At 33.4% G+C, this 70,717-nt stretch overlaps 7 protein-coding genes across 12 annotated transcripts in view; 6 read left to right on the forward strand and 1 right to left on the reverse strand.

The window, feature by feature from the left end:
• Positions 1-1,999, reverse strand: part of LOC114723211 (squamosa promoter-binding-like protein 13A) — a 3,528-nt gene extending 1,529 nt beyond the window's left edge. The window contains exons 1-5 of one of the 4 annotated variants that reach the window (XM_028909374.1): positions 1,899-1,999; positions 1,690-1,740; positions 1,542-1,586; positions 827-1,277; positions 259-392 (exon numbers count right to left, since the gene is read on the reverse strand). In XM_028909374.1, coding sequence (XP_028765207.1) covers positions 259-392; positions 827-1,260 — 568 coding nt within the window. In that variant the 5' untranslated portion in view covers positions 1,261-1,277; positions 1,542-1,586; positions 1,690-1,740; positions 1,899-1,999. Of the gene's footprint in view, positions 1-258; positions 393-826; positions 1,278-1,541; positions 1,587-1,689; positions 1,808-1,898 lie in introns of all 4 variants that reach the window. The other 3 variants (XM_028909373.1, XM_028909372.1, XM_028909371.1) reach the window with 3 other exon arrangements.
• A 6,614-nt stretch (positions 2,000-8,613) lies between these two features.
• On the forward strand, positions 8,614-11,490 carry LOC114723209 (SUMO-activating enzyme subunit 1A). The gene is made up of 10 exons (XM_028909369.1): positions 8,614-8,834; positions 8,964-9,015; positions 9,151-9,346; positions 9,443-9,522; positions 9,673-9,789; positions 9,880-9,930; positions 10,279-10,345; positions 10,624-10,727; positions 10,805-10,909; positions 11,001-11,490. Exons 1-10 carry the CDS (start codon positions 8,752-8,754, stop codon positions 11,115-11,117), a joined length of 972 nt encoding a protein of 323 aa, XP_028765202.1. The 5' UTR covers positions 8,614-8,751; the 3' UTR covers positions 11,118-11,490.
• Positions 11,491-25,108: 13,618 nt separating this feature from the next.
• LOC114723204 (heavy metal-associated isoprenylated plant protein 7-like) lies at positions 25,109-26,998 on the forward strand. The gene is made up of 5 exons (XM_028909363.1): positions 25,109-25,283; positions 25,380-25,599; positions 25,698-25,903; positions 25,998-26,085; positions 26,305-26,998. Exons 1-5 carry the CDS (start codon positions 25,275-25,277, stop codon positions 26,742-26,744), a joined length of 963 nt encoding a protein of 320 aa, XP_028765196.1. The 5' UTR covers positions 25,109-25,274; the 3' UTR covers positions 26,745-26,998.
• A 5,183-nt stretch (positions 26,999-32,181) lies between these two features.
• LOC114723203 (thioredoxin-like fold domain-containing protein MRL7, chloroplastic) lies at positions 32,182-48,422 on the forward strand. Of its 3 annotated transcripts, XM_028909362.1 has the most exons (6): positions 32,182-32,193; positions 39,378-39,382; positions 46,305-47,174; positions 47,636-47,720; positions 47,836-47,947; positions 48,067-48,422. In XM_028909362.1, exons 3-6 carry the CDS (start codon positions 46,333-46,335, stop codon positions 48,165-48,167), a joined length of 1,140 nt encoding a protein of 379 aa, XP_028765195.1. In that variant the 5' UTR covers positions 32,182-32,193; positions 39,378-39,382; positions 46,305-46,332; the 3' UTR covers positions 48,168-48,422. The 3 variants fall into 3 exon arrangements, with proteins under 3 accessions (XP_028765195.1, XP_028765192.1, XP_028765194.1); XM_028909359.1 differs by lacking the exons at positions 32,182-32,193; positions 39,378-39,382 and adding an exon at positions 44,772-45,046 and having other exon boundaries at positions 46,216-47,174; XM_028909361.1 differs by lacking the exons at positions 32,182-32,193; positions 39,378-39,382 and adding an exon at positions 44,772-45,035 and having other exon boundaries at positions 46,216-47,174.
• Positions 35,084-40,153, forward strand: LOC114723205 (DNA-directed RNA polymerases II and V subunit 8A-like). The gene is made up of 5 exons (XM_028909364.1): positions 35,084-35,246; positions 36,280-36,392; positions 37,880-38,037; positions 39,072-39,160; positions 39,885-40,153. The coding sequence occupies exons 2-5, from the start codon at positions 36,314-36,316 to the stop codon at positions 39,994-39,996; spliced, it is 438 nt and encodes a 145-aa protein (XP_028765197.1). The 5' UTR covers positions 35,084-35,246; positions 36,280-36,313; the 3' UTR covers positions 39,997-40,153.
• Positions 48,423-49,582: 1,160 nt separating the features above from the next.
• LOC114723210 (HVA22-like protein e) lies at positions 49,583-50,939 on the forward strand. The gene is made up of 5 exons (XM_028909370.1): positions 49,583-49,740; positions 49,846-49,872; positions 49,979-50,101; positions 50,243-50,489; positions 50,629-50,939. The coding sequence occupies exons 1-5, from the start codon at positions 49,694-49,696 to the stop codon at positions 50,647-50,649; spliced, it is 465 nt and encodes a 154-aa protein (XP_028765203.1). The 5' UTR covers positions 49,583-49,693; the 3' UTR covers positions 50,650-50,939.
• A 5,229-nt stretch (positions 50,940-56,168) lies between these two features.
• Positions 56,169-58,216, forward strand: LOC114723201 (11-beta-hydroxysteroid dehydrogenase 1B-like). The gene is made up of 6 exons (XM_028909357.1): positions 56,169-56,699; positions 56,788-56,980; positions 57,085-57,170; positions 57,252-57,383; positions 57,456-57,620; positions 57,705-58,216. Exons 1-6 carry the CDS (start codon positions 56,517-56,519, stop codon positions 57,987-57,989), a joined length of 1,044 nt encoding a protein of 347 aa, XP_028765190.1. The 5' UTR covers positions 56,169-56,516; the 3' UTR covers positions 57,990-58,216.
• The last annotated feature ends 12,501 nt before the right edge of the window (positions 58,217-70,717 follow it).

Here is a 70,717-nt window from a genome sequence, read left to right on the forward strand (position 1 = left end):
CTACACCTGAGACAAGGAGTTTAGAACATGTGAGTACTTATAACCGAGTGGCCACTAGATTGCCATGAGCTGTGAACATCAGTGGACCAAATGTCCAAATCAAGGATGTTGGCAGCGCACTGAGAGAGCCAAAATGCATAGTTCTCAGAGGAAATTCTTACTACTAAGATTTCTGTATCTATGTGGGGATCTTTGGCCGCTGCATGCTCCAAATCAAGCTATATATGGGTCCACACACATATAATGCACAAAGCTAACCTTGGTAATTGGACAAAAAGCTTCCAGATCTCCCAACTCCTTCTGCCTGCGGCTTCCTCCTCCGTCGGTTGTGTCCATCTAAGCGTTTCCTGCAACTTCTCTTCCCTTCATCAAATTCCTCCAGCGAATGAAACCTGCACACACGAAGCCACACATATTCACCCACGTAATCAGGAACATAACACAGTTACAACTTCATTATAAAGCTATAATTTTTAGGGGAGCAGATGAGGTATTCAGTCGATATTGTGTTATCTGTCAGCAAACACTTGTTATCAGCAAAAGTGAGAAGGGATATCTGCTTTCAGGTCAAAAGTCAAGACTGAAAGCATTGTGTGTTGTTTGAGCATGAAGTAAAGATGCTCATGGTAGCACAAAGCAAAAGAGAGCATTTTAGCTAAGGTGCTTTAATTTCCTGGAGGATTTATCTGAAGGCGTGTATGAGACAGAAGGAGTGTTAGTGAAGCTACAAATGAACAAAAAAAGTACATATTTATAAAGGAATCAAGAAGGAGTAATCAACAATTTTGTGTCACAAACTTGAAGCATAATATATATTATACGGCACCTGCTACACTGTTGACAGAACCTTTGCTTGTGACCACCAATTGTGACCACTGGAGTCTTAGAATGCAGTTCGCAGACCTTATGGCGCCGGTGATAGTCCCTACAATTACTAAGATCTGAATTGCACCCGTCGACAAGGCATGACACATTCTGGGTTCCATTGTTAATTGCTCGAGCTCTCTTAGATGATCCTGAAGGAGACGATGAAGAAGATGTCATCACTTTGGAGACTCCTGCAACATCTTTCCATTTGGCAAGTGCTGGTTCATTACTAGAATTCCCCACATGACCAAGCTTCAAATCCACGGAAAATTCCCCTTTACTTCTATCACTCCCAAATCTGCTTGACCCATCAATTGTTTCTATGCTGGGTAAGCCTGCTGCTTCATCTAATTCAGCCAAATCCCACGACGCTGCTTTCATATTCCACTCCATAACGCTCCCCTATGAAGCTTCACAGACGAATGAAACCCAAAGAAAATCAAGCAGTGAAGAATGAAATTAACCAGTAAAACTCCAATTCAGCATGAGCAGAAAGTTAAAGAGAGGAGGAAATTATGCAGAACATGGCATATGCCAAAAACTAAAAAGCCAAAAGAGTAGTTTTAGTTACAAAACACATTGGACACTTCGGTGTCCGTACTTAGAAAAACAAAAAGGGAGAAATCTACATCAAAAACGTTATATGCATTAATGAATGGCTAACTAAAAAGTACCAAGCAGCGTGTAGTAGTAGTTGCAGCAGCAGAGCGCCTAGAAAACTAGAAGCAACAATCCAAAAATGAGAAGCTCGCCAACGAGATACAAGAAGCAAGCAAGAGCTAAAGAATAAATAGTAATACAGAGAGGGGAGAAAGAGAGTACTTGCAGACAATCACAGCTTGTTAGTTGTTCCTTTCACCACCCACTTGTTGCCTGACATTGATTCCGTTAGAGTACACCAACCAATAGAGTAGACGGTCAAAATGATAAATAGTAATTTCTTGTCAACAAAAAGAAAAAAAGGATGAAGATTGGACAGTGTGTTGAGGGGCAATCCCAAAAAAATTTAAAGAGTAAAATAAAAATCATACCTGCGAGTCCTTTGGGGAGAAGGAATCGTGGGTTTGTGCAGACAGAGAGGATGGTTATTGAATTTTGAGGCTTCTGGGGAGAAAGAAGGAAAGACTAATGGACGTACTCTGTTTTTGCAAGTTCAGCTAAATATTATATAATATTTTTCTGGCTTCCCATATTTAGGGCTTCTCTCTCTCTCTCTCTTCTGAGTATGTATAGTACCTTGTGGCTAAGGATAGGAAAGGAGGATGATATATAATAAGGACAGGCTGTTTGTAGCTTTCAACTTTTTACGAGTCAGGATAAATTTTTTTATTGGAAAAAAATAAAAGGGAAGAAAAAAAGTACAAGAATGGATGCTCAACACAAAGCATGTGGCATTGTGTTTCCCATTTCATAGCATGTCTTTTCTTTGGCAAATGTGCTCTTAAGTCTTAATAATTATACCTATAACGTTGATATTCAAACGTTTTTTTTCAGCTTAAATAGGGTGTTATAATTTCAAGTTTCACGCATTTATCTAAGTCATCCGCAAAATTATAATTAGTTGGTGTTGTTTTCTTTTTTATACAAATTGGTGTTGTTTTTAATTGTTATTTTATTGTTCAAATACCATTCTAATATACTCCTTTAATTCTAAATATAAGACTCATTTTATACTATAAAAATCTTATCGTATAATAAGTATTACAATAAGACCCATTTTTTAGTTGGTGTTGTTTTCTCATATAAAACCTATTTTGCACTGCTATCAGTATCACTCTTCTAGTATATTATATGAAGTTTAATGCTCATAGCATACTTTTCGAGTAATTTTAGTCCATATAAGTTGATTATTGATTATTATATGTAACTAAACATCTTATTACCGCGAGGACACGTGTTAAAGTCAAGTGTGAACACCCCTTTTTTCATAACATCTAATGTGAACACTTTATGAGTGACTAATTTATAAATGTATTTGTATGTACTTTTTGAACTCTAAATTTCCCTATAATCATAGCGAACTTTGAAACAAAGCTCACATTATCTTTTTTGAGAAAAATAAGAGCGAAGAGAAGGGGGGAAAAAATGTTTTTATCATGTTTGAAGTAGCATAATTTTCCAACCGAGAAGGAAGGAGAGAAACAAAAAAAAAAAGACAAACGATTGAAATGGGAACACAAAATTGAAGTGACATTTATGAAGGTGGGACCCCACATGAGGTTTGAAAGAGAGGGTGGGGATTAAAGGCATGAAAATTTGAATGAGGAATCCAAATGTTACGATGATGATGACGAGGCCGATGATGATTAATGTTGGTGTGGTGGGCCTTTGCCTTTGATTTTGAAACTATTAATGTTATGTTTCATCCTTTTAAAATGGCTAAGATTCCTATTTACCTATTTGATGCAGCACAAACCAGTTGGATCTTTTCTACTTATGAAGCTTGTGCATTTGAAAAGATGTGCATCCACCCACCGCAAAAAAGGTCTCGTTTTACATTTACCGCTTTATTACTATGTTTTCAGTTTCGTTAAGTGAGATTGATAATATTGAGATTAAGAAATTAAAAATTTGCTTGCTAAATTAAAATTTGAAGTAAAGAATCGAATGCGTACTTTAGCATATTGCTGTTATTTGTATAAATATAAAATACTCATGACAAATTTTTAAGGGTTGAAGAAAAAGAGGAGGTTTGAATCTATCTCAGACTTAATTAAAAAGTATTTGGTAATCACAAAAAACACTTTTAAAAAGTATTTTCACATAAATGAAGACAAAACTCTCATCACATACTTGTTTTGTATGCTGTAAATTTATTTTTAAAATTATTGTTTGGCTTTCTTCCAAACACTTTTTTAAGATGTCGGCTTGAACATTGTACGTCGTTTGATATACATGACACTATTAATAGCCTATAAATAATATGATTTTATATAAATTACAGATTATAATATATGTGTATATGAATGTAGGAAAAACATATAAATTCAAAGTTGGGAAATAAAAAGACTAAGGAAGCACGCACATAAATGGCTGGGCTCCAGAGATGAGATGGCTTGCCAATTGAAGGCAAGGCAGGAATGAGATGATGCATGCATGATGATCATCTAATTTCATGATTTCATTTTCAGGGCTCATTGCAAATAATGGGGTCCTCTTCGTCCCCCTCCCCATGCATCTTCTTATATACTCTTATTGCCTATTTACTTCTTCTTGTTTTCTTTCTTTTAAATCAATTTTGCAATGATGGTTTTAGTGATTCATTATTAGCGTTTTTCAGGTTTGATTTGAATATTCATGAGATTTTCATTTAAGGATTTGCTTGCTGTTTTTCTCTTGGTATAAGAAAAAAAGAGGAGAAGAAAAATTTAATGAGTTTGATTTTTAAAATTCAAGAAGTGAGATTACAAAATTTTAATTAAAAAAAATGTAAGATAAAAGAATAAGAAAAATTAATTAAATTTTTTTAATATTACTTATTCAATTTTTTAAATTGAATTTATTAAAATTAATCCTCTCTTTCCTCATGCATTAAAATAGGCATTTTTTAAATCACTCCAGCCTATTATTTTTAGCTATTTAAATAAACCAATTCTATCAGTTTAATTTGGCTCAAATCACTTCTTTCTTTTCTTTCGTGTAGTCTTATCATCCGGGTTCGAACTCTTAATCATCACCACAGTACACCTCAAAATTAAGATCAATTTCTAATATGTTTTGATTTTATTTATGCATCATTTCTAATATGGTTTATCCAAATTAAGATAAATTTTGAATCTTATTGTTTGTTGAAAAATATTACAACTTTTCAAGTTTACTTATATATACTTTTCAACAAAATAACATCTACATCAATATATCGTAATAAATGAATGGTAAAATAATACATCTTTGTGAAAAATTTAATTATGTGTTTTACAAATAAGATTAAAAAAAAAACAATACGCTCTCCCTTAAGACCGGAGGAGCATGCAAAAAGAAACGATACTTTTTTTTTGGCTATTATAACATACCTTTAACTACTTTGTCAAAATTAGGTGGTTAGGTAATTAAATTTTGTTGTGAAATAAAAAATTTAAAGAGTAAAATATACTAATGCCCCTTATTTTACCTAAATTACAGAAACATTTTTTTTGATTTTGAAAATGTATATAACCTATCATGAAATTAAAATGTATGTTATACAAACATCTTTTATATATTTAAGATTTTATTTCTACACATTTAACCGTTAGTTTATTATTAAGTTTAACTTTTACATCTTTACTTTAATCAAAATATCTCTCTTTAATATAAAAGTTATTTAAACACTAATGTAATCAAATTTATTAATTTCATAATATTATAAAATTTTATAATTTTAATTTTTAGTTATATTACTAAGTTTGAGAGATTATATAAATTATTTAAATTTAAATTTAAAATTTTTAAATAAAAAATTTGTTTGAAACATTTGTAACTTATTTAGCCAATTATATATTTATTTAAATAATTAATCAAATTTCCATTCAAAATTTTCATGTTCACATTAATTAAATTATGTAATTTTCTATCCAATATGATAAAAATATTAAGCAAATAATTATTTGCTAAAATAAAAAATAAAATTAACGAAAAGGCAAAGGTTTAAATTCTTCAAAAAAAATTTAGGTAAAATCTAGGAATTTAGTATTATAAAGACAAATTAGTAAATAGAAGTATTTTAATATAAATTTTAATTTAAAGAAGTATTTTTTAGATTTTTTTTTATGGCGTTAACCCTTATTTTGGCCTGAACTAATCATCATTATTATTTTTTGTGTATTCCTCTGGTCCTAGTTATAGAGCAGAAACAGAAGATTTTTTTATTATATTTATAAGGTATTGAGAAATTTTTTTTTTATAAATATACAATTTTATCTTTTATTTATTATTATGTTGATTTTATTTATTTGAAATATAATATATATTGAATAGGGATAAATTGAAAACTTGTTGAATTTTAAGTTAAAATTAATAAAGTTTAAAATTTTTTAAATTTATATAAAATATATTAAAAATGATTTATAAATAGAACGTGAAAGAGTATAAATTAACATTAATGTTGGTATCTGGTTCTTGACCGTGGACTATCCTAATAATCAGTAGTAAAAATATTGAAGGCATGAGGGACGAAGTGGGAACCATAAGCGACATCAGGGGTCAGGGGTTGGGGTATCGGTGAGGACAAAAAGGGAATGCAGGGGTAAAGTGGGAAAGATGAAGGAAAGAGCGCACAGATATTAAATCTGCAACAACCCCGCCAAGTCAGTGTAGCAGCTGTAGTATACCCCATGGCATTGCCATTGTAAGTGGCAATGACTCTCCCTCTCTCTTCTCATCCTCTGCCACGTGTATTTTTTCCCCCCAATCTCCCCATTTTGCTCTGGTCCAAAAATTTTACTACCCTTTCCTTTCTTTTTCATATTACCAGAAACGGGATTTTTTTTTTGTCAAACAAGTTTTACATTATTAATTTTTTAGTGTTGATGGTATTTTTAGTTTCTAAAACTTGATTTTATTTTAATGTTGGTTCCTAAACTTGAAACTAGCAATATTAATTCTTAAAATTTAACCTCATTTTGATTTTGATATCTGAAATATGAAGTCTAGAGAGACCAAAAATCTTTAGATAAACCAAAATGGATTAAATTTTAATGGATCAAAATCAAAATGAGATCAAATTTTAAAGACTAAATAAAAATAGTACTAACTCAAATTTTTAATATAAATATATTATTTTATCTTTTATTTATTGCATTTTTTTGGAAAATATATATATTAAACAAATGTAAAATTTAAAAATTGTTAAATTTTAATAAAGAGTTAATGAGGTTTAAAATTTTTTTAAAGAAAATTGAAAAATGATTTATAAATAGTATGAAGAGAAATATAGAGTATATATGATTAGAAGTAAAACGTATCCTAATAGTTAATACTTAAGAAAATATGATAGTTATTCATTGATCATGGGGGTTGGATGTTACGTGAGGAAGCGTGACCATTCCATGGAATGCATCACCACAGCAAAAACTTAATGGCTGCATTTACGATCGTGGGTCAGGTTCATCAAATTTTACGAAGTACCATTGATCATAAGAGATGCAAGCAGAATCTAGCTTCTCTAATTAAAATCAGCCTCTTCCCTAATAAACAGGGGCTGATTAATTAAGGTCCGTTTGCCATTACATTTAAAATCACACGTTTTATATAAGTCAAGATAAAACATTTTTCACGATGAAAAAAAATTGCTTATAAGTCATTCGAAATAGGTAATAAGTATACAAAAATTGCCTTTCACTCAGGTTGATGGGTTGATGATCATTGGCGGCCCTCCAAATCACGGTATAATAACGAGGAATGAATAAATATGAGCGATGAGATACTGAGATACGAAGGGATATGCCAAAGACAAAGAGTCGGCCCACTCACTGGACTCTCTGCGTCCCCAGTTAAATACTATCCATGCATCCATTTGGTTACATAAAAGTGAGAAAGAAGTTAAATGCAGCATCACCGGAGGAGAGGAACACGAAGATAGGCTTGCAGAGGCATGAGCATCACTATGTTGGAGGCCTCTCAGGTTGGTAGTATACTTCACTCTGATCTGATCATATTCCCGCGTATCTATTGTTGTGGGAAACAAATGGAAGTTTGGATTATCATTATTGTTGTTGTTAGTAGTAGGGGGGATGGTTGGAGATGACAGCAATGGAGAAGGACTGAGATGCCTGCTGCGCCCCCTCCAAGAAGCCAAGTCGCCACACGTGCTTCGGAACAATACCACCATTGCCACGATTCGCATGTTTTGCATGCAAGTTCCCTCTCGCCATCCATCTCTTTGCTTTCTTCTTCCTTCATGTTCACACTTACCCAACATGGAACCCTCCCCCCGGTCCATTCCTCATCTTGCATACGTTCATTCCCCCTTTACGTGCGTCTCTATCATTCACGTTCCGTTTTGTTTGGATTTTTCATTCCTCGGCTAATATCACCGAAATGTTTCAATTCTCAAACCCAACTCTGGACCCTTATATGATAATAATGCTACAAAAATATCTGATAATGATTGAAAGATGCAAGTAGAGTTGTTACACTTATAACTCAAATGAAATCACGTACGTGCAACTTCATAGCAGTGGGCAATAGAAACTAGTTTCAGTACTCATCATTTTGATGAACACTCTAAACTCATTAAATCTGAATCATCCATATCTTATTTGGATGGTCCAGATTTGATTTCTTTTTTATTTTTATTTATTTAAAATAATTATTTTAATATTTACATAATCTAAAATAAAGATAATTTCTTAACCATCATTTTTTCAAAAAATAATTTTTTTTATTTAAAAAGAATTAATGAAAAATTTTAAATATGAATTATTCAAATTAAATATAAACGGTTATAATTTAGAGTACTCATCAAATAATAAGTAGAAAATGATTCCGTGGGAATAGGGTAACCTTGTCAGTTCCATATCTCCGTAGTTTCTCGTGCTTGAAAAGTCGGGGGGAAAATGACACTGACACTGACACTGACGTCGAAAGTAGTTAAATGATCATTTGTAATAGGCATTGGCATATCGTGATATCATCTCGATCCCTTAATAAAGCCCAGGTATTCTGGGCTTTCATTGGGCTCCATTACCAGCCCATGTAGGACTTGAACATCATATTCTTAATTCTTAGTATAAACTGAAGACTCGCTCAGATCGTATCACCAAAAAAAAAAACTTAAAAGAAAGAAAGAACGGTACAATTCCAAGGGAAAGAGGGGCAAAGGTCAAGCGAAGTGCTCAAATCAGACTTGGACGCTGGAGTTTTTGAAAGTGAACCTCGGAGTGTTGTAACAGGCTGCGACTGGGAATGGACGGTGAGCAGCTGACGGAGCAGGAGACCGCTTTGTATGACCGGCAGATTAGGGTATGGGGTGCTGATGCTCAAAGGAGGTACCTTTGCTCTTCTCCTCAGTTTTCTGTATCTCTTTCTTTGGTTTATGCTTGATTCCCCTCTCTGTTGTACAGAATGGACCCTGACCTTGTAAATTTGACTTCCCGTTTGTGATTCTGTTGTTTTAGACTCAGCAAAGCTCATGTCCTGGTTCATGGAATGAAAGGAACTATAGCAGAGGTAATTGAACCTGCAACTTTCGTTATATTATAAGCATTTCAAACTGGAAATGCAGAGGCTCTTAATGAAGCTCTTTTCTGGGGGCTAATTGGTTGGAGCGCCCAATTTTTATTACTTCTTTTTCTCGTGGCTTAGTTCTGCAAGAATATCGTTTTAGCTGGAGTTGGTAGTTTAACCTTAGTTGATGATCGAGTAGCGAACGAGGAGGCATTGTCCTCCAATTTTCTCATTCCCCCTGATGAGAATGCATATAGAGGGAAAACCCTTGCTGAGCTTTGTTGTGATTCACTTAAAGATTTCAATCCCATGGTTCGTGTTTCTGTGGAGAAAGGTTTGCACTCTCACTTTCCTCCTCCATATTTTTTCTTCCGTTTATTTTTTTCCATGAGTATCCGGTTGTCATTTTCTGTTATTTCCTGGGCTACAGGTGATTTGTCAAGTTTTGGTATTGATTTCTTCAACAAGTTTGATGTTGTAGTAATCAGTTGTTGCTCACTTGCTGCTAAGGTAAGGTGTTAACCATTCTTTCTCAATATATTTATGCCTTCATTTTCACATAACCACTTACCGTGTGATAAATCACTACCTGCTTCTCTGTTGTTATCTGTTTATCTATTAGATTCGTTTTTTATCTATTGCATTATGTTTTCACTGCAGAAACTTGCTAATGACAAGTGCCGGAAGCTATCCAAGAAAGTATCTTTTTATACTGTTGACTGTAGAGATTCTTGTGGGGAAATATTTGTTGACCTGCAGGATTATCGATATTCAAAGGTTTCTCTCAGATCTAGCTTTGTATGTTTCTCAGTTCTGAACTTTTATTTCTTGATTTTAATGTTTTTGTGTCTCATTTTTCTTGTCAAGAAAAAACTGGAGGAAACTGTTGAATGCGAACTACAATACCCGTCTTTTGAGGTATGTCTTGGTTGATCATAATTTCTTAATTATCCATGCTATTCTTGACCTTGTATTATATAATCAACCGTTTATGTATGTCTTGGACTTGAGCCTACCAAGTACTATCCTGATGATGAACTGCAAAGTTGTCCTCCATTATGCTTCAAGTGACCTTACATATTTTTTTCCCAAGCAAATATGGCTAAAACAACAGAGCAATTCAATTCAAAATTTTCAAAATCTGGGAGTTCTAAAACACATTATGGGCCTACGTGTTATGTGTATATAATTCGCTTTGCTTCTGATGATGTGTTATAGCCATTTATGCTTCACAAGCTTGTCTGATTTTTATATCTTCTGCCCTAGGATGCGGTATCAGTGCCATGGAAAGCACTTCCAAGGAAGACATCCAAGCTGTACTTTGCAATGAGAGGTGTGACAAATTGCCCAGTTTTACACTAGAGATTTGTTCTAAAAAATTGTGACGGAAAAGAGATAGATGAAGAGAACGTATAGCTTACATGCCCTTAGTTTATTTCTCCAGGCATTTATTTTCAAGAACACTTTTGTACAAGGCTCTGCCATTTATTGTTACCTCTGATGTGGGAGCTTACTCCTTAGCCCTCAAAAGTTGGTTGTGTATTTTCCATTTTCAACTGAGACATGTATTCTCCAATTATTGAAGCATAGAAATCTAATTTTCTCTGGCAGTTATAGAGAAGTTTGAAGAGGCTGGAGAACGAAGGCCAGGAGAGGTTTCAATTGCGGATCTTCCCGGTGTCCTCAAGCTGAAAAAGGAGCTATGCACTGCACAGGTAGGCTTCCTGGAATTTGTTACGCTAATGTTGTTATGCGTCTAGTGTTCATCTAAAATTGCTGATTTTGTTAACAGTCTGTCAATGAATCTCTCGTGCCGGACAGTCTTCTAGAAAGATTGGTAGCAAATACAACAGAATTTCCTCCTGTTTGTGCCATAATTGGAGGAATTCTTGGACAGGTATTCCTTATAACATTTTAGTATGATGCATTTACCCGTGTTATTGTCTCCTGGGACAGTAATCTGATTAAGCTGTGTTATGACCTCATAGGAGGTGATCAAAGCAATATCAGGAAAAGGAGACCCTCTGAAGAACTTTTTCTTTTTCGATGCTGTGGATGGGAAGGGAATAATAGAGGACATTTCAGAATCAAATGCTGGAATGTGAATGGTATCAAAGGAAGAATTCATCCGAGGCCATTTGAAACGAACAACCATGTGGGAAATGTGCCAGATTATACATACAATTTTTTCAGCAGATCTATAGGCAAAACTGACCCCTCAAGCTGATATTATTTTGCTAATCATCTCGTACTGTGTACCCTTATCGTTAGCTCTTTATTCACCTGGCCTTTTCATTTAAGCTCAGGGCTTCTTGTTTCTGCATCATCGGTGAGCGCTGAACTTCTTTGATATTCTTCTCGCGTCACCTAGATTTTGAGTGTAATGATTAATGAGAACATACATATGGTAGATTTCCTTGACTATTTTCTTTTTAGCAATTTGGATTTGAGTATCTTACGAAGGCTCTCCAGCCAAAATCGTAGATGTACTGAACCAATCCGAGAAAGTTTGTTTTTTTTTTCCTTAGTTATGTGTTAAAATATTAGGGCCGACCGTGTTTGAACATGCTTTGACTATTTTAATAAAAAGAACTATTCACTATACGATGTGTTGTGAAAAATAATAATGTGGTCAGTGGGTGGATACATCGAAATCGTCTGTTAAAGTGAATTTAAAGAAATGAGGGAAGAACACAATCCCTTTGACCCGATTGGATGGTGATCACAAAATATAAAGCAAAGGCGATGCAGACAGTCATAATGATTACTATATTCATAAAATCTAGTTGATTAATTTGAGGATGTATTAGATTAGTTAATTATAATATCTTACATGGTTTTTCTAAAATGTTTATATACAATTGTATATCATTAGATTATATATCAATTTATAAATAAGGCAAACTAGTTTGGAGAAAAACGAAAAATATAAATATTTTAAAGTAATTTAATAACTTTTTTAATTTTTTCAAATTAGTAAATTAGGTTTTACATTAAAAATTAAAAATTAGAAGTAGTATATCAGTAAGTAAAATATTCTTATGATCCAAACTAACAAAGAAACCAGCATTTTTTGAAAATATTTAAATATGATAGCTTGTTATCCCACTAGATCCTCGCTATAATTCAAAACTAAAACAGGAATCTCTGTTCATTGGCTCATCCTTCCAAAAACCCCACACCATGATGAGATGAAGTGGAAAAAAGGAGAAAGGAAGGAAGGAAGGCGTCCCCGCAATGGAAAGCTTCCAAGGAAAAGAAAGACATGGAAAACAATACCCACTTTACAATAATTCCCAACAACGCTGCGACTCCTTTAAGCAATCCATCTCCACAACTTGTTCACCGACAGATTCCACAAATTCAAACACCACCATTTCCCTACAGAAAGCTATTCAGTTAATGAACACATCTCCAGCAGACCTCATGTCCATGCTTCAACAGCCGCCATGGAAGCTCAGGACCAGAGACATGGCGGTGCAAGAAATCCTCCGAGAGCGAAGGGAAGCCATTGAGACCGGAAAGCTGAAGGGCCGGCGACTTTTTGAGCCAATACAGAGAGGAACAACAATTCTCACTGACGTGTTGAATGGTGATGATATGGGTCAAGAGAGTGAAGTGAGGTCCTTGTCTTTTGATTATTCCGAGGCTGAAACTGATTCACCACCATCATCATCATCCTCTTTGCCTCGTCTGTCATGTGATTCTCTGGAGAAAGACGAAGAGGTGAAGGAGGAAGACGCAAAGCATGTTTGCAATGCAGAGGAAAGAGTTTCTGATGGTAGGTCTGATAATGGAGGAAGGTACATTATTTTGCTGGGTGCGATTGCTATTGCTTTGCTTTTATTTGCAATTTATAAGAGTTGGGTTAGAAGATTTGAAGAGCATGAAAAGATTTTAGTGCCAACATGACTTGTCTTCATGCACTAATTTTGTTTGCAACTTCTCCTTGCGATGGTGATTTGTATTTGGCAGTTTATGATTTGGATCATCAAAAAATTTTCTTGGTATCTGTTGGAGACTGTGATTTAGTAATAATGATGAGTTTTGGAATTTACTGAGTGTTGTGAGGCACATGTTAATTCAATCCAAATGTTAATCAATAATGCCCTAAACTTACTGAGACAGTAAAATTCATTCTTTCACTTTCGTATTAAAACCTGGTTGTGAGCCCTTCAATTCCTTAATCCAAGCGCAAATCACATTTTAAGTATTACTTCGTTTGTTTCTATTTATTTGTTCTGATTTGGATTTTCACTTTTTTGCCCTAAATATACATCCTATTTTAGATTTCGGAGTATAATTATTACTTGTTTCCTTGTTCACCAAAGAAAAATATACCACTTGTTTCCTATAATACTCTTGTTAGATGGAATACACTGATTAAAGGAAAGTGGTCAAAGTATAAATTTGTAAGACACTACATAAAAGGAAAAACTGAAAATAATTACATAATACTACCTCCTGTCCTTAATATAAGAACAACTTGACTAATTTGAGTATATTAAAAAAATTAGTTATGTTAGTTATTTGTAGAAATAGACAGTGCTTCCGGTTCTAATTATAAAAGTCAAAGAAATTCTTTTTAAAGATGAGAGATATTACATAAACAAATAAAAGAAGTAAAACCCAACCAAGAGATGGTCTTCATCCGTCATAATCATTTTCAGCGCCAGGCCCAATAATCCAAGTTCGAAATTTAGGCCTAAAGTATTTGCAATTGATAGCCCAAAAAACCAATAAACGCGCATTTGGCAAGTCCAGTAAATAATAATAATAATAATAATGGAATGTTTACAGTTTAATGGATTGACAGCCTCAATTTTTACTTTTAAATAAATTTGAGTAGGCCCCAGGGAAGCTGACACGTGATGTGCGCTGAGGCAATGAAAGATGAGAAAAATTAAGAAAATAAGAAGACAAAATTTTGAGGGAGAATCATTGAAATTTTAAAAAAAAAAAAATAGTGAGGAGAGAGGAGTAGAATAATGTGAGGATTAACTAGGACAGCTTGTCTAAACTGTTGAAATAATATTTTGGTGGGAATAATAACAAGGCCACAACAAGGGACAACCAAGCAGCAACATGTCACCCATATGTGTGTATGTAAATATGTATTACCTCCGGTCCTTAATATAAGACCCTGTTTGATTTTTATTTTGGTCCTAAATATAAGACCTCAATCTACTTTGTCTCTTATATTTGCGCATTTTTTCCAAGATAGTCATTCTAATAATTGTAGTTCTAACCAATATAGTTGATTAATATGGATATTTTAGGAAAGACAACACCTATTTATTACAAATAACTAACTTAACTTCTTTCCTTAATCTCCTCAAATTAGTCAACTGGGTCTTATAATTAGGACCGGAGGTAGTATGTGTATGTTGGATTTCGTATGTATTACGAGTAAAGTTGTGAATTTGTCTATGCAGACATGGGCCAACCAGCAGCGAGAGCTGAGCTTGTATCTCTATGCCCCCTTATCATGCATACACTGCGTATGTTTTTATGTGGAGGCATGTTCCATCTCCAATATAAACCACTTCTCTGTTTGTGTTGTGTATGTGTTGTGCAGTTTGCATTACATTTCACAATGCATAGACATCATACACTATTACTGCTGCCTCTTATCATTTTCACTACAGCTGGCAATCATTGTTTCTCTCCCATGTCTAAACGTTCCTCCTATTCGGCTTATAAAAAGTACTACTTCCAGTCATAATTATAAGATCCTGTTTATAATCTATAAACGAGATCTTATAATTAAGACCAGAAGTAGTCAAAAACAATAACACCGTCTATGAAATCTCTGGGCAATACCCATTCAAAGAAGTTCTAGCTCTAGCCATCCAATCCGCAACTAAACTAGTCTCTCTGGGAATTCATCTGAATGATTGTTCCTGATAATATTTCTTGAAGCCTGAAGACTTTCAAGGATTGTGGCACATCTCCAACAGGAGAGAGTCACTTTGAATGTTCAAATAGTCCACAGGCACTTTATTCCGTCAGATTCAAACTGCACTTCATCCACATCATTCTCAAAAGCAAAATTAATAGCCTCTTGTAAAGTAGCTCCCTCCGCCATCAGGACCCAATCAGTTTTGATTAGTTTCGTCCTTTCCTTCAGTAGTTTTCAAGCACAGTGCAATGATCATCATATTTGGTCCGGTTTCCATCAGTCTTTCTTAAATGATGGGCATCATAAAGATAAAGTTCTGTTATGAAAATACATTAATAATTTGCATACTTCTATTTTTATCGGATTTAATTAGTGTTTTCTGATAAAATTCTTAACTGTTTTGACATATCCGTCGATTTTATATTAATATTTTTAAAAAATTAATATTATTATTTGCCTAGCTTTCTATTTCATGTCTAGTTAACATTTTTTTCCCAACAAACTACTAAAATAAGAACTGCTTTTAATAACATTCCAAACATAATGATGAAAACTTGTTCGCTTTGCCATCGTGGTTACCACGTTTCCATCAAAACCAACTCTCATCTGACCAAAATTTTATTGCTTTTACTATCAAGCTTAATTTTTTTTTATTTCACCGGAATAATCGTTTAAAGAAAATATTTAGCTATAATAAATTGGTAATTGTTACGTCTCATTTTCTTTTGGAATATTCAACACGTTACTTTTGGAGTTAATTATAATTGATATACTTTTCCATTCAAACACCTAAGTTGATCAAGAAGACGACACAGTATAATCGGAAACACTTGAATAAGTTAAAGTTGCATGTTCATCAATCACGACTTTCTAAAATATGCAAATAATGATCTATTACTTGATGTGACTGAGATTGTCCGTCTTAGTCTATAAAAAAATCAGTAAAGAAAAAAACACTAAGAGGAGAGCAATTCAATTTGCATCACAAATTATATATAATTAAGCAAAACGATTCATGCAAGGCTCCCATTTAACTTAGGAAATCAAAAGTGACTCTCATGAACATTTTCTCCCCACACACACACACACACATATATCTACAAAACTATATTCTGGATATATTATCAAACGCAGGTTAGTTAAAAAAATAAAAAAGAAGGAAAAGACACGTGGGCGGCAGGGATACTGTATAAGATAATAAGGAACAAGGGCACATGAAGAAGATAAGAGGAGTGGTAACATGTCAAAGACAGAATGAGATTGAAATGGAAGAGATTCCAATCCCCAGTGGAAAAAATTTGACCATTATTATTTTTTAAAAAAAAAAAACAGGAATATATGAGACACGTTGGATGTCTCCACCCGAAAATGATAACAATTCACACAGAAAAAAGCCTATAATAACGTTGTATTCTTGTAATCTGTTCCATACATGTCTGAATTCACAAATCAACGTTTGTTTGATTTGCAAAAAATAACAATAATGGAGGGTGCTTGCTTGTCACAGAGATGAACAAATGATGACCAGAGTTTTTGTTGGGTGGAGGACACTGACCTATGATATAGGCCCTTACTGTTACCTAAAGAGAGAATTATTATGGGATGTATGACTCAAATGTAATAGGGTCGTGCCCCATATGAGTCAACTATGTTATTATATGTCCTCCAAATAACATGACTTAACATCCATTGGGATAGATTTATATAAAAGCTGAGGTTACTCCTTCTTTCTTGTCACTCGCAGCAAACTCTAATAATGATAACCCTCCATTTTTATATATCCCACATACACCATCCCTTTTTTATCCATAAAGGCTATTCCACAGTGTACTGATAATGTTTTACTCCTCCTGTCCTTAAATGCAGTACATAATTAGAAAGTTGATGTTGGTCTTATATGTAAGACTTATTTTACATATTTATTAATTTTTTTTAATTAACCCTATTAATATTCTTCGACAATAATCAAGTAAGAGATGGAGGGAGGGAATTAAGGATGATGTTTAGAGTGTTTTAGAAAAAAAAATATATCATATTAACTAATTTAATTAACATCATTAATATACTCAAATTACTTAGTTAGGTTTTTGTCAATGGCCATAAGAGTATGTATTAAGAACAAAACTTATGTATTATTAAAAAAAAAAGCACACATGGCAAAACGTGATCAGAGAACTTGCATAATAATTATTAAAAACTTGATATAAGTATTATCTTGTTAATTAGTTATAGTTAACTAGGTAAGTGAGGCTCTTGCAAAATTTTGTGAAATTAGCGGTATTGTTAGCGGTCTGTGAGCAATTAATATCATGATAATTAATCTATAGCTCCTTATAGTTTCAACTAATTTTGAATCAGGTCCTTATAGTTTTTTTCTTTTTATCAGGTCCTTATACTTTCACCTGTTTTTAATTAGGTCCTTATATTTATTTTTCTTTTTATCAAATCCTTATAAGTTCACCTTATTTTTAATTAAGTCCCTGAATTTTTTATTCTTTATTTTATAAATTCTAATAGTACTATTATATAAACATAAAATAGTATATATTATTTAATATTAGTTTATAAACAATAATATTCTAAAGATATTGAATTATTATAATGATTTTAATTTTTTCAGCAAAAAAATTAATTGTTCTAAAAAATTTCCTAAATTAATTAATTCTATTACTTTTTTATTACATAATTATTAATTTAATTTAATTATTAATATTTTATATTTCAGTATTAATCTATTTAATTAAGCTTATATTTAATTAATAAATAAAAATTATAACTACATGAACCTGATTAAAAATTTAGTGAAATTATAAGGACTTAATTAAAAGAAAAATAAATACAAGGACCAAATTAAAAAAAGATAAAAGTATAAGGACCTAATAAAGAGAAAAAAAACTATAGAGACCTGATTCAAAATTCGTTGAAACTATAAGGACTTGCTGATTAATTAACCGATTTATGTATGATGCTTTTTTCTTATGCGATGCATATGACTCAGATATGATCGTGCCCCATGAGTCAACCAAGCTATTGTCAAATAATATAATCTATTATCTCTACCTCTTAACATAAAAACTACTTAACTAATTTAGATAAATTAAGAAATCTAAATAAATTAGGTAATTATAACATGTGTGACCTTATCTCCCTATGAAATAATTCTGTCTAACATTAGATTACCTATCAGTTTATGACTTCTTTTTTTGTTATGAGCCTATCAGTTTATGATTTATGTAAATTAGTTTAGAAAAACAATGATAAATATGTGAGACAAAACAACTGATATATTATATTTTTTAAACTAAATTTAACCCTTTAATTTTTTTTTATCAATCATTCAGCTAATTTTTACATTAAGAGCAAGGGGTGTTAGGATTTATTGAGATTCATAAAAGCTGAGGTTACCCCTCCTTTCTTGTCACTCCCAGTAAACACTAATAATAATCGTCCATTGTTATATATCCTACACGATGCTTTTTTGTCCATAAAGGCATTCCACAGTGTATTGATAATGTTTTGTATTAATCAGTTAGTTAACTGTGTAAGTGATGAGAGGCTCATGCAAATTAAAGTTTTGTTAAATGAGTGGTATTATTGTTAGCGTTTTGTGGGTAATATCATCGTAATATATTAATGTTGATTGATATGATATTTTATGAATGAAAAATACTAAGACTTTTTCATTGAAAATTTGACATGATCTGAATTTAAATTACTTTCCTGGGATTGAGAAGACTAGTTAAATGTAAATTGTAAGCAAGTCTGATTTTAAAGGCGATCCCTGTTTCAGTTATGTAAACATTCGAGGCTTTTAAAAAGGAATCCTAGAGAGGTATTGTCGGCTCCTTGGCTTTTTTTTCAGTGACAAAAATTTTTATGTGAAATTCAATCTTTATTATATTTTAAAATTTTCACTTTCCATTCAGTCCAATTTAATTTTCCTACAAGAAATGATTTTCGACCTTCAATTTCAACAGAACTCGCAACGTTAAAAAAAAAAAAAACCACAACAACAACCAATTGGTTTTCTTCCCCTACTACTGTCGAAACCACACCCAATTTAGAATAAAAATCTAAAAATTGAGTAAGCTTTTGGCATATGCCATTTTATGAATAAATTAAATAATCCTATATTTAAACAAAAATTGTTGAAACACATTCATTAACATGTCTGGCTATAAATATTTTAGTTCAATTCGATAGATGACGCAGAGAAAAGCTTAATATAAATAGATGCAAGACAATAATTGGTATAGGCTATAGCAAACTGGACGTGTTAAGTTTGGAAATGCAACCCTCAAAATAGAGTAACCAATTTTGAATAAAACAGTACTATATGATAAAATGTTCAAAATACAAATTTGATATAAGAATTTGCATATATATAACTTTCAGCTTTTCCGGGGGAAAAAATTGAACCACTGACCAGATAATTATTAAAAATGTCCAAGGGGATGAATTAATAAAGAGATGTTTTTGGCCAACAAAAAAGAGAAAAGTTTGTTGAAGTATATCTAAGCGATGATGATGAAGGGTGAAGGGTTAATTCATTGGAGTTAGGTATATATCACCAAATATAAATATGCCAATTTCCATTTTATATTAATATTTGATAAATGTAGCCATCATTACTATATATGATGAAAATTTATAAATAAAAAAAAAACACCCAACTAATAACAAACGCACTGTCTTACCCGTTTTTATTCCCTTTTTATCTTTCTCTTCATAAAAGCTTTTGTTCTCTCTGACATCCCATTCCCATGTATGCGTAGTTTATATATATAATCTTGAAATGAACACACTGCATATAAGCTTAAGCTGATTACAATTCCTTTCTTGAAATTTGTATAATATTAAAGGCAGGAATTTCATACACGATTTTAAATTTTTTCCAACATGATCATTGTACTATTTATATCTTTATCAATACTGTAGTTTCTGTTGGCCAAAAAAAAAAGAGAGAATAATATAGTCTCTTAAAATCTTATAAAGATATTAGTACAAAAGATTATAAGAAATAATTGATTTTGCTTTCAATTTTTTGGAAGATGATTTGTTTATATAGCTTGACGCTGTATCTGATCTTCGAGTTAAATCAAGTGTCTCAGCCACAATTACGCCCCAACGATCCCCTTCAGATATGTAGCCTTCCTATTTGAAATTTCATATGTCTACATTTGGATCAAATATAGTTTTAAAAGAAAGAGGATAAATAAAATGGTATAGTTAATTAATTTGTCTTGTTTTGTATCATAATGAACAATGTGGATAAGATCAAAATTAAAGGTCACAAATATGTCATCAAGATGTTAATTTTTCATTGAACATGCACATGCATATCTATTAAGGAGGTGTTTGGTTTAACCCAAAAGCATTTTTAAGAAATATTTTCACTTAAATCAAGACAAAATTTTTCTAACATATTTATTTTGTATGCTATAAAATTAGTTTTAAAATCATGATATAGTTTCTATTAAAAGACCTCCTAATTGTCATTTCACTACCACTAAAATGTGTTAGCCAGATTCCACAAATCATGTGTGAAACAAATTTAAGATTACAGCAAACATGAATTAAGGTAGCATGGGAGGAAGACAATAATTCATTTAATGCTACCTCTGATTCTAATTATAAGAACCAGTTGACTAATTTGAAGAGATTAAAGAAGTAAGTTGAGTTAGTTATTTGTCCTAAATAAGTGTTGTCTTTCCTAAAATATCCTTGCTAATCAAGTGTGTTGACTAAAACTCTTATTATTAGAAGGGCTATTTTGGAAAAAATATAAATATGAGAGACAAAGTGGATTGGGATCTTATATTTAGGATCAAAATAAAAATCAAACAGAGTCTTATATTAAGGACCGGAGGTAGTATGAATTTTTTTAAAATGTAAAATAAATTAAATTATGGAGATTCCATGATTAATTAACGTAAATTTTCCACGGACAAGATGGAAAGAAATAGTTATGTGAATTGTCGTGTTAGAGAAAGAGGAGAAAGAAAAAATATGGAGCGTCCGATTGGGGGGGAAGGAAGGGGTGGGTCAGGTCGTATGGAGGTGATGTGATGGAAGAAAGGAGGGGGGGTCACGGGGTCAGGGATATGATATGATGTGATCAAGGATAACAAACGAGATAAGGCCGCAGTGGGGCCTGCCTCTGGGAGTGGGGCCTACTTATCCTGCGGCCCTTGTTAGTTGGGCCCACCCGGAGTACTGCTTTTTCCAATTTTCAGCTTACACGGTTATAAAATCAAAATGAACGAGTCTCGCCGCATTTACAATACCACCCAAACATGGCATGTGCACACCTGTATTCCAATTTTATGCTGCTTTGTACCCACCCAATCAACCTAATCCCTTCACTTTCCTTCCCCTTGTGCAGTTCCCTTTCCTCGGAATATGGCTTTCTTTCTCCTCTGCTTCTCATTTTGACTCTTTTGCCCTTGCTCCTTGCACTGCAAACCCGCATAAACAATTACAAGGGTGCATGGTTCGCTGCATGTGATGAAAAAGATCCGCTTGTCACTCCCAATAAAAAACAATGTTTTGCATTCTACAATTTGGGTGCAAGGGACAACACAAAATGTAAAATTGAATATAAATATATTGTTTCAAAATAAATCCAGAAATACTTATAATAAAGAATTGAAAAAAAAATGAGGAAAGTGAGGCAGTGAATGCATTATCATCGTGCAGGTTGAACTCTGTTATCTTACTGGCTGCTTTCCGCTTGCCCATATGCTCAAAATAATGAAACATCGCTGTGATTTTTTTTTTCCCACGTTAGGATGCTGATTTTTCTAAGGTTGGCATTTATGAAGTTCGTAAAGTTCAACAATGATACATTTAACTTTTTGATAAAGATATGCATAAAGTGTGTGTATATCTTATCACATATACACACACACATTACATCTAATATTTAATATAAAAACTAATCAATAATTATATTTAGTCTTAAATATGAGATTTTAATTTATTTTATCTCTCAAATTTATAATTTATTTTCTAAAGTCTCTATATTAATTATACATATTAAGATTAAGAGAGTTTCCATTCAATAGTAAGCATGGTTAAAAGGATATTTTTAAAAAATATAACTTATATTTGTTACAAATGAATAATTTAATAAAACTCCTTAATATGTTTAAATTAGTTAAGTAGCGTTATTGAATTTCATGAATTAAAGATGTCAACTCGCAAAAAAATATGGAGGCCATTTTTAACATCTTGATACTCTCTCCAATCCTTTTTATAAGTCAACTAGAGGGAAAATTTTGGCATATAAGGGATCATATGAGGTACTACTTATTGCAGTGGATTTATATAAGGATATAATTAAAAAATCATTATCTCCTTAGTTCTAATTAATAATAATTTACTGAAAATACCATTTCATTACGTAGTACGTAGTTGGTAATCATAACATTTATTGACAGATAATTAAGCTCCAGAAAATTTCATATTACCCTTTCCTCCTTCCAACCACTTACACGACAATGCTTCATAGATTGAGATTTTCATCATGTTTACAATTAATCAATATCTCGTTACTTTTCTTTTGTTCTTCTTTTAGATTTTTCCTCATCCCTTCCCGTTTAATGCCATCTGGGCTAGTTAGTAGATATTTAACTTGTTTACGTGCGGCCAATCATATATAAACCATACAATATTAAAATAATTAACCAAATATAACACACTCTTTTGCTCTTGTGGGGCACGATGTATGGTTTATTTAGTGTATAAGGGAATTTACTGCCTTAATTATAAATATATTGCTGTGAAAATTGTATGACTTTTCATTTTTCTTAAAAAAATAGACTTGATATTTGCATGAGAATTTACCAGAAAACATGTATAGTATATGCGTGTTGCTTTAGCTACAATGTAACTTGTGAGAATGGGTCATTTATCTTTTAGAAATTTACAAATCATCTTTCAAGAATTTATAATTCATTTTCTAGTAGTTAATGACTTATTTCTAGAAAACAACAACTCATATTTCAGGAATTTACATTTTAACTTCCAACACTTTACAACTTATTTTTAGGGATTTACCACAAATCTTTTGAAATCTTTATTATTTTTTTGCCAAACTTTTGAAATTTTTTATTGATGTTGCAACTTTCTATATTTCAATAATATTAATTTATTTGTAATGCAACTTTCTATATTTCAATAATATTAATTTATTTGTAATTAGTCTTTCAGGAGTTTGTACCAGAGGAATAATATCTTTGGCTTCAAATATCCAGTATTAACTTTTTTTTTTTGCCAACAACATGAAGTTTTTTTTTTGTCTGAAAAAACAACATGATGTACCAGTACATTCTCTGTATAAATTAATAAAACTGATTAAAGGTACTAGTTAAATTCATTGAATGTGCAGCACAATAGGGCATAGGCTTTCTCATGCTTACGCTTAATTAATTGTGGGAATTCTTCCTTGAAAAGCTCAAATTTCTCTCTCATATTGTGATTTGTATTCCAAGGAAAAAAAGCATTTAATGACCAAAAGACCAAGTGGTTTGCATTATTTTGGACCACTACTAAAGCAGGTGATCTTTTAGGAATTTACACATTATTAGCCAGGAATTTATAATTCATTTTTCAAGAGTTTACAACTCATCTTCTCAGAATTTAATTATAACATATCTTTGAGTAACTCACATTCACACCTCATCATCCTCAAGGAATTTCCAATTTATATATTCCAAAACTGACCATTAACCTTCCATCTCATAACTTGGGAAAGTAAGATGTAAGAAAACTCATATTTTAATTACAAAATATTTGGAGCCTAATGATAGATACAAGCTTCTCCCTCTGTTTTTTTTTTTTTTTTTTTTACTCACCCTCAACCAACAAAGGGTATCATTGAAGAAAAATAAAATTCTTGTATATTCATTATTACCTTTAATTAATCTTAACTAACTTCTTAATTTATGTGATTTAATTACGTGCAACTTACTGAAAGGAGGAGGAGTGTGCGTCTAGCGGTTAGAGTGGTAAATGGTAATGACAAAATACAGGGAACAAAAATATGGATTTCCATAACATTATTCTATTGGAAATTGAAATTAATATTAAGCAAATAGTAATACCAAAAAAAAAACGACATAAAAAATCCACTAAACAAATCTCGTTTTCACATACCTTCTTGTTGGAACCACCACAAACACTTCAATATGAAGCTGCTCAAAATTGCTTCATTTTTTTTTTTGACTTGAAAATTTGTTTTAATATTTAGTTCAGCTGGTCTTCGTACTTTCGTTCTTTTTGGACATTGATTCGCACTTTCATTAAAACCATCACAACAAAAAAGGAAAACAAGCCAATGAATTTGACCACACAAAATATGCATGCATCTATCATCGTAACTGTTTACTGGATTGTTAATGTGAGTTTGAATGCATTAATTTTGGGGTGAGGCTAGTTTATTATTATTTGCACCATACTCAGATAAATTAAGTTTTTCTATATTCATATATTTTGTTTTTAAATTATTATCATTTGATTATAAATTCACATAAAAATAGTCACGATCAAAAAAATTGACATAATAAATATAAAGAACTTAACTTAAATAATTTTTTTATTAATTTTGCTCTGGAATTCGAGGTTAACCGAAATTTATTGGCCTTTTATTGGTATCATCTCCTCCTTTGATCTTTAATAATCATCCTCGCAGAAAAAGCAAGAGAACTTTTTTGACAAGAATTTTGAAAAAGAGTTTTGTATATACAATATATCACCATAATAGAGAATAAAAAGCGGGAATTAAAAAAGTGAGATTGAGAACCTGTTAAAAAGAAAAAAGTTTGACCATGTTTGATAATTATTTATACACTCTTTTGTTTTGTTTTGTTTTTTTTTTCTATTTTCAGAAAAATATTAAAAAAAAATGTTGGGATTATATGTGTGTGGGTAAGAGGAATATGAGTAGAGGGGGATTGTGAAATGAATGAGCACTGAGTAGGAGCTGATAGTGGGAGTGGGCCCCACAGTAAAACAGATAGTAGTTTACTGGAATCACCCCCTGAAATGTCGAAAACAACCCTGGGAATTGTGAAGACCCAATGTAACCTGCGGGCACCATGTGTCCCAACCACATCCCTCCTGCGCTGCACGTGCCGCCTTATAAGACCCCCGCTTCTCTCTCACGAGACCGTCACCGGCCTCGACGCCACTTACATTGGATTCATGGCTCCTACCCACGCAGCTACTTCTCTTCAGATCTGATGCTTCTTCCTCAGATCAATCCCCCCACATTAAGCTAAAATCCCAAATTTTTGCGGACATCTCAGCCTAACCTATACCAAGCTCTCTGTTTCCGTAAACTCAATCAAGTCCACTCATGGGGGAGGTGAATAAATCATAAATCCTTCTCTTCTCCCATTACCTTTCTTTGCTCCCTTCTCTTCACCCTTTGGATTTTGGTTCTTATTTTTTCTGTGTGCAGGAGAAGAAGAAGGCAGAGGAACAAAAGACGGAGGAGAAAAAACCAGAGGCGAAGGAGGAGGCCAAAAAGCCCGAAAACCAGGGTGAAGATAAAAAGGAAGAGGAATCCAAAGACAAGACTCCGCCACCGCCCCCGCCGCCGCCGGAGATTGTGCTTAAAGTTTTCATGCATTGCGAAGGTTGTGCACGCAAGGTTCGTCGGTGCCTGAAAGGATTCCCAGGTGAGCTGAATCACTCCGTCGCTGCAACTCTTATTCGGCTGATTGAAGGAGATCCTTATCTGGTATTCTGGCATGGATATATGTATTTTTGGCTTCAGGGGTTGAAGAAGTGATCACAGATTGTAAGACTCACAAGGTCGTCGTCAAAGGAGAGAAGGCGGATCCACTGAAAGTTCTAGAGAGAGTACAGAGGAAGAGCCATAGGCAGGTCGAGCTCATTTCTCCGATCCCGAAACCACCTGCCGAGGAGGAGAAAAAACCAGAGGAGAAAGAAAAGCCCGCTCCTGAGGAGAAGAAAGAAGAGGTTGGACTAGATTCTTCTTCTTCTTTTGTCAGAACAATAATTGCGAAGTAATTTCTCAACGTTTATTCTGATTTCATGTTTTTTTATTTGACAGCCCCAGATTATCACAGTGATTCTGAAAGTTCACATGCATTGCGAGGCTTGCGCTCAGGAAATCAAGAGGCGCATACTGAAAATGAAGGGTGCGTTACACGTTTTCTGCAACTCCCTCCAAATACAGACACTTGAGCTTCATGCAATTCAAGCCTTCTTCGCCGTTTCTTTTCTCACATTAAAATATAATACTCATGACCTTTTGTTTTCTTTTATGCTATTTAATACGGCATTCAATATGAAATCCGATTCATTCTCAACTTTAATGGTGCATTATATTATAATAAAGTCAACTAAATAATTCTCAGGAGTGGAATCAGCTGAACCGGATCTGAAGAAGTCAGAGGTGAGCGTGAAGGGGGTGTTTGATCCGGCGAAGTTAGTGGAGTTCGTGCGGAAGCGAACAGGGAAGCAAGCTGTCATAGTGAAGCAAGAAGCGGCGGGGAAGAAAGAGAAAACACAGGAAGGTAAGGCGGAAGAGGAGAAGAAAGCAGGGGAAGGAGGAGAGAAAGAGAAGAAGGAGGAAGAAGGGAAAGGAGAAGAGAAGAAGGAGAAGGAGGAGAAGAAAGAAGGGGAGGGGGAAGCGGCGGCGAACGCAGAGGAAGAAGCGGTGACGGAAGAGACGAAGGTGGTGGAGATGAAGAAGAGCGAATACCAATACTACCCTCCGAGGTACGTCATGGAGATGTACGCTTACCCGCCTCAGATCTTCAGCGACGAAAACCCAAATGCTTGCTCTATCATGTAAAAAACATGAGGGAAATTTGAGGAATGTCAGGGGTATAATGGGAATCAGGTTGAAAGTCTGAAACATGGAAACTGATCTCTCTCCCTCTCTCTCATCCTTCCTTCTCCATATTTGCATCTGGTATAATCTACAGACAAACTGTAGAGTTTTGTTTTGAATTTTACATATAAATAACTGTAGTCCCATATCTGGATTTTATTAATATACTTTTTGTATATTAAATATAGCTTTTCAATTGAAGCTGTATTTTACTGCGTTAAAGTGGTGGTGGGGGGCATCTTTAATCATTAATCAAATTAAAAAAAAAGAAAAAAAAAGAGGAGGGATGAGAGATAAGTAGTGAGAATTAAGAGAAGGAGTGAGGAGTGAGATAAGAAAGGGATCGGAGGCAATAATTAGAGAATGAGAGGGGTGAGGCGCGGGGGCATAGGATGGGCATTAGAGATGGCGATGAGAGTGAGAGTGAAGATCCAAGATGAGAAAGTGAAAATGGGGAAATGATTCAGCTTTCTCTTTTTCCAGTGTACTTTTGGGAATTATGAACGGTGAAAGCTGGGAGCAATCATATCTGAATATATGATATCAGATATGAGATCCAATACATTACATTGTGATTCCATCTCAATTGTGAATTGTGAATCTTTTTAGGTAGGACACACAGAAATATACAGAGGGCGAGCTTTTAAGCAGGCATAAAAATTGCTCCCATGTGACTTCATGTGAAGGTTACAGGTTTAATTAATTATTGAATGCAGAATAAAACTGCATGCATTTGTTCCTTCTTAGAGCCATCTAAGAGAAAACGGGTTTAATCCCTAAGAACAGCTTCTCCATCTGTGGCGATAAAGCATTGTGCATTCCCTTACGCTTTATATACTCGACAGATGCACATTATGGGGATGCTAATGAATATAAATTATGAAAAAATTGATTAAAAAAAAATACTTGTTAAATTTTAAAAAGATACCCTCTAGTCCTTAATATAAAACCTACTCTTCTGGTCTTTAATATAAGATCTAATTCTTGAGTTGGTTTTGGTCCTAAACATAAGACTCATTTCTTATATTTATAAATTTTCTCTAAATTATCTCTATGGATGCTCTCTCAATCATAATCAAGTAGAAGAAGGAGATGGAGTATTAAGAAAGATGATTATGGTGTTTTAGGAAAAATGTGTCACTTTTCTTATAATTAACTAACTTACCTAACTTTTTTAATCTAATCAAATTAGTTAAATGGGTCTTATATTAAGGATCAGAAAAGTATTTAACTACTCCTCCGGTCCTTATTATAAGACCCAATTTGACTTTTTATTTGGTCCTAATTATAAGACCCAATCTATTTTCTCTCTTATATTTATGTATTTTTTTCCAAGATAATCCTTCTAATAATGATAGTTTTAGCCAATATACTTAATTAGCAAGGATATTTTAAGAATAACAACACTTATTTATTATAAATAACCAACTTAACTTACTTCCTTAATCTCCTCAAATAAGTCAATTGGGTCTTATAATTAGGACCGGAGGAGTATTTTGATTAGATTAAGGAAGTTAGATAAGTTAGTTAATTATAAAAATATGACATGTTTTTCCTAAAGCACCATAATCATTTTTCTTGATATCCTCCTTCTCTCACTTCCTTAATTATGGTTGAGAGAGTATCTATAGGGATAATTTAAGAAAAATTGATAAATATGACAAATGAGTCTTATATTTAGAATTAGAATTGACTTAACAATTAGGTCTTCTATTAAGCAATATAAGTACTTTTTTTTGATAATTTTAACTATTATTGTAAAAGTTTTGATAAGTCAAAATATGTCAAAATCACTCATTTATCATTTTAAAACTCAACGTGTATTTTTATGTCATTTTTCTTGTAATTAAACCTTGTATTTACTCTAAATTTACATGATCCTGCCAAGTGAAATATTTTATATTATATATAATTTTTATTTAAGGAGGGAGGGAAATTAATATGGTTTATTTGGATTGGCTGCATGTTCTGCTGCCTCTTGCTGCCTGTCTCACTTTCTGTATTGTAAAAATTTTATTAATGGCAGAGTTTTCAGGCAAGATTCTTCTTAATTTACTCAAAACACATGCCTCTCACCTAAATTTCTTGAAAATAACACTTCTGCCTTTTCGTTTTTTTCCCCCTGTTGCCAGTACAAGCACTTTCCCTCCAGCTCTTGATTAATGAAGGGATCCACGTAATTACCGAAATCAAATTTGAATCAGAATTTTACTGAGACCTTTTTTGTTGGAAAGTTTATTAACGCATAGTCGCACATTTGACTGTATATTTGTTACCGTGTACTATAAGAAAGGTCAATGAATCAATCCCTGCCCTCAATCAGCACTCATCCTCAAATAATATTACCACTCACTTTTTTTCCTTTTAAAAAAAAAAAACTTTGTCGCATATCTAGAGAAAGCAAATTACGGTCCACTTTGAAATATGTACTCCTCTGGCCTTTAATGGAAAACTCATTTAACTAATTTTATTATATTAAAAAAATTTGATAAGTTAGTTAATTTTAAAAAATATGACACATTTTTTCTAAAATACCATAATCATCCTTTTTAATACCATATCTCCTTCTTTTACTTGATTATGGTTGAGGAAGTATCCATAAGAGTAATTTAGAGAAAATTAATAAATATGAGAAATGAATCTTATATTTAGGACTAAAAACAATTTAACAGTTAGGTCCTATATTAAGGACTGGAGGAGTATTAGATAAATCATCCGATGCAACTTTTGGAAAAGTTTAAAAGATAAAAAAGGAAAAAAGAGAGGGGAAAATAGAGGCATGTTTAATTCTACTATATATTTTTTATGTTCTTAAAACAATTCTGTGGAGTAATTTTCAAGAATAAGTTTTGAAAACAAAAAATTAAAAAAGAATCTGTTTGAATTATGGTTTTGAAAAAACATATCCAAAATAATGAGGTAAATGATTAGAAAATGGTTTGCTTTATTAATGGAACTGTCATTAATAAAAACGTGGCATTCACTACACGTCGTCTAATTTTGAAGAATAAAATATAACCAAAAATATTCTGATTTTTTTTTGGAAAAAAATTGATTTCTTTATATATTTCAGAACACATAACAAAAACAAAAGTAAAAGTTAATTTCCTTTCCATAAAAATGTTGTGCCGGGGGGTCTGTTTTATGATTCATCAGTCTTTCCCTTCTTTTGAAGTTTTGTTAAATTATTTGACATGATCTAGGACCTGTTTGGATTAGCGATTTATAAGTGTTTATAAACACTAAGTCAAAACAAAATTTTCTTCATATATTTATCTGATTAAAATACTGTTTATAAACCATTTCAATCAAACTCTTATCCTAACTTTTCAATTAACAGAATGTGCATTAAAAGCACTGTCCTTTTGGCTTAAACGGGGCCACGCACACGCAATAGTTTAGCTGAGCCGATCGTTATTTTTTTACCCAACACGACAAACTCACTCTAATACTACGTAATATCAGGTGAGGGGATTTAACAGAGAATTTGTTTTGTGGTGCATAAATTCCAATCGATGTGAGCAAACTAAAGGATAAAGTTAAAAATTGGAGGCCCGGCTTTTTTATGAATGCCACGTTGCTTTTCAAAAGTTATTTAAAAAAATAATAAAATGAAAATAAAAAAGGGCTCATAAACCTGACAAAGTTGGTGTCATTAAAAGGAGAGGCAGTGCATGGTGGGTTCATTCTCGTCGATTAAAAAGTTCCACTAACCTCATACCTAAGCCTAACAGCACTGTTGTCAAACGGGCCGAGCCCGTCCTTTTAGGCCCTGAAATTATGAGAGCCGAGCTTGATATTTTTCTTTTAAAATGAAACATAAGCCCTGGAGGGCTGGCCCTGGAGGGCCGAGGGCTTAAAAGGGCCGGTCCTTTTAAGCCCTTTTATATTTTTTTTATTTTTAAAATTTTTTTATATAATATTAATGTTATTAATTTTTTACATTGTTAATAATATTTCAAATATTTAGTTATTATTATCATTTTAAAAGTAAATTTAGTTTTAGATAATAATTTATCCAATTAAATTTTTAAAAAATGGGTTAATTTGGACTTTAATAATGATTTGATTTATATTATATGCGTTGATATTTTTAAACTATATATACATTTGATAATAGAATATTTTTATACTTATATAACTTGTGATTCTATAATTTGAATTAGAAATTCATGAGTTTTAACAGCAATGTTTCTCACATTAAAGTAAAAAAATAGTTAGATTGCAAAATTTAAAAATAAAATTCTTATAAAGAAGAAAAACTTGATATTTTTGTTACGAAAGAAAAGTATACTTATGAAGAAAAGTAATTAATTATAGTGATGATGAAGTTTCAAAAGATTAATAATAGTGTTTATTTATTGCACAATTGCATTATAGATAAAACTTTTAGATGTTGTTATCTTGTTAATGAATGTTTTAGATGTTGATGAATATTTATATATGATGATATTTTATATGTGACTTAATTTTATTCATATTTATGTCTTTTATTAATAATTCATTGATTTATTTTTATAAAAAATATGATAAATATAAAAAATAGTATTTTTTCTTAAACGGGCCAAAAGCCCACGGGCCGGCCCTGGCCCTGGCCCTGTAGCTTAAGGGCCGGGCCTAACAAATTGGGGTATTTTTAAAATTCCAGCCCTGGAGGGCCGGCCCTTTTAAACCCGCCAGCCCTGAAGGGCCGGCCCTGATTCCCAGCTCTAGTTGTCATTGTCCCCATCGCTCCAGCGTTAGTTTTTTAATGCGTGCCGGGTATTTTTAAATAATACTCTTTTTATTTTATTTATAAGTTACTTTTAACATATTTTACACATATCAAAAAAATTTTAAATTTTATTAATTTTAATTTAAAATTTATTAAATTTTTAATTTTGTTCATATTTAATATACATTATATCTCATGTAATTAAAGTCAACACAATAATAAATGAAAAATAAAATTGTACACTGATATAAAAAATTTCTCTCAATATTCTATAAATATGAAAAAAAATCTTCTTTTTTTGCTCTGTAAATATGACCAGAGGAGTATTCGTGACAAAAATTTATTGAGAAATTCCCAAAAAAATTAAAAATTGCTAAATTCTAAATTAGAAATTTCTAAAAAAAAATGTTATTATTTACTAATCAAGTGTAATCAAAATCTATTAAAGTCTTAAAGTGTAGGAAATAATCCTGTTCAGGATTTACTAATTTCTAAGTTCCTTTTGTAGGATTTTTCTAAACTTAATGTAGATAATATTTATTTCACATATATATGTTGGTGTCTTTCCTGTAATATTTGTTCATATCAATTTCATATATGTCAATCTAACATAATTTCGTGCATATATATGTATGCATGCACGTGTCTAACTTAAATACAATATATATAAAGCCCGTTTGGAACAATTTATAAGTGGTTTATAAGCTGTTTTTGAATAGTAATTTATGGAATACGAGACAAATATGTGAGAGAAGTTTTGTCTCGATTTACGTGAAATATGCTTGTAAGATATTTCCACCGCTCTGCCAAACGAGACCATAATCTATTACGAATAACCAAAATTAATTATCTTTTAAGCTAAAGATTAATTATTCAACTAAATTAATAAAAGATTCTATGAGTAATTTAGAATTACCAACAAACCACCATCCACACACACACACACTAATATAATACTACAAAGACAAAACAAAAGATACAATTGAAAATTTTTAATAGTATTTTCAAACACTGACCATCAAATTAAGCAGAGAATGAAGGCTACTTTAAGAAATTAAAAGCCCTGACACTAATCTTTTATTCTCTCTGTTTTTTTTGTTGTTGAAAGGAATAGGGTTAGTATATATCGGGGTGAAAAGGTGAATGTGAGATTGTGAGGGGAGGAATTTGCGAACTCGGGAAGAGTGTCCACCAGGGGGTGAAGACATAAGTTAATGATGATGGCAACAAACATTAGATAATGAGAAAGGTGTGTTCCATGGCTCTAACTCACACCATTTTCCTTCAAAAGTTGCTGTTGTTGTGACTCTTTTGTGCCTTCAAGATTCCTTCCATGTCACATGCTAATTTCATCATTCCACCATCCACCTCACTGCCCTTCTTCTTTCCTATTTAATTACTCTTATTATTTTAATCTTGTTGGGAATATTCAAGCTTTTTAGCTTCATCTGGCTTAAACAGTATCTCCCATTAGTAGCGTTCTGTTCATGCATGTGTGTGTGTGTGTCAACAGTCAGATCCATTTTTTTAAAAAAAAAAAAATTCTGGGAATGCATGTACTTTCCTCTTTTAGTTTGGATCTTTCTGGGCAAGAAGAAAGAATCAAATTCAAAATTCACACATACCCTTTTGTTGCCTTCGAATTATATATATGTATGTATATGTATATATAGAGAGAGAGACACACACACCAAGCTCGTTTAATTTGCTGAGACAGAGCTTTGAACATGCTTTTTGTCACTTTTCTAATGTGTCCGGGGCATGTTTCATTTTATGAATAATATAATCCTCAATAGCATTATTAATGTAGCCAGCTTAAAATGGGGCAATTGGTCTTGGATTATTGAAGCTCCTTTCTGAGTCTCTCAAACATGTCACCACAAACTCGTCCATACATAAATGATAAAAAAATAAAACAAAAACCCTTTTTCTTTTCATTGTTGACTTATCATTCCAACGCTCTTCATTCCCACGGGATGATCTCTCCTAACAATGACGGAATGGAATTGGAATTGTAGTGGTCTTATCATCTTATATGGAATTTTAATGCGGCGCAAAATAGATCAATCAATTCATTAACTGAACAGCATTGTTTTAATAGAAGAATATTTGTACGAGGCAAGGGGAAAAACAAGAATAACGTTGGGAATCAAAATGATGTTGGAGAAGGATATAAGTTGGTGGAGTAAATTAATGAAGGAGAGTGGGAATTGAAAATAGGAATGAATGCAAAATAAATGTGGAGGGAAAGAGGACAATGATACGTTGGTATGCTTATTAATGTGGCATAACAAATTAAGCCATGCATACTGCCTCACTAAATGAGATATGTCCGTCGTTTTCCGCACTGCCACTTTCTTTAGTTTTATTTTTTATTTTTTTATTTTTGGTTATCCACCCAGTTCACCGAAGCTTTACTCCAACTACATCTGGATCCGACCCGTGTCGCGCACCTGGCTATGGTGGGTGAGTCTCCCAACGGAGATTTCTGTATACGCTAAGGCTTGAACTTAAGATTTTATTTAAACGGTACCAAACCGCTTACCATTTGGACCATTCCCTGTTGGTTTCTTTAGTTTTATTTGTTTCCGTCTCAACCTGAGCCAGTATCATGGCTTTTCAAGCTACGGCCTCTGTGTTTATGCCTTTTGTTCGAGTTCTCCGTTTCTGTTTGGGTCCTTGCAGTGTTCCAGTTTGGGCTTTATGTTGCAGCTTTCTGGGCCTTTAGTCCGGTGTTCGTCCCTCTGTCGCCGTTCACGGCTGTATGTTGTCGTAGCTCTCAAGAGGGGACTGATCCTGTGATAAACTAATTTTTGAAATTTTACCAAGAGGGATACTTATATTTAGTGTTAAAGTAAAAAAAAAAATTATGTATAGGCCAGAACACATTATAAATTTTTTTTGTATATTTATTTATGTAAAAATAGAATAATACTACATCTGGCCATTAATACAAGAAAGAGATAACTAATTTGTGAATATTAAAAAAATAGTTAAATTAGTTATTTGTGATACATAGATGGTATTTTTTTCAAACTACTTTTATTCATTATATGTATTAGAACGACTTTTAATGGAAATTTATGAAGATGTACAATCATCATAGGAATTATTTTAGTGCAAAATGGATAAATAAGGAAAACAAATTATATTGAATTATTATATTTAAGATTAAATTTAATTCAAAACTAACTCTTATACTAAAAATACGTGGTAATATAAAATTATACTCCTCCAGTTCTTAATATAAAATATAATTATTGAGTTCATTTTGATCCTAAATATAAAATCTATTTTTCATATTTATCAATTTTCTCTGAAAAGAAAGAGAGAATATTAAGGAAGATGATTATGGTGTTTTAGAAAAAATATATTATATTTTTTATAATTAATTAACTTACTTAATTTTTTTAATTTAATCAAATTAGTTAAATAGGTATTCTATTAAGGACCGGAAAATTAATATAACCACAGTTTACATCTGAGGTTACGTTCTAGCAAAAAAAAAAAAAAAATCAATGCAACATCCCCAAACGCTGCCGTTTGGAGCATGCTAACGGATTCGATGGGTGCAACTGACTGCGGTCTCATTCCTCCCCGCCACCGCCACACTGCACACGTCTCAGTTCCTTAGCCGAGCGCAGCTTCCCTTCAACCCCAGCATCCGAGTTCCAGCACCTTTTCCACTACTCGCGGTCGGCGTCGCTGGAAAGAGACCGATTTTAAGGTGTCGTAGTTCTTCTTCGCAGGTTAGGGCGTTAAAAATTCTCAAGTTCCAATAGCTTTCTTGCTTTAGCTTTTCAAAGAATTCCTGCCTAGGGTATATAAAACAATGTTTTCTGGACTTGGCCATATATTGACTAACTTGTTTCCTGGCTTGGCCACCTGCCTGAAAATTCTAGAAGCAACTTTTGCATACTACTTCTTTCGGCTCAATGCCCTAAAACTCAATTGACCAGTACTATCAGTTTTCCCCTCCGTTTTAACCATCTCCATCAATGGAGGCCCCGCTAGAATCCGAAGAATGTATTGATGAATCTTTGATTCTTGAATTCTGTCTAAGAATATGGTGCATTGGAAAGAAGAAGCTTATAGCTTTGTCAATAAAGTTTTCACTGGCCATATAATTTCTCTTTTGATGCAAGAATCGAGTGTTAATGTGTTATCCTAATATGATTGAATTTTTATGGTGCTTCTGATTCTTTTAGCTCCACGACTGAAGAACCAAAGTTAGCCAGATGAGGGCCTGAACACTCTTCTTTGAACCGTAAACAAAATGAAGAACCGTCCTTTTGAATTATTGGGTTGGGTATATCCAGTTATCTATAAGTGGGAATTTTAAGCAACGTTGTATAAATATATACACGTGAGAAATGGTTGTGCTTTTAGTGCTTTGAGGTATTAAATGGACAAGTTGGCCAATTGAATGATATATTTCCACAGGCACCTGCTTCTCCCTCTGATTATTAAGTTCTATTTATCATATATGTTTATATATACATATATATATTTATATATATGGATACCATGCTACTTCACAATTTTTAATCTATGTCGGATTTTTTTCTTAAAGGTTGCTCTACATCGTTTTTCTTGGCATTTTGGCATATAATTTTCCATTTCTCCTTATTAATATTTCCTTTGGAAAGCTCTACTTGTTATTCATTTAAGCTCTATATTTTCTATCAATTTTTTTTTAATAACACCTGGTCTTTAAATCTTCCCTTGTATTTTTTTTTTTTTAGTTTCTAACCTTATTTTATTTAATCTCTTGTTAATTAGCTGCATTTGGTTGAAGAACAAATTTGCTGCTAAGATGGTTGAGGTCCTCTTTGATGATATATTTAGGGTGGAGCAATTGAATCCTCCAGAAGGCAAAAAAGCATTTGATAGAGGTATGTCTTTTACGGGTGTCCATTATTTTTCTGAATTTTATTTACTTTTCTACATAATATTTATTTTTCTGTGTGTTTGCTTTATGGTTATTATGCTCATTTAATCAGTATTCCTTTTCATTCTTGCATTTTTGTCTTGAATTAAATGGAAAGCCCCTTTCTTGTTTGTTCTATTAAGAGATGAGAAATGAAAGTACCTCAGGCAGTTTTTGGTCATCATTCTGCTAGCCTTCCTTGCCCATCTGTTTTAGACATAGGCAGAAGAACTGCACCCAAGTTCACTACCTATTGCCCTTCTTACTATTAACTACCTGTAGAGAACCCTTACCTGGAGCATTCCTTGGTCTTGAGGTAGATTTTACTGCAAACTTGGCTATTTTAATTGCTGTTCTGCTATCATGAAGAGTAATGGCCAAGGAAGCATGATTGCCAAGGAAGCATGATTGACTCGGAAATACTGGCTATGCATTGTAATGATACATTAATAATGGTGGAAATTGATTGATAATCATAGAACTGAGTGACTTCAAGTGCATTCTCTAATTTGGTGGGTGCACTCTCTTCTGTTTTCTAGTTTGCTACACCTTCAGTTTTACTGTCTTAATCTAAACCTATGAGCCAACTTCTGGAGTTGCACTTACTCGCCTTAAGTACAGAAGGTTTATAGTTTATACCATGGTTTAGGGTTGAAGCCAGCAACTCCATCAAATCTGTTGCTGCGTGCGTTTCATAAATTAGCAATGGCGCCACCTACACTGTCTAGGCCTTTGTATTGTAAGCCACCATTTGTCAAATGGAGTGTTTCCTGCTCTAAATACCCACCATTCTTAACAAAATACTTATCTAGTGTCTTTGTTAAGATGAGCAGCATCACTGGCTTTCATTTCATTGATTGAACCAAACATGGTAACATTACTTTCACTTGCCGTGAACTTGCCTGCAGCAGTAAACAACTGACCCACTATGTGTAAAGTGTCTTGCTGAATCAGTATAGGTTATTATCTCAAGTTTGACTTAGATTTGGTTTTAGAAATTGGGAAGTAAGGTTTTCAAGGTGCTTTATTGTTGTCTCACTCTGTCATGTTCATGTCCGATATTAACCTATTTTTGTAAGAAAGGAAAAGATTATATCATCCAGGTAGGTGCCGCAGAAGCTCTATTTTTCCTATCTGTTAACTTAATTGACAGAATTGATGATTTAGGTTAGATGTGACATAGATTATGAAATAGGGGACAAATTAGGAAGAAAATAACTTAAAGAGGCCAAATCAAAGTGTCAAACAGATGATGCATGGCACAAAGATACTAATTGAACCACAATGAAAGTATTATACCAAGCTCTATTAACATTGTTAAGAGACCTTGTCTAAGAAGTTGGGCGTAAACAATATTCTGTTGATGCACTTTCTGAGACTCATCTTACTTGAAACACGAACTTGGTACTTTCTATATTATTATTAAACTTCCATGTGTTTTACCTTTTGCAGTTACACGCATTGAAGCAAAAAGTGAAAGGTTTGACATGTTTATGCACCTAGACATCAATTCCGAAATATATCCTTTACAAGTAGGACAAAAGTTTGCCCTTTTACTGGTTCCAACACTTAACCCAGAAGGAAAATCGGACACTGGCTATTATGTTCCGGTATTTTATCTCTTATTTTAAAGTCACTCCATTTTACCTCTGTAAACTAGTTTACATGTAGTTATTGGCATTTTCTGCAGACTTTAACTGAAGGTTCTTGTTTCTGTTGGTGTTAGTTATTTTGTATTTTCCTCATTTGTTTTTAATTATATGGTAAGAGCATGGTTTGTGCATGATCATAAAAGTATATTCTGTGTGTATTATTGGTAAGGATCATTTCTATATTTCTGACATGACCACTCACCCCCTGTTCTCTCTCTCTCTCTCTCTCTGTTTTTTTTTAAAGCAGCTGATTTTTGCTGAGAAAAAGGCAGTTGCTTTGTTTGTGGTAGAGCTGGGATGTAATGCATGTATCGATCTTGATGAACACCAAGCATTAGTGCTATTTCTTAATTTACTTTACTCGGAGCTCATGGAGAAAGAGAATTTCAGGCTGTTAGATTAAGACCTTCTAAGAGTTATAATATTTTGTGGCTTTCGTCGTCTGAGTTGAATTCACTGATTTATGTTCTACAGGTCCACTTGTAAAAGTAATTGCCTCAAATGTATGTAGCTTGAAGGCACTTATTATCCTCTTGTTTTAGCTCAACACTCACTTCCGCTGATGTAAGAAAAGTGCAGCGGGAGTGTTTGTGAAAATTAACATCTAACCTTTATCTTTTCAAGATGGCCTGCGATCTGTTTCATTGAGCAAGTTCAGATCTTTAGTATGCAGCCCACTAATGATTTTGATAATTTAATAGCAAGACGGTCAATATCCCTCAAACCATGGCTCAAATTTACTAGGCTGCTACTAAACTGATGGCATCTGATATGTGAGGATTCAAAAGAATATTGGTTTATATAATACATTTCTCATGGGATCAAGAATTACCCTATTGAATGAATGATGAGAGTGAGTTATAATGTAACTTTACCTGTCTGATATTTGGTTCTTTATTTTTCTCTCCTTTGTAAGTTGTAGATATTTTTTTTCTGTTGCTTGGCAAATCGCTAATGCTGAATTTGCCTGACAGTTTTCTACCACTTTTCAGGGCAATCGAGAATCACTGGCTGACAAGTTTGAATATGTAATGTATGGGAAGCTTTATAGAATTTCTGAAGGTTCAGGACGGGACAAAGCGTATGTAGTCTTAGATTCTGAATATTGATTTATTATCTATTCTGGGTGTCAGATTTTGCAAAATGGAATTGCTGTGAGACCTGTTGTGCTGATTTAGGAATTTAGAGTCTTCATACTAGGCAATCACGCATTTCAGTTCCTTCAATCAAATTGCAGATATGATTTCTATTTTTATAACCATGTATTTAATAAATCCAGAAGAAGTCAAATGGTTTAGGAATGGTGCCAATTTGGCCTCCATCAGGCCCAGTCCATTTGTCTTTTCTTATTTAACCTTTTTATTTTAATATGGTGTTATGGAATTTTAAAATAATATACGCAGCCCAGGATGTAAAAAGTTTTAGGATTTAATGCTGTTCTTAGCTGTGGTTCCCACAAGATTTTATAGGCATAAATATATAGATATAGATATAGATTATGTCTTCTTACTTTTCATAGTAGTGATTAATTATCCTTTTGTTTACATTTCCAATATTCACAGTTTTCATTTTTTCCCTTTTCAAGTAAGTCATATTTTAGTATCTATGCACGGAAGGAAAAAAAATACGCATCCTGGTATTATTGTGTACTGATCATGCATCAGGATGGTTCATTTTCTCATGGCATATGTTGTATGAACAGTTATATGTTCAATGATGAATATGATCATTTAATTATTTAAAGGTGATGATAGTGTACCTCAGGCAATATAAATTAACTTGGTTTTTTTTTTACTGGGTTGCAGGGAGATAAATATATCTTTTGGTGGGCTTCTAATGATGCTGGTGGGGGACCCTTCTCATTGCAACAAGTTTGAGCTGGATCAGAGACTGTATCTCCTAATTAGGAAAGTGTGAAAATGTTGTAATGTGCTAAGGGGATGATGCGAACCTTTCATTTCAAGTAACCAGACTATGACTTCTTACCTACATGGAGAAACTTGTGGAATCTTGATGGCTATGACATATTTATTATCATGTAATAAAGTGGGACCCCAATATCTGGAGGAATGTATGCTTGTGAATGATCCAGGCTAATTTAGTTGGCCGGACACTGATGTGGTAAGATCACGCGACTGAATTGATAGATTTTTTTTTTTTGTTTCCCGATGAGAAGAATTGATAGATGAATGGATATGATGATTGATATGAGAAAATGAAATTTTTTTTTGGTTCAAATTCATGTCTGCTGTGATATGGAATGGAGATAACTTAAACGTTTCAATCAAGATTTGGTGCTCCAAAAATATTCATTCGTGAGTATTGTAACGGTATGATATACCTCTTGAAGTCTGACTAAATAATATTAAATATTAAATAAGTATATCCCTTGTAAGCTTATATGATGCACATATTGTAATGGCAAATGGTATTATCTATATATCTCAAAAATTTTCAGCATGTGACAGAAAACAGAATAAGATGTCCCATCCTGATTTTTTAAATTATATATTGTCATTTGTTATTTTGATTACGTCATGAACAAGTTCTTCTATATGGATTATATGATTTTTTTTTATAGATGTTTTGAGCTCATTTATTTGTAAATCAAGATTATAAAAAACTATTTTTCTTTGCTAAGTTTCAATTATTACTAAAATTTATTTTTATCTATTTTCTTTGTGCGGCTTTATCTTTATTTTTTGTATTTCATGCACAGTTGGTTTTCAAATTCGAAGTTTTAAAAAAATAGATGGGATATTTTGTTCTGTCTTGATTATATCTTATTCTAATTAACGGCGCTGGGATAGAGTTGTCATGATAAATAATATAATTAGTTATTAATGGCCATCTATGACACTAACAGTTGACTTTAATTTAATATAATACAACTAGTTATTTTTGTTGCTGTTAAAATCATTATGTATTGGAGGTAATAACAAGTTATTACTTTAAAGAAATACAACACAAAGATAAAACAATAAAATTTATGAAATATTTTTAAAAAATCCCAAAAAAAATTTCTGGAATTTCATCTAGAAAAATGAATGGGATGTCTTTTATCTGTCTTGATTATATCTTGTTCTAATTTACGGGACTGGGATAAAGTTGTCATGATAAATAATATAATTTACAAATTAGTTAATAGACATCCATAACACCAACCCTATGTTTGGTATGAGGAAAGGGGGGATGAGAGAAAATTTTAATGACCTCAATTTAAAAAATTAGAGAAGTGGGGTTTTAAAATTTTAATAAAGAGAGGAGGTAAGGTAAAAGAATAATAAAATTCAAATAAAAACTTTTAACTCCAATTTTCAATTTTTTAAATAGAGTTCACTAAAATTTTTTCTCCCCTCCTATTCTCTTCATTTTTCTCATACCAAACAAATCCTATAGTTGACTTCAATTTAATATAATAAAACTAGTTATTTTTGTTGTTAAAATTATTGTGTGTTGAAGTTAAAAACAAATTATAACGTATTCAAAAAGAATACAACACAGATAAAACAATAAAATATACGAAATATTTTTGAAAAATCTCTAAAAATATTTCTAAAATTTTAAAATCTCAAATCAGTAATTACTATAAAAATATATTGTAATTCTTTTCAAATGTGATCAAATGTTATTAAAGTGAAGCAAATAAAATTAATTTGAAATTTCAAGATTCAACGGGCTGGCAAATGGGATAGAAGTGTACAATCTCGTATAGTAAGGAGGAGCGGATCCTTTTTTGTTCGTCAAAGAACAAGCATTTCACGCTTGGTCGACCTCGCTGTCAGACGCTGTCCATAGTTGGTAAGTCTGCTCGATTGTTCTCGGAAAATATTGGAGGAAGTCAAGCCCCAGGGCTTTGTCCAGCTCCAAAATCCGGTGAGATTCTATGGCGGAGCTGTGGGCGATCTACACAGGCCTGGAGGTCTGTAAATCACTAGGCATAGCGAACTTTAATATATACTCGGATTCCCTGGAGGCAATAAGTATGGTGGCACGAGACAGCGGCAGAAACCACCCCTTCCAAAATGAGATAGAAAGAGCGAGGAGTCTACTCTATGAAAGCCGAAATGTGCGAGTAAGTTACAGCAGCCGAGAAAACATGTAATGTGCGGATAGCATGGCAAGAGCAGGACACCAGGTGGGCCCAGAAATAGTCTTAGGGGGTATTTGGCAACCTCCAAACTATGGTTTCAGAAACATTTCTTTATAAAACGAGGCAAATTTCTCTACATATTTATTTCATAAACTATAAAAATATTTCTAAAACTATAGTTTGGTTTCTATCCAAAGTGTTAGTTAGTGACAGAGGTTGACCTAGTATGTAGGAGGAGATATGTGGAAGATTTACGGGGTCTACAAGGGGCGAGTGATTTCTTAAACTGAAACCCCTGTAAAAGGTTTTTGTTTCCCAAGCTTTTAACTTGCCGTTGTAATTAAAAAAAAATAAATCCGGTGAGATTGTTCAATGCGGCTTTGAATTTTGTTTCCCTCGTCATTTGTTCCCTGTGTTAGCCGAAACAGACTGGGCCTGATCCATTTAAGTTGAGAACCTTTAGAGTCTTTGATTAAAGAAAAGTTGGATTTAAAAAAGGTCTGCAAGGCTAGAAAACAAATGGGCCAGCCGGTTTAACCAACATTTTCTTTCCTTAATTTATATTTACAATTTACTATTATGTTTGGTCATTTACATAATAAAAATTCCTCTTTGAGAACACATGACCAAATTAGAATTTTGAAGTTTACTAAAAAGATTAAATTGTCCTTTGTTATTTTTTTTAAAAAAACAACTATCAAGCACCCTCATCGGCCAGCTAGTCACCAAAGCTCTGGTGCCACTGGCGGTAGCCGGAGTTCAAGTCTAGAGGAAAAACTTTTTTTTTTCAGGATTTTTTTAAGTACAGTAATAAGTTCTTTAAAGTTATTAATAAGTTCCGTATGGTACTTAGCAACAAGGTTCTTAGAAAGTTTAAAAAGTAGTATTCTTAGCAATTAACAAGTCATGCAATTAAATGAACAGTTCTCATAAGGCCATTAATCATGTGATCTGGGAGCTTTTTACACTTTAGTCATGGCATCATAAATAGAAATTTTTTCAAGTCTTGTAACGCGGTTAACAAGTTCTTTAATGTTATTAACAAGTTCGGCATAATAATTAACAACAGATCTTTCAAAAAATTTAAAAAGTGGCATTTTTATAATTTTAATAATAACAACTCTCATAATGCCATTAACAAAATTTTCTTATGAAGGCTGATGTTTTTAATATTGGCTCCCTATAGTCTTATGAATACAGGCTAGCCCTATAAGGCTGCGAGTTTAGACGGGTCAGTCTTGTAAGGCTGAAATTTTAGATATTTTCTACTTTGCTAAGCCCAACTCTTAAGCCAAGGGGTTGAGGGCCAATCCACAGATTTTTGGTCCCATTTAAGAAAAAATATATATTTTTATATTCCTCATACGTTTTATTAAAAAAAATAAAAATAAAACAATGAAATTACTAATAAAAAGGCGCATATATGAATAAAATTAAGTTACAAATACAAAATATCATCATGTTTAAATGTCCATCAACATCAAAGAACATCTACAACATCCATCGACAAGATAATAACATCCAAAGGTTCTATAAATAATGCAAATATACAATAGATAAATACATCAATTTTTTAAAACTTCATCATCACTATAATTAATTGCTCTTTTTTATAAGTATGCTCTTCTTTAGTGGCTAAAATATCAAGTTTTTCTTCTTCATAGAAATTTCACTTTTCAATTTTGTAATTTAGCTATTATTTTATTTTAGTTTGAGATGCATTATGGTTGAAACTTATAAATCTCTAATTCAAATTATAAAATCACAAGTTATATAAGTATAAAAATACTTTCTTATCAAATATATATAGTTTAAAAATATCAACACATATAATATAAATCAAATTATTATTAAGGTCAAAATTAACCCATTTTTAAAAATTTAATTGAATAAATTATTATTCAAAACCAACAAATCAAACTATTTTGTTTAATTTCAAAACAATAATAATACTAAATATTTCAAATATCACTATCAGTATAAAAAAATTAATAATATTATATAAAAAATTTAAATAAAATAAAATAAAATTATAATAGAGCCTAAATAGTTTGGCTCTCGAACCTATAGGATTGGCCTGTTTACTTTCTCAGCTTTACAGGGCCAATCATTTTAAGCCCATTTTTCATTCCAAGGAAAAAATTCTAAGCATGACCTTTACAATTTTTGGGCTTAAGCAAGTTGGTCCAATGATTTCGGTTTGTTTTTCTGACTTTAGCTCCTTATGAAGATTATACAATAAAATTTTTTTATTTATTAAGCAATCACAATGGCTATAAGAGATGTTAACATTTGTTATGAGAGTTGTTAATATAATAACATGACTTGTTAAATGCGTTATTAAAATTGTAAAAATATTATTTTTTAAATTTACTAAAAAACCTGTTATTAAATGTTATATATAATTTGTTAATATCCTTAAAAAACTTGTTAATTGTATTACTAGATTTGAACAAATTTTATAAAAAAAGGTCACCGGTTGTTACAACTCTGGTGAGCAGCTGGTCGGTGACTGTGAGGATGCTTGATGTTTTTTTTTTTTTTTAATCTTTTTTTTCTTCCCCAAAAAACAAAAGCCTCACCTTTTCCGCACGCTTTTTCCCCCACTCTCTCAGCTCGTACCTTACGCCCGGTCGCCCACAGCCTCTCCATCTCGCCTTACGCTCTCGCGTTTCGCATCTGCTTCCCCTGCGTCTGCGACAGTCGACTTGAGCAGCAGCTTCACCGGCGTCCAGCAAGTCGTGCTACTCCTTCCCCATCTCGGCATCTCCTTGTCAGCGTCCAGCGTCCAGCGACCAGCGAGCCGTGTGTCCGCCGTGCGTGAGTCCGTCCAGCAGCGACCACCTCTCCCCTCGCTGTGCCTGTGCGTTGATTGTTAGTATTTTAGACTTTTTGATAGATTTATATATGTATTTGCTGATATAAGTGTTGGAATGACCAGTACCTATTGTTTGTTTGCTTCTCTTGCTTTAACTATCAATTGCATGATTTTTCTGATGTAAATCGTTTCTGGTGTTGATTGCTGTTCATTCATTGGGCTTCTTGTTTATTCACTTCTCTCGTGGGCTTGTCTTGTAGTTCAAAACTGAGATGTTGAGTAAATTTGATACACACAATACTATACGTGCTAGCCATTTTCATCGTGGCTTTATTTTTGGCTGATTCTATGCATTGAATGGTGCTTGTCATGACGGTTCACGGTAGCAATTTGATCCTTTTGAATTTTGATGATACTAGCTTGATCAAGTGAAAGAAATTTGATGCCTTTTGATTTTTTTAGCAGTCAAGAAGAGCCTGTTAACAAGTCATGGTACTTTTAGATGTTATTGTCTTGTTCATGGATGTTTTAGATATTTTTGGGTGTTGATGGATATTTAGATGTGATGATGTTTTGTGTTTGTGACTTAATTTTATTTATATTTATGCTTTTTATTATTAGTAATTTCATTGCTTTATTTTTATTTTTTTAAAATAAAACATGTGGAACAAAACTTGCATTTTTTTTAATAAGCTGAAAGCCTGCAGGCTGGCTAAGGGTTAGGCCTAGCAAAATGAGACATTTCTGGAATTCCGACCTTGCAGTGTCGGTCCGTTTAGGCCCGCAGCCTGTGACCGGCTGATCTGTATTCCCAGTACTCTGCTTGGCCTTAATGGGACTATGTTCACTTTGCTTTTGGGGAGAAGGATGGAGAGTGACGTCTCTCACTCATACCTTTTACTTCGCCAACTTGACAAGGGAAAGTCGCTAATTGAATCCACAAGCCTTGCATTTCATGACGATATCTTTCTTACGGTATTTAGCAAGACAGTGATCCATATGCTTAGGCGGGGATTGGATTTTAGTACCCTAAATCTGGGGGGATATTCATCATGAGTTGTGAACTTGCTTTGTTCATGTTGATTTATGATTTTGAATTAAGTTTACGTGGTGAAATTGCTGCTGTGTTGTTTTTCACATTCTTTATTTATTTTATGCTGAGCATTGATCATGGTACTTTTCTTGTTTGTTTATTTTTTCAAATTATATTTATCTGTGTAGCCAGGTGAAGAGAAGCTGATGGGATCCTGCCCGCAGTCCATTCGTTGGTTGAAGTAATTGTACCATTCCACTTATAACTTTGTTTTCGGGAAGGTTGGCATCTTCATTGTGAAATTGAAAGATGCTAATTCTCCAAGCTTCAGCCCTGCCTAGATGCTTATCACCTTTTTGTGCTACAGAAAGAGATCCTAGTTTTTATCTTTCTTCATCATTTAATATTCAAGATTTATCTTTTGACTCTACCAATGTTACTTCTCGTTTGAGATTGTTCTTGCATTCCCCTGTACATTTTCATCGTGCCATGCAATCTGTACCTCCATCTGCTGCTTCAAAAATTCCTGTTCCAGAACCAGAACCTGAAGCTAGCTCCAGTTCCTCTCCAAGAGCTCAACGTAAGACCGGAAGCCGCAAACCAAAAAATGAGGTACCTGATGTTGATGATAAAAGTTCTGCCAAGTTCTCCTTAACAATTCCAAGGAAGCCAAGGCGTGGGCGTAAAAGCGAAGCCATGGCAGTTGAAGATTTCATTCGTGATTCACTTGGTAGGACTTTTGCTTCAATTCAGCAACAAAGCTCTGATGTTTTGGAGAATAAGGAAAACATAATGAAGGAAAGAATTTCTGACGAATCTAATTCTGAGAGCAGTGATGATGATGATGGGGAGGAGGAGGATGATGAGGTGGAGGAGGAGGATGATGCTAGCAATGGCAGAGAGAAGAAGATGGTGATTGAGGAAGAAAGTAAGAATTGGCCCCTGGATGCTGATGTTGGTTGGGGAATAAGAGCTTCTGATTATTTTGAACAGCATCCAATTAAGAATGTTATTGGGGAAGATGGTGTTGAAATTGACTGGGAAGGGGAGATTGATGATAACTGGGTGCAAGAGATCAACTGTTTGGAATGGGAGAGTTATGCTTTCCATCCCAGTCCACTAGTTGTACTTGTCTTTGAAAGATATAACAGGTTATATCCTCTATCTCTTCTGATACATGCTTTTATGATTTTTTTCAGCTTTTTTTTTCCGGGTGTGGGTTTGGTAGAGGGGAAACGCCAGAGGAAGGATAAAGCTTGAGATGCATATCTAAACTTCTCTAAGCACTTTTAAAAGAAACGATATGGGAAAGAAATATGTCAATTGGTTAACATCGTCTATAATTTTGTATGATATGGACAATATTGAGATCCTGAAATGATATTTTAGGGTCCAACTTTAGATAAATTGGCTTTCTGCCATGGCATGCCATAGGTGATATTTTTCGCGGTGTTCATGCTTTTGATTGGGGAAGGTTACTCTTTGTGAAAGCTTTTCTTTCCTGTTTCTCTAACGACGTTAATATGATGAGGAGAATAGTGATATATGTTGGGGTCCTTGATAGCTAATGGCAACTCTTGGTGTTTGTTCTAAACTTTTAATTATTCCACAGGGCGATGGATAACTGGAAAACTTTGAAAGAGCTGGAGAAAGCAATCAAGGTATACTGGGGTGCCAAAGATCGGTTGCCTCCGCGGGTATGGTCAAATTTCATTCATCTAGCACGAATTTATAGACTACCTATTTGGTTGTCATCTATTGCATTCTGTTTTGTGCTATTTAACCATAATGCGTTGAACTGCGTGGTAATAGGCGGTTAAGATAGACATTAATATAGAGAGAGACTTGGCATATGCCCTTAAAGCCAGAGAATGCCCACAAATATTATTTTTACGTGGGAACAGGATCGTATATAGGGAGAAAGGTGAGAATACTTTGGATCTTGCTCTTCACTGTTGTTTAGTTGATACCACAAGACATACACGTCTCTTTGTTTTGGGCTTATTGCTCACCCAAGATGCCTTATTATTGTCACCTTCGCAGAACACAGGACGGCAGATGAGTTAGTTCAGATGATTGCATTTTTCTATTACAATGCAAAGAAGCCTTCCTGGATAGACGACACAGCATTATTTCTTAGATAATGATGAGATTTCAAGATATTCGCCCAAAATTACTTCCATAGATTGATTAGTCTTAGATTAGATATTTCATGTTTGCCATGTTCTTTTTCTCCTGGGCCATGATGTTATCTTGTCCAACTGGTCACAAGCGAAGTGAAGCCGTTTTAATTCTCATTAACTGACTTTGGCGAATATTACCCACATGCTATGATGTACACATGTGGTAAGAAGATGTTATTTGTGGAACGAAATAATGTGGGTAATTAGTTATGCCAATCAAATTCATAACTTAACGAAAATAGAAAGGGTTTTGATAGCCCAAAAAAAAAAAAAGAGAGTTAGGATGTACTCTTAAGAATGTAATTCTTTTTTTATCCTTTGCAAAGAATTTGCGGTAATGTTGTTGATTTGGAAGAGAAGCTAAGATGGTAGGATGATTTATATAGAGCAAATTTAAAAAGAGGGGCAATCCAATAATAGAAGGACATAAATGTTAGAACAGATAAAGTATCCAAAGGCTCTATTATTGGATGCCGACGAGGAATTGGTGGTGGCTCAGAATTTCGTATGAAAAGCATCATTACCCCTCACACTGAATCCATTTATGAATTGAATCATAACTCAGGGTCCTGGTTCCAATCAAAGCTTAGGTAATTCGGCTTACTCCGACAATAATCAACATTCAACACAACAATTTCCGATCACTTGCCTACTTTATGGAAACTTCCCTTGTGCCTCTTCCTCCACAATCATTCACTCGCAACTTCTCTCCTCTTGTTGGGATTTGCCAATCAGAAACCAAAGCAGAATCATTCAGTGGACGTAAGGTTAATTTACTGCGTCGGCAATTTATAAAAGATTCCTCTTCTAATCTTATATATAAGTCATTTTCAATATGTTTCACACAGATTGAGAAAAATCTTAAACTTTATTAACTTTTATTTAAAATTCAACAAGTTTTCAACTTTATTCTTATTTAATATATATTATATTTTATATAAATAAAGTCAACACAATAATAACGAAGAGTAAAATTGTATATTTATACAAAAAAAATTTTTTTTTTGATATCCTATCAATAGAACCAAAAAATGTTTTCTTTTCTCTGCTCTATAAATAGGGTAAGAAGAGTATAACTTATCACAATAATTAAAAAGCAAGACTTGTGCCACACGTCGTCTGTGTCCTCCCGTTCGATTCAATGCCTAATTAAAATAGTGAACATGCGGATGCGGTCACTTATCAAGTGCAACAGATAGGGAGTAAGTGCGAAGTCCTTGTCTTTGGAATTTGGATCATCCGCAACCATAGAAACCATCCATCAGTCTCATTTCACTACGTGTCACCGACCCTCATCCTGACGTGAAACGCCTACACGTGGCCACAGAACCTCCTCAGTATAAAAGGAATCTACTAATATCCCAGACGTCAAGGCAGAATCCGGTCTTTCCTCTTCCCCGCGATCCAAGCAATCCCCTCAATCTCTAACCTCTTCTCTTTGCTGCCCCCAATAATCCAATCAGATTTCTCTGTCTCTGCCTAAGAACATGGGCAAATTGTGGACCTTGGTCACCCACCTTCATTCGCTCGCCGGGTACGTACTATTCCGGCAGGTCTTGTTTAACTTGTTCTTTTCTAGATCCAATATATATATGCGTAGCAAGTGACGAATATATGGATGGTGTTATTGCTTTTGCAGGCCGGTGGTGACTTTGTTGTACCCCTTGTGAGTAGACCTATACTTTTTTTTTTTTGTGTTGCTGTGTTATTTTGGGTTTTGATAAGGTGGCCATGGCGGAGGAATGATGCGTGTAATTCCATGATGATGACAGGTATGCGTCCGTGGTGGCCATAGAGTCGCCGTCGAAGCTGGACGATCAGCAGTGGCTATCTTACTGGATCTTATACTCCTTCCTCACCCTCACAGAAATGCTTCTGCAATCAATTCTAGAGTGGTGAGTCACCAACACAAGCCTTATATATATATATGTGTGTGTGTGTGTGTGTGCGCGCGCATACAGATAACAAATTATGTACATCGCTCTTTAGTATTTTGGGTGATTTTGATTTTGATGAGTACGACGGTGAACATGAAGGATTCCGATATGGTACGATGTGAAGTTGGTGGCGGTGGCGTGGCTGGTGCTGCCGCAGTTCAACGGCGCGGCCTTCCTGTACGAGAGATTCGTGAGGCAGCAAATCAGGAGATACGTGACGCAGAGCCATCATCAGCACCAGCAGGCTTCTTCTTCTTCTTCGTCCATAGCGACACAGAAGAAACAGAAGTCGCCTACTAACGTAAAAGGGAAGAAAAAGTTCGTGGATTTCATCCTCCCCAAGAAAGTCAGTTCGATATCTTCCACGATCATTTCAATTTCCATCTCTACTGTGCAGGATCTAGATCCATTTTTAATTAATGATATTGTAATTGTTTGTATAATATTCACTGATAATAAATGTGGTGTTTGCGCGTGGGATGCAGGGTGATCATGACGTGTATTGAAGAATTAATGAAGACGAAGGCGGAAATTGCGAGTCTCGTCGTCTTGCTTTCACTTTCCCACCACATACCTGTTTTTGGATGTTTCTTCCTAAAGTGCTGTATCATATTCTGTACTAATACATAAAATGAAATTACCCATGTGTTACATCCAAACCCAATATACAAGCCCGGCTCACTTGTTTATGTATGGACCTGACGGCATTTACTTGGCCCACTATCCCCTGTGACCTACATGTGAATTAATGATTTTTCTCTTTTCAAATAAATAATAATTTGTTAAGAGGGCAAAAGGCACGAGGGTGGAGTTATGATGGGATGGTCCTGTGATTTTATATTCTTTTTCGGACTTATATATCTGTATATTATTTTTTTTTTTTACCAGAACTGTATATTATTAATTTACAGGAAGCTGATGTGACTGACTTAATTCTATGAATGGTATGCGTGAGGATTTACTACGACATATGCCTTGCACTGGGCATATTGTTTTTTCTGATTTGTAATTTGGTCTTTGTATATTAGCTGGTATCAATCCAGTTCCAAAACATTCAAAATTCAAAGGGAACATTATACATGTGGTTTTAAAACGTCACGTAAATTTGATCACGTAATATCCTAAATCTTATTTAAGGATTTATGTAAAAAATACAAATAATATTAATAATACTCCCTCCGTTCCTTATTATAAGAGACATTTGATGCTTATGGCATGTTCCTATATATAAGAGACACTTACAAGTTGTCTCTACTTTTTTGTGTTGATTTACTATTTTACCCATATTTATTATCTTCAACTCACACTCTCTTTCCCTCCCACTTCTCTTTCTTTTAATAATTTAATTGTTCTCTCTCATGCTCTCTCTCCTTATTAATGAGGGCATTTTTGGAAAAAAAATTATACTTTTCACACATTAATTGTTCTTAACTAATTTTAACTATTTTTTTGATCAACGTACTTCGGTTATTTGTTTCTTATAATAAGGAACGGAGGGAGTAAAAAATAATTAAAAATAAATAATATTATATTATTATATAAAAAAAGAGGTAACTTTCCATCGAAAGTTTGGTGAAAAATTTGGAAAGAATTTATTAAAGGGAAGCTCCTCCTAATAAATGTGTGGGGTATTAAAAAATACCCTCCACAATTCGATTTCCCATGAGGCACAAGAGAGAAAGAATGCGGGAGAGAGAATAAGGAACAGATCAACTATCATTGTGAGGGAGATGACAAGTTTTGAAGATAATTTAGGTACATAAAATTATTTTTTTTTATCAAATTTTCTCTATGATTTTTTTCTATATATTTTAAGCTTCCTAATGGCAATATTATTATAGTGATTAGAAAAAATTTTGAGACTTGTGTATGGGGTAAGTATTGAGTTTTGATAATAGTTGACCATAGAAATTTATAGATAAATTGATAGTTAATTTTAATTAGTGTAGATTTGTCTATTTGTTGATTTTTAATATTTAAATTAATTTATTTAGTTAAAAAATCTGTATATACGATATTTATCACATTTTTACTGATTAAAATTAAGTTAAATAATTTATTTGGATTTTTTGACATATTATTGAGATTTTAATCGGTTTAAAATGTTGAAAATGCTGAAGATATATTATTAGAGATTTTTTTTTGAAGTTTGGAACTTAACTTATAAATTAAGAATTTTATAATATAAAATTAAATTAAATTAAATTAGATTAGAAATTTAACTAAAATATATAAGTTAATTAATTAATTAAATAACTTATATTAATAAGTGGTCATATTAATTGCATAAATTAATTATTGGTTGAGCACGGGATTGACCTTATGGTAATCTTTTTTATTACTTTGGCGAGATATAATCACTTTCCACTTATTATATGTACTAATATGCTGTTTGTGAGTATTTTGATATTTTCAAATAATGATGTGCTATCTGAAACTTAAGGAAATATGTTATACCTTTTTGAACTATGAAAATTGTCTTGTGGGACTTTTAGAATTATGATTGTGTCGTTTGAGAAAATATATGATTTATATTTTATGGATTATATTAAGAAAAAATTGAGATATTTCTTGTTATATTGTGAATGATTGGTTATTATTTGGATTTTGAATTGAGTCCTGTTATATCACGTGGTAAGGCTACCATTGGTGCATATTGATTAGCTTCTTTCATCCCCACAGTGAGGGATATGCCCTTGTGGCTTCTTATTCATCCCTCAAAGTGAGGGATAAACTTATGTGGCTTGTATGTTAGCCCCCATAGTGAGGCTTTGTATAATTAAAATTATCTTAGTATATGTGTTTTATATTCCTATTGATATATCTATATTTCTTGAGAACTAATAACTGTCCCACTTGACACTCTACGAGCACATGTTAGTATGTATAATAAGTTGGAAAGCTAGCTAAGTGGCTATTGAGGCTTGTGTTTCACCTCGTGGTTTCTACTATCTTTAGGTGATAGTTCAGGTGGTGGGCCATCAGGAAAGGCTTTGAAGGCTTAATATGCTGTTATGCTTGTATACCTTTTATTCTTTTGTTTTATGTGTTGATTTATTACATATTGCCACATAAGGCTCATTTACTCTGATATTGTAAATTAATACTTTAATTGCTACTATTTTGATGGGAGGATCGTTAGAAGGCAATGGGCCTCTAAGACTTTGCATGTGACTATCTTTTGAAAGTTTTAACTTTTCGATTAATAAACTCCATAACTTATTTTAAAATGATTTATCAGTTTATATGTTTGAAAGCCTATGTTTTGTTTGGGTTAATAGTTGAATAGTATTTTCGGATTTTAGATATCTAAGGCTCAAGTTAATGATTGATATTGTTCTTGATATAAGTTTATTCCTTTTAATCATAACAGTGATTTTATAATTTTAAGATTTCTTTTTTTATATTATGGTTAATCTTTCAAATAAATTATTTGATTTAATCTGAATAGATTTTTGGAAGAATGATTGTCACAGATCATGGGGCTAGTGTTGAATTGAAAAGTAATTTGTAAAAGAATACTGCATTTTGAACTAAGTTTTATTGGTAATGTATGAAGTACCAGAAGTATATATTTGATGTTTGGCCCCATAAAAATCTAATTACTATCTCTGTTACTTAATATAAGATTCAGTTGACTAATTTAAGAAAATTAAGAAAGTTACTAAACTATTTAATTATAATACATGTTACATGATCTCTATAAAATATTTATATAAATTATTAGATTATAAAACAATTTGTAAGTAAGGCAAATCAGTTTAAATAAAAACAGAAAATATAAATATTTTAAAATAATTTAGTAACTTTCTAAATTTTTTGAAATTAGTCAATTGACCCTCTTGTTAACAAATTAACAATTGAGATATATGGACCGAATCATAAAATTATAAGTGCGAAAAGTTTTTTTTTTTGTAATCTTATAATTTTCCCGCTAGTGGGCAGCGGGCCCAGTACGCTTACGTTGATGCAAGAATGATCTGCATCCTAAGTCCTAACAATAAGCAAAGAACAATACTAGAGAGTAGAGAGTAGAGAGGATGCAGCGAGGGACAATATCCAGGATTAAAAATTATATAAAAATAAAATATTATTCTGATCCAAATAAGTATGATGATGCATAAAGAAGTAGTAACTTTGCTAGTTAATATAAGAAATAGTTAAGGGCTTAGATTTGATTTTAAATATAAAATCTCAATTCAATTTATTTTCTAAATTTATAATTTTTTTCTTTAAAATATTCATATTGCTTGTAAGGAATTTCTAATAATGAGTAGATTCAATACACAATTGCTTATTCCCACACTAGGAATGTATCATTTCTATTTTCTACTCCATATTTGCTTTTTCCGTAATGATAAGCCTTCTTCCACAAGATTAATAAAGCAAACGCTAAAGATCTTGAAACAAAATCCCACCCACTTTTGCCATAGTCAAAAGACAGAGCTTTACAAATCCTCGTAAAAGCGTGCTTTCTTAGATGAGATCCGTCCAAATTATTTTCATTTGTCGACAAAGTTTCTGTACGAAAAGAATTGCATATGATAAAAGGATAACATTCATTGTCACCCAAATGATCCCCAAGTTGATCACTTTGATGTGGATTCTCAATCACAGAAGAAGCCATTGGATTTAGCAGCCACCCTTAAAGATCATGATAATGTCTTCTACGAAGCTAATAAAAAACAAACGCATTTAGCTGAAATTAATTATACATCATGTTTCACACCGGACAAAAATGAAGAGATGAAAAGCCACTCTGAACTGAATCAGAGATAAGGGGGTAAATAGTTTTTGATATCAAAAAGGAATATTGCCTACAAAAAGCCACGTCACCGTGTCCCATTGCTTTATCTAAAGTCGTTAATCCCTCACAAGCAACTATAAACTAACATGCGACTGATTTTACCAATCAACCCCTGCCTTAATCTATATAGTTACTTTGGGCTTCGTTTTTGCCGGCGTACAGTCAGAGAACTCTTCATCTCAAAGGATCTTATTCAAATGAAGAAGATTCTCGACCATCTGTATTTCTATTTCTTGATAGTTTTAACTTGCAGTGTCTTCTACTGCATCACTTCCTGCCTCCCTTCACTTGTGAAGTTCGTCTTCTTCGCCTTAATTCCCGGTTTTGCCTCTGTCTTACTGAGCTCAAAGATTTTGTTTATCATAGGCAACCTCATCATTTTGGCCATAGTTGTAGACTCCAGAATCTTCTCTCCGCATTCTTCTTCTTCTTCAACCACTCCTGTGTACTTGTATGAGGAACACGTCAATAGCAGCAAAACTCAGTGGCCTCAAATTCGAACTGTCCAGTTCCGGAGATCAAAGAAACAAGAGAAAAATGTTGCAGAGAAGGTGACGAAGATGAAAAGGGAAGAAGAAAGTGGAGAACAAAATGTGGTCTCTGCTTCTGACGAACTCAGCAAAAGGGCTGACGAATTCATCGCAAGAGTCCTCCGGCAGAGGAGGCTTGAACTCAGCCATCTAAAACGTGACGGCTTCTCAGTGGGGTATAATTGAGAATTTTAAAAGTGTAGCGATATGGTGGTTAATACAGTTACTGATGGAAAGGTACCGAGCCCTGTAAATTGCCTAATGGTGTAATTAATTAATAAGCTATGATCAAAGTCTTCCTCAATTCAGCACTTGTCGTTCTGAAGAACTAGTGTAACACTAGTGATTTGACTTTTAATTTAGTTTTAAGTATATGATCTTAAAAATAATCTTTTTATTGCATGATAATTTTAACAAATACATATAATTATTAAGAATATTTTAAAGAAAACAATACATATTTATTATAATAACTAATTTAATAAAAAATTTTAATTTATGTAAATTAGTTAGTTAGTTTTTCTATTAAGCTCGGGGGAATATATAATTAATTTCTGATTCATGGGTGTGAGCAACTTTGTCGTCGAGCAGATTCCCATTTACAAAAGCAGCGAAACAAAGTTACTTTAGCCAACTTTTGGATTTTGAGCACAAACATCTTTTGATTCCCCCGGGGGGGGGGTTTCTAGATTTTCGAGGAGTCTAGCGAGCTTTCGAATCATCTCCCTTATCCTAATGAATGGAACCACAAACGACTCTGGGAACAGTGTCGTTTACGGGTCTGATAATCTCCGTGAGTGAGCGGGCCCGATGCAGGGAGGAAGGAACTCGTTACAGTACAAATCGAAACGTCACCGGACAATAGGCACCGACGCGTTCGCTATCTCTGAGCTACGTGTCGTTTACATGGCATGCATTGGTGCCACCTTGCCTCGCATTCGTCCCTCCTTTGGTCACCTATAAACCCCAGATTTCTTTCATTCTTTCGTATCATTAATCAGATCATTTTCGTTCCTGTTTCTTCTGTTGCTAATTCATGGATCTCATTCACGGTTTCCTCAACCTCGTTGCTCCTCCGTTCACCTTCTTTTCTCTTGCCCTCTTCTTACCCGCCTATTGGACTCTCAAGTTCTTTCTTTGCACCTTGAACTCCATCTTCGCTGAGAATCTCGCCGGCAAAGTTGTCCTCATAACTGGTGCTTCCTCCGGCATCGGCGAGGTAATTTATCCCATGCCCATTTTTTTTTCCCTGTTTGCTAGAATAATCGTGCTGTGTCCATTGCCATCAGCTCCTGTTCAATTTGCAGCATTTGGCATACGAGTATGGCAAAAAAGGTGCTCGTTTAGCACTCTCTGCTCAGAGGGAGAATGCACTTAGGGAAGTTGCGGATAGAGCTCGAGATTTTGGATCTCCGGATGTTATTATAATACACGCAGATGTTTCCAAGGTCGAGGATTGTGCCAGAATGATCGACGAAACTGTAAATCATTTTGGAAAATGTAACACTCTGTCTCTCTCTCTCTCTCTATCTTGCTTTGATGCGAAGTTAGTAGAGAATATTAATCGCAAAATTGTACCTGTTTGCTGAGAATGTTTCATGCAGTGGATCACTTGGTTAATAATGCGGCTGTTGCCACTTCTAAATTGTTCCAAGAAGAAACTGATATCACCAACTTGAGGCCCATTATGGTATGAGGATCTTTTACACATATTTTACTCTGTTTTCTCTTCTCTGTTCTTCAATGTTCTGTCTTGTCTATGTCCTCGCAGGAGACAAACTTCTGGGGTTCAGTGTACACGACTCGTTTTGCTTTACCGCATCTAAAAACCAGCCGAGGGAAAATCGTAGTAATGTCATCTGTGGATTCTTGGATGCCAGCACCCAGAAGAAACGTGTATAGTGTAAGCCATGTCACATAATGCTTTCTGCCCATAAGTTCATCCTCTGCAATTTCTAATACGTGCTATGTTCAGGCAAGCAAAGCCGCTTTAGTCTCCATGTACGAGACATTGAGGGTGGAAGTTGGGTCTGATATGGGCATAACCATAGTAACCCCAGGCTACATAGAGTCTGAAATAACCAAGGGGAAGTACTTGATGGGCGAAGGAAGGGTGGAGGTAGATCAAGATCTAAGAGATGTAAGCGCTATGCATATATATGACATTTCTTGATTGATTTAGGGATTGAGAAAGAAAGGCATAATACTAATAATGGTGATGCAGGTTGAAGTGAGCGCAGTGCCGGTGGGATCAGCAAGTGGGTGTGCAGAAGCAATAGTGAAGAGCGTGGCGAGGGGAGACAGGTATTTGACGGTACCAGGATGGTTCAGGATGTCGTACGTTGTGAAGGTATTGTGCCCAGAACTGGTGGAGTGGGGATTGAGGTTGATGTATATGAGTGGGGATTCGGCCAAGGAAGCATTGAGCAAGAAGATTCTGGACGCCACCGAAGCCAAGAACGTGTTGTATCAGTCTTCCATCCAAAATCCTGACGTCAAGACCGATTGAAATCCATATATATTATGAGTTCGTTTCATCCTGTTTTTCCTGAATGTGTCTACTTGAACCCGTCACATGCTTACTTGCTAGTATTAATATCAGGAATTTAGGATGCAGAACGAAATAAAACCAAAACCGAGACATCTGATGAAAAAGCTCAGGAAGCAATGTAATGTCTGGTTTGAGTTATTTTCGCTGTGCTTCGCCCAAGGGTTCAATGATAATATTTCACTCTACTTTTTCGCCTTCCTTCACTTTAAAAATTAAAAAAAAAAAAAAAAAACCTTGAATGAACATACCTGACTCCTACAACGTTATTAATACAGATTCTAGTTGGTTAATATAACATAGTGAACCAGCTTCAAAAGAAAAGGGAAGATCGAGTTTTATAAAAAAAATGCTGAAGGGGAAAGTCCTTCATAACGAAATTGATTGCTTTTTCTTTCTCTGTTCTTTTTTTTTTTTTGCCGGAAAATTGATTGCTATTTCGCTAAGCCTAGAACTTGAAGGTGCTAATAATGACAATGTTGTTACGAACCGCCCGTGTGTGCAATATCTATATATTTATCTTTTTTTTTTTTTTTGTTGGTAAGAAACGGGGCAAGACGGCTTAAGAACTTCTATTTATTCATCAACTAAAGTGAAAGCGTAGGCAAGAAACACCCATTAAGTCTTTTAGACAAGTATTCACCACATTACCAGGGTATTTCAAATATGTGTAACTCATTGTTAAGAGTAAAACTATAGTTAGCTAGAAAATCTGTTATAAAATTGCCTTTTTCTTAAGTAGGTACAAAAAGAATCTGTAAACTCTTGTTAAAATCACGCAACCAGTAGTTCAGAATCCTGTCTTGAGATGTGCTAAGGTTCCACGCTTCCTGAAGTTTTGTGATTATAGTAGAGCAGTCCCTTTCAACAACGAGTTTTGAAAATCCCAAACCCTGCGCCAACTTCAACCCATAAACCACTCCTCAAAGTTCAGAATTGAGAGGGTTACAACCACCATCAAAATCAGAGCTCAAATTGAGGCATTCCCGTACACATTTATTAATGACGGTAATAGGTCTCGCTGGCATATCAAAATCTGGTTCAAAGAGCATTCTAATCCTCCGGTTCCAGATCCACTAACATGCTACTCCAAACTTCACACACCAGACCCACCTTTTTATCAGATTACTTCTAAACCAGTCTTTCAAGGAACCTCCATAAAAGCTCGAATCAGTGGGGTCAATGCCAAGAGGTTGCCAGATATTTTTTGACCCTTTACAATCTCTTAGCGCATGAATCGAGTCTTCCTCAGCGATCCCACATCTAATACCTCTCAGATGATTTCCAAGGATCTTCTCACATCGTTTTGCCGCGAAGAGTCAATCCTGGACGGCTAACCATGAGAAGACCAGAATGTGCCTTGTAGTTTTTAGCTTCCACACACAGCTCCAGAATCAAGCCCTCCCCTCTTCTAATCTCCCTTTACACTTTCAGTAGATATCAGAAACTGATAAGCACCCTCTGTACCTCCAATCCATGCAAATTTATCATCCCTATCCTCATCACAAGGTAGTGGTATATCTTGCATTTTTTGCAACATGTCCGGAAACCAGTGCCATTTACTCCCCTCATCCCGATGAACTTCTTTCACTATAGCATCTAGATTCATATTGTCTAGTGTAATACTTGGCTTATTGACGATTCTTCCTTCCTACTCTGGCCACCTATCGAGCCAAAACTTGATCGCGCATGTTGTGTAAATCATAACATGTCTAGTAAAAGGTAATAGATCTAATATTTAATATAAGACTCAATTGTTTAATTTGTGAAGAGTTACTAAATTTTTTAATTATAACGTATGTTATATGATCTCTTTAAAATATTTATATATTTCTCTGATTCTATTTATAAGTCACTCCAATGTTTCATACAGACTAAGAAAAATCTTAAACTTCGTTAACTCTCATTTAAAATTCAACAACTTTTCAACTTTATTCCTATTTAATATAATTATACCTTATGTAGACAAAGTAAACACAATAAATGAAGAGTAAAATTGTACATCCATATAAAAACATTTCTCTCAGTGCCTTGTAAATAGAACAAAAAAATATCTTCTCTCTTTGTTTTATAAATAGGACCAGAAGAGTATATTAGTAAATTATATATTAATTTATAAGTGAAATAAATTAGTTTAGAGAAAAAATAAATATAAATACTTTAAAGTAATTTTAAATTAGTCAACTGAATCTTATATTAAGATAGTGTTAGTAATTTGAATTGTATTGGACTAATCTTGCGTATAAATTATAAAATTATCTCCCCAACGCATAGTTGACCCTTGATCGAATTTAAGAACTTTTTTTTTTTTTGTGGCAACAAGTTAAGAACATTTTTTAGGTAATATATTGCACGATTATAGATAATAAAATTCATGAAAATGTAACACAAAACAATGAAATCTATGACTGGTTTATTACTAAAAAATCCATGAGGACAGTAATCCTGGATTTCATATTTGCTCAAAAGTCCAAACCGGTAAAACCTCAATCTAACTTTCAAATTGCTAAACTCAATAATCAATTTATCTCAAAATCAATCCAAACGCTATTAGCAATCATAACTCTAATATTGTAAATAAGTTTGAGTTTATTAACGGAGGTTCATTATTTTCTATTCAAATTCTTGTTTGCTCAGACAGTTGAATCTTAAATTTTTAAAAAATACATGCTTCATTTTTATTTTTTCTTTTGGGCTAAGAATAAGCTGATAAGTTTGTGTAAATTAAAAAGGGATTGGGCCAACAATAAGAGGGGTACCTGTGATGCCCAAATAATAAGCCATTGGGATTATTCCCTGTACAGTCTTTATCCACAAGAGTCTTCAAATTTTCCGAACAATTATCCAACAGCGAAGAGTGAGATATGCCCGTCTTTGAAAGAGCGTGGGCTGCCCTGTTGCAGTCTCTTGATATATACTACTTTCAGTACTTAGTATAAAGTATAAACACTAATTTAAATTAGTTATTTATAATTAATAATAATTATTTTTTCTAAAATATCTTGGTAATCAAACTATCATTTGATAAAACCTTTAATATATTTAACTACTATAAGAAATACTTTGAAAACAATGAACAAATATAAGAGGCAAAATGAATGAGAATCTTATATTAAAAACCAAATTAAATATCAAACTAATTCTTATATTAAAGGTTGAAGGCAGTACTTTAATGGGAAAACTAATTTAGAGGTCTTTATAGTTTTTCTCAGTTTTGAATCAGGTCCTAGAATATTCAATGTCCAAACTAAGTAGAAGCAAATCTAAGCTGAGAGGATGGGCAGAAAATAGAGGAACCAATGAAAAATAAACTCAATCTGAAAATGAAGTAAAGATAAATTGTATAATTAGTATGAATTCAATTTAAAAAACAGTTTAAAGGAATGCAGATTTGCAAATCCAATTCTCAAAATTTATTGTGGTCTTGTTGCTCAAAACTTTGATGAAAGATGACAAGTTAGCGAGCAAAACACTAGAGAAATGAATCAAAAGCCTAAAAGCTCAATTTAAGAGAGAGGATTAGAAGTGTGAATATTTGGAGATGGAATAAACAATTGTTGAAAAGTGTAGCAAGAAAACGAATAATTTAGCACGTGCAATGTAGGAAAGAAGAGTGAAGTAACGAGGATGAGGAGATCAGGAATAGAGCTTTTGATTTTGTTCATTCGATATGGTGGTTTACACGGAGTGAGTCTAGTGAACCGCTTAAGGGAGAAATAGTAAAAGGAGAAGAAAGTGGAGGTGGGGAAACATATCAGATGAACCAGTGGGATGCAGCTGGAATTCGAGGTTTTCGCGAGTTTCATGGACAAGCTCGTACTCAGACATCAGTAGGGGTGAGCAAAATTAAACCGAAACTGAAAACCGAACCGAACCGAACCTAATTCGGTTTTTTCAGTTCGGTTAATTCGGTTTTCGGTTTTTATTTTAAACAATATCGGTTTTCGGTTTTCGGTTCGGTTATGATAAAAAAAAATCGGTTTTAACCGAAAAAACCAAATTATGAAATGAAGTTGGGCTATTACTGTCTATTGAGTCCAAGCCCAAATATCTAGTAATTTTACCTTATAAAAAAAATGAAGCCCACCTTTGGAAAAAAAGCCTGAAGCCCATAAAGAGAAAAAACCCGAGCGTGTTACACTTCACTTGCATTTCTCTTGTGTTGCCGCATCACATCCCGCCCCCAAGAGTAACTCAACAGCAATCACTCAATTGCTCTCAAACTCCAGCTTTAGCTTTTCACCTTTGGTGCTTCTAGTCTCCATCTTCAAATGACAGCTTCACACTCGATGTCTTCCACTCACCATCCTTACTCTCCAGTCTTCAATTGTCGACCCACACCCAATCTTTAGCCGTTGCTTGTTCTCACCGTGCTCACTCTCAGCTGATCGACCCTTTCTCCCTTCTCACTCCGTTGCTTGGAGGCTTTCTGCTATTAGATTTATAACTTGTATTTTGATTCGTCTTATCCTATTCCTCTTCATATTTTCCAGTTTATTGATCTTGTTGCTCTCTGTTCATTAATTTAGAACTTGTATTCTAATTTCTCTTAGCCTCTCTAAACCATTACTGCCTTGCATTTCTGCTAGATAACCGAACAAACTATCTAACCGAACCGATTTATTTCGGTTAATTCGGTTCGGTTAGTTAGAAGTGTTCGGTTTCGGTTCGGTGTTAGAAATGTAAACTATTCGGTTATTCGGTTAATTCGGTTATCAATGATAACCGAACCGAATAACCGAATACTCACCCCTAACTATCGGTGAAGGAGAACGGTGGGGAAGGAGATTTAATGGGAAGTTGTAACGGTGCTTGTCTTATTCAACAACAAGGATTAATGCACTTGACAGGAGAAAGAGGGAGGATCTAACAAAGAAGGGGGGGAATCAAGGACCTGATTCCAAACTGAAAAAACTGGACCTCCAAATTAATTTTTCTACTTTAATTCCACTTCCCAATTGAAACATGAGACGGCAATTCTCAATATTCTCCTTTACGAGCAACTGATCAATTAAGTTATCTGCATCTGATTTTTTTTTCCCCCCGTGTGGGTACGGAAGAGGCTAAACGCCGAACAAAATTAAGAGGCAGTGGGACTGTATCCCTTACATTCTCCTTCCACTAGAGCCCATAAGCTGTTTGGGCTAACATCAAAAAGCTGTGAGGTTGAAATCCCGGTCTTTGCTAGGCCATCTGCAACTCTGTTCCTTTTTCTTGAAATGTACTCCAACTTGACAATCCAACCAAAGCATAACAAATTCTGAATCTGAACACATAGGATGCTGCCATTTGTTCTTTGATTTCCCTTGCTAAGCTGTTCTATTAGCACCTTTGTGTCTGATTCAAGAATTACCAGTTTAAATCCAATGTCCCAGGCTGGTTTCAATTCTTTATAAATTGCCCATTCTTTCGCCTCTTGAGCACTACATGTACATGGTTCATGAGAGAATCCTGCTATCCAATGTCCTTTATGGTCACGCAACGGGCCACCACACCCAGCTTTGTTAGAAACCAAATCCATAGCCCCATCCACATTAACTTTAATCTAGTCCCAGGAGGAGGAATCTAAGAATAAGAGGGTTCAGCAGAATCAGTTACAATGAAAGCATTTTTTATCACTACCACTATTGTTCAAAGTTAAAAAACTTCCAACAATTCCTCAAATAGGAAGAAGGATCACTCGGTTTGATGAAATCCACATTACATAAAGCGCTATTCCTCCAATTTCATAATTTCCAGACGGCTATGCCCAAAAGAAATTCCACTTTTCATTGCCTACTCTCCCCATACTGTGTTTGAGATTATGAGTATTGGATTTGGGCTTGGATTTGCCCTTAATGGGCTGGACTATTTAACTGGATATTAAAAGAATATACCGATCAAATATCCAAACAAGATTATGATATGTTTGATTTAGTCAAACATCCTGAATCAAATCCAATCGGTTACAATATAAATTTAATTAATTTATATTGTAGAGATTAAATATATATTAGAGACATATTTAGAATTGATTATGATTGATTCTGGATTTGAATTAAAAAAACATAATCTCATAAGTCAGATACATTTGAATATCCAAATTCAAATTCAAATTGATGGGCTCAGTGGATATTTTGACTTCCCAAAATACTCCTGACCAAAGCTATAAATAGAGGCCTCCACCTATCAGTTCAACTCATTCCAATAGTTGAGCTTTCCTACTATCTCTCTCTCCCTCTCTTATTCTTTCTTGCAAAGAGGTGCTCTGCTGCGCATTCAAAGTTTAGACTTTTATAATCTAGCTTATAGCGTGAGCCTAGAAGATCTGATTATCCTGACCCGAGACCTGACCTGATACGTTTCTTGATCCATTTTTAATTTTATCTGACAAAGAGAAATCCAATCTCTCAAGGGAAGGGAAAAGAAGGATTGCACATACCTGTGATTGAGATGCGTTAACCACATTTTCTTTGCGTAGGAACAATCACACAGGATACGCAAAATGTCCTCGGTTCCTTCTTGACAATAAGCACAAATAGGCGAACAAGAAGACTACATACTCCTCCAAGCATTTATTTGTAAGGAGCCTGTCATTGTAAATTCATCACAGGAAAGTTCTAGTTCTCTCAGCTCCTTTCCATTTCCATATCACTCTGAAAACTGGATCATATTTATCAGCAGAAGGTGGTTCGATCAATTGATGCGCGCTCTTAATAGTGAATAAGCCATCATAAGAAGCTTTCCAGGTCATCACATCTTCCAGCATGGTCCATAGGCGGAATGATATTAATGAGGCGCTGAATGACACTCTGATCAACAATGTCCCGTAACTGTTGAAAATTCCAGGCTCCATGTAAAATCCAATCAGTTCCTAAACTCTCATCCTCCTCTTGAGTGAGGTTTCGTGAGCAAAGACCCTTGATCCTCTTTGCATCTAATTTCAGTACCACCTGCTTAAAACCAAAATTCCAAGCCCAGGATAGGCCTTCAAAGATTGCCCATTAATCTGTCCTACATATTGTTTGCAACGCAGCCGAGTAACGAGAAAGAGTAGCACTAATGGGCGAAGCCTAGCCCAACATAATAGAGTTATAAACCAAAACCATTTCTGACCCAGTCAACATTGAATGATATAATGACTTGAGTTAATGAATCCAGTTCACATACATCCTAATGGATCAAGACATGGTGACCCAAAAAAAGAAAAACTTGCCAAATTTAGAAAAAATTACCGCATTAAAATATGCCACCTTGCGTCCTTCAAATTTCATGGATTAAAAGTTATATTAAGCCTGTAATTTTTAAAATTTGAATGAAAACCTCTTGAACCTAATTTTTCTAAAAATAATTATTAAAAATTCTCAATAATAACCTAAACAGTCTATAATAAAATAACAAGTTGTAAAATAGAGAATGACAACTTATAAGATTTTTTTAAAACTAATTGTAATTCTTCCAAAATAAAATATATCTGAGTTCCCAGGCGATTAAATGATATAATTCTCGTACGAGGACGAAACACAATTAATGCTAATCATGGTAGATACGCAAGAATCTCCTAACTATATACAATGCCTAGGATTATTATAATATTAATCTATTTTAACATAATGATTTACGCAGTTTCCGGTCAAAAAAAATGATTTACGCATTATTTTATACATTTGTACATCAATCAATCAGCACGAGAGAGTGTTTATATCTGAGAAATAACGTAAGGCGGCATGCCTCTAATAAATTATAATGTACTCTCATGTCTCCCCGTGACGGCTTGACCTGCCCCTTATTCCAACTAGAGCTGGTAATACGGGCCCAGCCCGCCAACCCGCCAAAAATGGCGGGCTCGGGTTAGCAAAATGCCAATCCACCACTCTAGCCCACACTACTTTCAGCCTGCTCCGCCGCGGGCTAGCCCGCTTTTTTTTTATTTTTAAAATTTTTAATTTTATATAATTTCTAATATATTATACAACATAATTGGAGGATTTTAACTCCCAAATTTCATATTTACATCTTCTCATCCATATAATTGCATATGTAATACATACATAAAAGATCTACTTAATTAATTTAGATAAAAAAATAGTCAAATTAATTATTTAGAAAAAAATATGTGTTAGTTTTTCTAAAATATATTCTCAAATTATAAATTAATCCTCACATTATTTTATTATAACTCATTACTCAAGTTTAAAACTCCAAGTCCAATTTTAACATTACAAACTAAGCTCAAACTTATACAAAATAATAATATTTTTTTTAAAAAAAAAGTTAGGCGGGCCGGCGGGCCAGCCCGCCAGCCCGCCTTGGCGGTGCCAGCCCGCACCGCTGTGAGCTGGCCCGTATCCGCACCGCCAGCCCGCATTCCCAGCTCTAATTCCAACCATACCATTGTACTCTCGAGCCAAACAGCTTCAAAAGGAACACCATTTTAGGTTCCATTACAGGTCAGTGATTCGATCTATAAAACTTATTAATTTACAGAAAAACTAATAAAATTAGTTATTTGTGAAAATTGTGTTTTAAATTTTTTAACGTGCCCATTTTAATTGTTTACATTTGAGATTACTCTGTTAATGGAATTCCTTTTAATAAATGTAAGATTAAACATATTTTTTACTCTTTTAATTTTACACCAGGTTTGAATTTAATTCCTTAATTCTAAAAAGTATAGTTTTAGTCTTCTAATCTTAAAATTATTTATAAAAAGTGATAATATTAAAATATTTTTTTGGCCGAAGACAATATTAAAATATTGAGTATTGATAAAACATTCTATTAAGTTCAAATTTCAAAATAATTATGATTGTTACAAAAAACAACCATTTAGGACTAACAATTTTAGGATAAAAAGATTAAAAATATAATTTTTAAAGTTAAGAAACTAAAATAAAATATTATATAAAGATAAATGATCAAATGTATACTTTAACCTAAATGTAATCAACAAAGAGAATACAAAGGAAAAATTATAAATTTTACAATAAAGGGAATCAAAAAATTTTATATTTAAGATTAAATAAATCTTTCTATGAATTCTTATATTTAAGAGCTGATGAAGTACTCTTATATATTATACTTCTAAATTATAATAGTCATTGACGGCTAAATTGCTATTTATAAGAAGCTCTGTTTTTTTAACCTTTTGACTGTCAGTTTTTTTTTTTTTAACCTTTATTATGTTAACAATCAACGATGCGGTTCTCCAAAACTTTCACTTCTAATTCCAGTGAATGAATAATCATTGAGTCATCCTCTTTCCGTCATTTTTAAATATAAGAGCTAAATAACTAGTATACATATATTAAAATAAAGGGTTAATTAAAATATAAATTTGTCTAGAAAATTTTCACTCAAGAATAATGTTTCCCCCATATGTTTTTGGGTTCGAGATTGTTCCAGAAGTACTAAAATAGAGCAATGTGTTACCTCTTATCGTTAAAATATTAATTGTTAATATCAATATTTTAATGGTTAACTTTAATTTAAGGTTATAATAATACTTTTCCGGTCCTAAATATAAGATCCATTTTATAATATAATTTATATTATGAAATGGGTTTTATATTTAAGATTGGAAGGGTACTATTTTGAAATCATTCCCTTCATCAAAAGTGAATAGAGTTATGTGACAAAGAAGTGATATTTTTAAAACCTTTTTTTTGTCCACACTGCCAAGAACGCGTTATAAAATTTTTAATAGGTGCGGTGCGTATAAAAAGGTGCCAACAGATAAGTATCTTTAGGTGTTGTTTTTGCGGTGTATGTTAACTGTTGACTTCACGGAAACGACTCACAATCAGAGGATAAGCTTCCGAAAGGCTAATTTTTATTATTAATAATGGTCTGATGAAAATTTAAAATTTTATCAACATGAATTTTCATTTTAAGGGAAGTCACATGGCAAGATTTGATTAAAGTAGCCTAATGATATAAGTGGCTTGACCTAAATTTTGTCCCCAAAAAATGACTTTAATATATATAATTTCAAACTTTCCAATGTGTTGTGAAATTTATTATTTTTTTATAGAAAATAAAATTTATTATTTATTATTATATTTTATATTTATTAAAAATTATTTATTTAGATTTTTAAGTGGCTAAAAACATATTTTAAGCACATTTTTATACCTCTGGTAAGAGGGTCGTCCCGCAGAGCATAGAGAGATGTACCCCAAATAAGGTTTTATGCAATAGAAGGCAATAGCGTAACATGGAACGAAAGGTGTTTGCAAGGAACAACTGGAAAGTAATTTAAAGCCATTTAGTGATGTTAACTGTTGATAATTATGCATGGGGAAAAAAGTCAAAACAAAGTGTCATGTGCTACTCCCGTTTCTTAGATGATTAACCAAATTATGTTGATAAAAAAATTGGTTAAAATTAGTTAGAAGGAATAAATTAAATATGCAAAAGTTACAATTTATTTTCTAAAAATAACCTTTCAAAAAAAGGCTCTCATAAATAGAAATGGAGGGAGTAGTATAAATACCCCTTTCATCCCTTATTATAAGAAACAATCATCAAAATCATGCAGATGAAAATGTTACTTAAATTTAGTTAAAAGTAATAAATGTATAAGATATATATATATGTTTCCAATTATACGTTTATTTGTAAAGAAAGCATATGAAAAATAATGAGCGTGCACTGATTACAAAGAGATAACAAGTACTCGTAACATATATCTAATGGGGTAAAAGTGAAAACACAAGTTTAAAATTTCAAATGAAAAGAATTTATTTATTATATTATTTAAAGATGGAGAGAGTAAAACGTAAAAGTGTATCGCTCAAGTGAACCCACTTGTCTCTTAATTTGCCCCTCACCAAACTTAACTCTTCCTTCAGTTTTCTCCTTTTGGTTTCATTAAGTGGCGGCCGAGCTACGTCTCTGGAATAGAAGACTGTTCGGAATAGCGAAGAGGAGTGTGTGGGCGATTAAGCTGACGAGGTCCATATATGGCCATGCACATTATAGCTCGATAGGGCCTGTTTGGATGTATCTTCAAACCATGGTTTGGAGACTCAAACCATGATTTGGGAAAAATACCATTCAAACAGCAGTAGAAAATATAAAACCATGGTTTGGAATCAAACCATAGTTGGAAACCTCAAAACCATGGTTTTACCAAAAGCATCTGGGAGTTGCTTCTGACTTAAATTATTGGAACGTTTGGCGTGGGTCTCATGGCAGATGACCGAACAACCCCAATAATTGATGCCTTCAGCCCTTCATTCCTCGGTCCTTCACTCTTCACTCTCGTTCTTCCTGCTGTGCTCTTTCCTCCATCACAAGGATAATTTAATATTATGTTTTATAAATACACACACATATTAATTAATTATTAATTATATTATCTTATATATTATTAATTATGTTAGTAAAAATTATTTTATTAACAATTTTATTTCTTCAAATCAAAATATATTAAAAAATCTATTCCTTATATAATTATCATATTAACTTATACCCTTTTTAGTAATTTGTACATGTAAAAAATACTTCTGGTAACAACTATCCAAACACTCTCACTTCTCAGAATCACTTTTTCACAGAATCTATTCTTCATAAAATCTATTCTCCCCAAAATTTATTCTTTAAAAGCTATTCTCCAAATTATAGTTTGGTTTCATTCAAATACCTTTTAAAAAGGAATAAAGATCTATGGTGGAGCTTGGAAGCGATGGCTAGCTTGCTGGCAAAACACCCCCCGGTGGGGGGTGATGGCGACCTAGCTATATTCTATCCCCGAGATATAGAGCCGGGAAAACAGGCCGAGCCCGTCGGGCCGGCCCTTTTAGGCCCTGAAATTATGAGGGCCGGGCTTGATATTTTTCTCTTAAAATGAGAAATAAGCCCTGGAGGGCCGCGGGCCGGCCCTTTTAAGCCCTTTTATAATTTTTTTTATTTTTTAAATTTTTTTATATAATATTAATGCTATTAGTTTTTTATATTGTTAATAATATTTCAAATATTTAGTTATTATAATCATTTTAAAATTAAATTTAGTTTTAGACAATAATTTATCTAATTAAATTTTTAAAAATGGGTTAATTTGGACTTTAATAATAATTTGATTTATATTATATGCGTTGATATTTTTAAACTATATATATTTGATAATAGAATATTTTTATACTTATATAACTTGTGATTTTATAATTTGAATTAGAAATTCATGAGTTTCAACAACAATGTTTTTCACATTAAAGTAAAATAATAGTTAGATTGCAAAATTTAAAAATAAAATTCGTATAAAGAAGAAAAACTAGATATTTTTGTTACGAAAGAAAAGCATACTTATGAAGAAAAGTAATTAATTATAGTGATGATGAAATTTCAAAAGATTAATGATAGTGTTTATTTATTGCACAATTGCATTATAGATAAAACTTTTAGATGTTGTTATCTTGTTAATGAATGTTTTAAATGTTCTTAGATGTTGATGAATATTTATATATGATGATATTTTATATTTGTGACTTAATTTTATTCATATTTATGTCTTTTATTAATAATTTCATTAGTTTATTTTTATATTTTTATAAAAAAAAACATGATAAATATAAAAAATAGTATTTTTTTAAACGGGCCAAAAGCCTGCGGGTCGGCCCTGGCCCTGTAGCTTAAGGGCCGGGCTTAGCAAATTAGGGTATTTTTAAAATTTCAGCCCTGGAGGGCCGGTTCTTTTAAGCCCGCCAGCC

This window comes from Neltuma alba, unplaced genomic scaffold, assembly GCF_004799145.2.
Source record: "Neltuma alba isolate B1F8T4 unplaced genomic scaffold, ASM479914v2 tig00012125_pilon, whole genome shotgun sequence".
NCBI lineage: Eukaryota > Viridiplantae > Streptophyta > Magnoliopsida > Fabales > Fabaceae > Neltuma > Neltuma alba.

Bases quoted from the DNA above. Each gene is read 5' to 3' on its own strand.
- LOC114723203 (XM_028909362.1), top strand. From the start codon at position 46,333: ATGCTAATTCTCCAAGCTTCAGCCCTGCCTAGATGCTTATCACCTTTT. The intron at 47,721-47,835 runs GTATGGTCAAAT...GCGTGGTAATAG, and splicing joins AAGATCGGTTGCCTCCGCGG to GCGGTTAAGATAGACATTAA. The intron at 47,948-48,066 runs GTGAGAATACTT...TCACCTTCGCAG, and splicing joins GATCGTATATAGGGAGAAAG to AACACAGGACGGCAGATGAG.
- LOC114723204 (XM_028909363.1), top strand. The intron at 25,600-25,697 runs GTGAGCTGAATC...TTTTGGCTTCAG, and splicing joins GTGCCTGAAAGGATTCCCAG to GGGTTGAAGAAGTGATCACA. The intron at 26,086-26,304 runs GTGCGTTACACG...AATAATTCTCAG, and splicing joins GCGCATACTGAAAATGAAGG to GAGTGGAATCAGCTGAACCG.
- LOC114723201 (XM_028909357.1), top strand. From the start codon at position 56,517: ATGGATCTCATTCACGGTTTCCTCAACCTCGTTGCTCCTCCGTTCACC. The intron at 56,981-57,084 runs GTAACACTCTGT...TGTTTCATGCAG, and splicing joins TGTAAATCATTTTGGAAAAT to TGGATCACTTGGTTAATAAT. The intron at 57,384-57,455 runs GTAAGCCATGTC...TGCTATGTTCAG, and splicing joins CCAGAAGAAACGTGTATAGT to GCAAGCAAAGCCGCTTTAGT.
- LOC114723209 (XM_028909369.1), top strand. From the start codon at position 8,752: ATGGACGGTGAGCAGCTGACGGAGCAGGAGACCGCTTTGTATGACCGG. The intron at 8,835-8,963 runs GTACCTTTGCTC...CTGTTGTTTTAG, and splicing joins GGTGCTGATGCTCAAAGGAG to ACTCAGCAAAGCTCATGTCC. The intron at 10,728-10,804 runs GTAGGCTTCCTG...TTTTGTTAACAG, and splicing joins AGGAGCTATGCACTGCACAG to TCTGTCAATGAATCTCTCGT.
- LOC114723210 (XM_028909370.1), top strand. From the start codon at position 49,694: ATGGGCAAATTGTGGACCTTGGTCACCCACCTTCATTCGCTCGCCGG. The intron at 50,102-50,242 runs GTGAGTCACCAA...GTGAACATGAAG, and splicing joins CTGCAATCAATTCTAGAGTG to GATTCCGATATGGTACGATG. The intron at 50,490-50,628 runs GTCAGTTCGATA...CGTGGGATGCAG, and splicing joins ATTTCATCCTCCCCAAGAAA to GGTGATCATGACGTGTATTG.
- LOC114723205 (XM_028909364.1), top strand. From the start codon at position 36,314: ATGGTTGAGGTCCTCTTTGATGATATATTTAGGGTGGAGCAATTGAAT. The intron at 36,393-37,879 runs GTATGTCTTTTA...TACCTTTTGCAG, and splicing joins CAAAAAAGCATTTGATAGAG to TTACACGCATTGAAGCAAAA. The intron at 38,038-39,071 runs GTATTTTATCTC...ACCACTTTTCAG, and splicing joins ACACTGGCTATTATGTTCCG to GGCAATCGAGAATCACTGGC.